The sequence below is a fragment of the Sardina pilchardus genome, chromosome 12, assembly GCF_963854185.1.
Source record: "Sardina pilchardus chromosome 12, fSarPil1.1, whole genome shotgun sequence".
Classification (NCBI taxonomy): Eukaryota; Metazoa; Chordata; class Actinopteri; order Clupeiformes; family Clupeidae; genus Sardina; species Sardina pilchardus.
Window position 1 is genome coordinate 20,943,901 of NC_085005.1, and position 71,736 is coordinate 21,015,636.

At 42.9% G+C, this 71,736-nt stretch overlaps 5 protein-coding genes across 5 annotated transcripts in view; all 5 read left to right on the forward strand.

The window, feature by feature from the left end:
- Positions 1 to 4,296: 4,296 nt before the first annotated feature.
- On the forward strand, positions 4,297 to 5,517 carry LOC134097835 (C-C motif chemokine 18-like). The gene is made up of 3 exons (XM_062550784.1): positions 4,297 to 4,508; positions 4,798 to 4,906; positions 5,038 to 5,517. Exons 1-3 carry the CDS (start codon positions 4,439 to 4,441, stop codon positions 5,141 to 5,143), a joined length of 285 nt encoding a protein of 94 aa, XP_062406768.1. The 5' UTR covers positions 4,297 to 4,438; the 3' UTR covers positions 5,144 to 5,517.
- Positions 5,518 to 8,121: 2,604 nt separating this feature from the next.
- LOC134097871 (C-C motif chemokine 4 homolog) lies at positions 8,122 to 9,161 on the forward strand. Its single transcript, XM_062550822.1, has 3 exons — positions 8,122 to 8,250; positions 8,538 to 8,640; positions 8,763 to 9,161. The coding sequence occupies exons 1-3, from the start codon at positions 8,181 to 8,183 to the stop codon at positions 8,878 to 8,880; spliced, it is 291 nt and encodes a 96-aa protein (XP_062406806.1). The 5' UTR covers positions 8,122 to 8,180; the 3' UTR covers positions 8,881 to 9,161.
- Positions 8,139 to 30,678, forward strand: LOC134097870 (C-C motif chemokine 4 homolog). Its single transcript, XM_062550821.1, has 4 exons — positions 8,139 to 8,142; positions 29,716 to 29,803; positions 30,100 to 30,208; positions 30,306 to 30,678. The coding sequence occupies exons 2-4, from the start codon at positions 29,734 to 29,736 to the stop codon at positions 30,421 to 30,423; spliced, it is 297 nt and encodes a 98-aa protein (XP_062406805.1). The 5' UTR covers positions 8,139 to 8,142; positions 29,716 to 29,733; the 3' UTR covers positions 30,424 to 30,678.
- LOC134097869 (C-C motif chemokine 4 homolog) lies at positions 16,272 to 17,300 on the forward strand. Its single transcript, XM_062550820.1, has 3 exons — positions 16,272 to 16,464; positions 16,719 to 16,830; positions 16,936 to 17,300. The coding sequence occupies exons 1-3, from the start codon at positions 16,395 to 16,397 to the stop codon at positions 17,051 to 17,053; spliced, it is 300 nt and encodes a 99-aa protein (XP_062406804.1). The 5' UTR covers positions 16,272 to 16,394; the 3' UTR covers positions 17,054 to 17,300.
- A 38,327-nt stretch (positions 30,679 to 69,005) lies between the features above and the next one.
- Positions 69,006 to 71,736, forward strand: part of stum (stum, mechanosensory transduction mediator homolog) — a 15,903-nt gene continuing 13,172 nt past the window's right edge. Inside the window, exon 1 of the mRNA XM_062550271.1 lies at positions 69,006 to 69,313. Coding sequence (XP_062406255.1) covers positions 69,145 to 69,313 — 169 coding nt within the window. The 5' untranslated portion in view covers positions 69,006 to 69,144. The remainder of the gene's footprint in view (positions 69,314 to 71,736) is intronic.

Genomic DNA, 71,736 nt, shown 5'->3' on the forward strand with positions numbered 1-71,736 from the left:
AAGGCACCCCAAATAAAATGTATTATTATTATTATTATTATTATTATTAAAAGACTACTGGTGTTTTTAGTACGTGCTAACCATAGGGCCCCATGACCCCTTTAGCGCTTACAGTGTGTGAGGGCCCTTTGTGTGGAAATTCACAGAGTTCACCATTCGGGCTCCCCCTGATCCCTTCTGTGCTTACAATGTGTGTGTGTGTGGGGGGGGGGGGGGGGGAGTGCTGGCACCTGCTCTGACTCCGAGCCTCAACATATCCAGCCGCGCTTCCCTGCGCCCGGTGCCCTGATGGGCCTCGCCTCTTAAAACATGCACGGGTGAGCACGAGGGGCAGGAAGTGCTGCTACCAGCAGCAGTTCACACCAGGGAGCCCGAGTGCCCCGGCAGAGACCAGTGTTGCCAGATTGGGCGGGTGCCCGCCCAATTGGGCTTCTTTTATATCATTCGGCGGGGGAAAATAAGCTGTAGGCGGGTAAATAACATTTTGAGTTCAATGGTTCTCTATGAGAAAAACGTCATCGGGCAGTTTTTTGCTGAAGACAGCGGGGTGATTGGGCGGAAATCAGTCAACCCAATCTGGCAACACTGGCAGAGACCCCAGCAGCGCAAGCAGGATGCACGGTGCACGGGTACAACATACAGAGGGGGCAGAGGTCAGGCAAGCAGAGCAGCCCCTGAGTGTGGCCAGTGTTCAGGCAGGCTATACACCTGGGGCAGCTGTGGCCTACTGGTTAGGGCAGGGCTTTGAGCTTGAAACCAGAGGGGGAGGGTTGCCGGTTCGATCCCCGACCAGTCCGTGGCTGACGTGCCCTTGAGCAAGGCACCTAACCCCTCAATGCTGCCCGAGCGCCGCTGTTGGGCAGGCAGCTCACTGCTGGGTTAGTGCGTGCTTCACCTCACTGTGTATTCACCGCATGCTGTGTGTGTTCACTAATTCACAAATTGGGATAAATGCAGAGATCGAATTTCCCTCACGGAATCAAAAAAGTATATACTTATACTTATACTTATACTTATACTTACTTATACCTATCATGGCCTACTGTAGTGATTCTCAAACTGTGGTACGGGGACCACTGGTAGGACGCGGACTCTCTGTTGTGGTACTCTGGGAGTCTCCAAGATGTTTTGCAAAACAGTATGTACAGTGTAAAATGTATTGAAATTGGCCTACGCCATGCTGTATTTTGATGCTGGTCATAATGCTGGTAGCCTACTTGAAGAGTCAGTTGTTCTCAAGAGCGGTAATCCGCAACCATGTTCACCAGTCACTTGGAACATTCACAGCCTATACATACATACTGTAGGCTTGAATATTTCCAATAGCCTTGAAAAAGGCTTTTTTGAAAATGTTAGGAAATGTGTCATACCGAGTATAGTGACATCACAAAAGGGCGGTAATCTGCAACCATATTCACCAGTCACTTGGAACAGTCACAGCCTGTACATAGGGCTTGAATAGTTGCAATAGTCTTAAAAATATGCTTTTTGAAACATTATAGGACATGTAGTAGTAATGGTGTCACACTGAGTGGTAACATCACAAATGAAGCTGAGTATCCCTCTAATGGTTTGTGTAAGACTGTCAGCATATAGCAAATCATACTCTTCTGTTCAATGGACATGTCTGTGGTTTGCTAACTCATGCTATGGGGTCACGGTTATGCTATTAAAGTGTTTTAAAGAGGTGGCAACTCCCATAAACTCAAATTGTTTGTGTAGGGTAGGCCATGCATGCACAACTGGTGTGTCTGTGTTTTGCTAAACAGGCCTAATATTTGTAACACCACAAGGTCATGGCTTTGAAAGTAGGGTGAGGAAGTAGGGTACATGGACTTAAAATGTCTTTCAAATGTATATGTAATAATGATGTTTAATGCAGTAAACTGTTAAATAATTTACTTACATTATAATGTATATATTAATTAGATATAATCATAAATTAAAAATACATAATATTAATATATCACACTTTTACATTATTCAACTTATGTCTCTCCATGTTATTTTATCTATGCTTCAAATATTAAATGATATAATTTATCCTGACACAGCTGAATTCAATTTCTCGTCGGAAATTCGCTGGAAATTTACAAGGCTTGTCAGCGAGGCTATTTTGAGTTGTGTGAAATAGCACCCACAGATAACCACAGAAGCCAGCCAGCTTGATAGGGGGCAGGAAGTCACTATTGCATCTCACCAGAGTCTCTCAGCCAAAGTGCAACGCAGCTAATAACAACATATCAGCCTGCGAAAGTGTGCTGTGAGAGACATTTTAAACACAACACAAACGCAAAACAAAAATCGCAGGGAGAAGTTGCAGATATAAGCTGGTGCTTCATCTGCTGTACTGTATGTCAACACTGAATCTTTTTTTGTTTTATTATGGTTACCTAACGTTACATTATCAAAGTTATCAAGTTACATTATCGAAGTTGTTATCAGAGTAATATCACTTTGCAATCAGCCAGGTTAAAGCTCTTTAGAATCCTAAGCATGTCCATGATATGTAGAGAATACATGACGTAACTCAACTCAAAGCAAGCTGCATTTCAGCGCTGATGGAAACATACCAGAAACTGAGGTGAAGCGGCTTATAGAGTCATGGGAAATATTAAGCATGCACAGGTAAATATAGAACGCGTTCTAAGTATGAACTCCACTGCCTCCGCCTGTGACTGCAGGAAAGTCAATTTTCATGTTTCCTGCTAGCACCCCATGTGCCAATTCCACACGATGGAATTTCCTGTATTTTATGCTCTCTGAAAAGGTGTCAAATCAAAAAGTGACCTTTGGTATGGCTCTGTTAGCGACTCAAATTGCTCAGAGTGTTTACATACAGTATGGTTGCTATGAGGAAAGAGGCTGTCACCTGAGCTACTCCATCACTGTTTGGAAGTACACTTTTGTGTGAAAATTGGACATGATAATAATTTTTCCTTGAAAATCAACATGCCCCTCAAACTGAAATACTTTGACATGTTCGTGTGATATAGTATAGTAATTTCCCGACTATTAACCGCAGCTTATACATTCCTTTTGCAAAATTTCTTCAGCTATGAGGTTATGTTATGGCTGGCTCTTAACCATGACATAAAATGGAGGCAGACAACAGAATTAAGGTTAACCGAAAAGTATTTTATTTAAAGTAATCAAAGATAATAAATATATGTAGTCAAATGTCTATAGAGAAAGAAAGATCATTTAGGTGTACAGTATGTGTGCGATGCCTGTGTCAGTAGTAAGAAAGCGAGGGAGATACTGTATGTAGAGAAAATAAGTGTGAAAGAATATGCCTCAATGGCACCCAGTGCCCATGATGAAAGATAGTGCCCAACAGAAAGTATGTAGAACCCCTTAAATACCCAGCCACACCTTCACCAGGTCCCGCTAGGCCCGCACTGCCCGTGTACTGACTGCACAGAGCCTGATTGATTGAGGCAAAGGGGGTCGTAACAGGTTAATACATGGGGACAGTTAATTTGGCTTTAATATGGTTTTGTTTCTTTTAACTTGCATAAAACACTGTCCTGAGGCTTATACACAATGTGGCTAATACACAGGAAATTACTGCAGTCTGTGTCTCACCTTCCTGTCCCGTCGTTTTGAGCCACACGTAGAGTAAACCATAGAGAACTATAGTGGCAGTGAGGTGTTGTTTCTGAGGTAAATCACAAACTCCTCTTGTGGAATGAATCAGAAATCATGCATGTTCTGCTCTGTTCTCAAAAGTCTTTTCTCAAAAGTCTGTTCCATCAGAGGCCTGTTTCTCATCATACACCACAGCACCTGATCAGCCAGCATTAGTGATGAACAAACTATGAATGCATTAGTCAACATGATCACACAGACTAAAGTCAAGTCTTGACAAGTATCTGATGAACCGGTAGACACATACGTATGTTTGTTGACATGACTACTTAGAAAAGTCAAGCATGGGATATGTCTGATACTTTCTCACGACAGACCACGCAACTTTTGCTCTCGCATTGAGTCGGGTATAGACTAAACTTTCAGAATGCATCAACGCACTGAATCACGATTTTTTAGAAGCAGGGTGATGGTTAACAAAATGTATGTTCTCAGCTTCGTCAACTGCAGTCAGTTAGCTACGCTGTCTAGTAGTTTCTGCAGCATGCACAGTCATGTCAATAGTTTGTGCAAAGTTTTGGAGGATGCAAGGTATGGGTTGGGGGCCGATGGGCAGGATGTCACAGCACTGAGACCACAAACCACAGCCAAGCGCATGCATGATGTTCTTTTTTCTCTCTCTCTTTTTCTTTTGGTCATGTTCCATGACTAGGTCAGCAGGCAAGCCTGCAGTACGCAGTGGGTGGTCACGTCAACTCATTTCTTGCCCCGAATTAAAAGGTCGTCATAAAGCCATTGTTCACAGACGCTGTCATATCATTTCGCCTGCCCGCTCCCAAACTCGGCCATGAAGGACTACAAGCTTGCCGTCGCCTGCATCCTGCTTTTCACACTTTGCACTGAGGTGCTCAGTCAAAGTAAGTGAGACTGTGAGATCTTATCTACCCAGCCTTATGATGCTGATTGTCATGTAAACCGCAGAATAATTGCTTGTCTCTTCCAGTTACTACTTCCAATTCTTGGAACCATGATTATTCTATTAATAGGACTTGCGCTTATCTGTTTGATCTTATACAGTATCTCACTCAAACCTGCATTAACGGCTGCACTACGTTTTTCCAGTTTAATGGATGTATGACTCTTAATCTTCTGCATGATATGTGTAATGTAATGTCATCTTTGAATTATTATTATTTTGCCATGCAGATTTCAATCCAGAGAAATGCTGTTTTAGGTACTACAACAAACCCATTCCTTCTAGAAGTGTTGAGCGTATCCTGGCAACCTCCCCAGAATGCATCAAGCCAGGGTTTCTGTAAGTGTCTTTGACTAACTTTCTATGTGTTTGCTGTCCACAAATGTCACCATACACAACCATTCAGCCAGTGCATCTGGGTTTTAGTCATGTCTCTGACATATTATGCTTGTTCTAATGTCTCATTCTAGGGTCATCACAAAGAGACGAGGACTGTCACTGTGTGTCAACCCAGATGACCCAGCAGTCAGCAAACTGATATCCAAGTTCTACTTCCCTGGCGCTGAATATCCCTGATGCTCAACCCACCAAAAAAAATATCCAGTGCTTCAAGTCCTTATACTGTTTCTGAATTTAGGCATTAGTAGCAGGCTGCTTATTTGAAAATAGTTTATTAGATATAAAGACGTTGAACATTTATAATGACTTCAGGCACAGACATGCACCTTTATTTAAGCACTGGATAACATATTAAGCTTTGTTATATATTCTTTATTGCTGATGGCCAGCCAAATACCTGCATGACTTTTGCCCTCATGTTGTTCTTTACTTCTTTCTGATTTTATTTCTCTGTTTTTATTTCATTAGATCTTTGTTTTTGTCTTTCATTCTGTTTATATGTTTTAAACATTTGTGTCCACTTCTTTCAATAAATACGAGATTACAACATGTCTGTTTTTGTGAACTGAATGATTTTGCATCACAGAGTTTCATGCCTTTCAGAGTGTGTAATTTATTGAGGGCTTCGCACCTGAAGCAGAGTTTGCGGATTACATTGAAAAGGCTGGTTTGTGGGTGTTAGCCGCCTTTCTCTCATAAGATGAATATTACTCATTCTAAGTCATTCGCTGAGGCGTCTTGTGCTACAGTTGTACATTGTGTTGTAGCAACTCAGCCTTTAGTCTAGTTGCCCCATTTTAATCAATTTTCAACACACTGGGAATTTAGTGCTTAAGCAGTACCCAGATTATTATTATTTTTTCTTTTTTTTTCTAGGTTTTGTGTTCCTGTAGGGTACAACAGAGTTACATAAAAGGTGTTCCAACCATGCTTTGACTGTCATTCTCCAGACGTCAGAGTATCATAATGAGTGTGAAGCCATTATTTTCAAGCTTTAAAAAACATGTACAGCAAAGGCCTAACACTTTAAGACATAACAAGGCCAACCACTTTCCTTCAGTGATTGAGATAAATTATGTTTGTTAATTCAGTTAGCTATACTGCATATTAGTTGCGCCTCATTTACATCATCCACACCTTTACTGAAAGATATGAAGGGTTCAGATGCAAAAGCCTCTAAATCCGTCTGACCACTTTTCTTTTAAATGAGCATTTTGTATCAGACTCCTATAGGGTTTCGCCTACAAATCAATATTTCAGACCAAGAAGAGAATGATATTTAGTGAGTTTTGAAGCTAAATTATTGAATTAACTTACACTATATGTGAACAGCATTCACTCACCATCATTTGCTATGAACTGCAGGATACACTAACCACAACATGCACTTGCTCTTCTCAACATGACTCAGATCTCAATTAAATTTTACCTTGCCTATAATTACGACTGTAGTCTCATGCTTTTTTGTTTTAGCAGTTTCACTGCTGTGATGACTTTTAATATTGTGTTGTCATTATGATAATAAATGGCTGCTGCTTTGATGTATTTTTTTATATGTTTATGGTGCAATTAATTTCCGGGTTGACTAGTTTGAACTTGATAACGTATACTGTATCCTAAAATCTGAACTATTATATCTTTCATGTCATTTATGATGTATTATGTTTCTCAGCTTTGACAGTACAGTTTAAAAGTATTTCCAAAGAAAATCCATGCTATTAATGCTATTAGTGGTAGTCCTAGTACTACACCTTATCGCATTGAATTTCAATGTGTATTTTTATGTAGGTCAGCGAACCACTTCAAAAACTCTGAAAATGACTACACGCATACACTTTTTTCAAAACAAAACAAAAACAACTGTTCATAGATAGTAAGTGAACAGGCATATTACAAAATATTATTACCTAAATTGTACAGTCTGGATTTGTTATCCCAATTTAGTCTTCATTTGTTATACCTACAGTAGGGTTAGAAGCCAACAGCAGCCATGATCACAGCCAGCTGTAGGATAGATATGACCCAGATCTCTCAGTGCAGTTGCATGTGTAAAATAATCAGAACAAATTTGGAATACTCCAGTTGACAATATAAGTGAAGTGAATAAGTGAAGTTAAATCCAGGGCCTTGTGGGGCGTTTCCACTATGGTATCAGCTCAGACTTGACTCGACTCTACTCGCTTTTTTGGGTTTTCCATTAGTAAAAACTGATACCTGGTACCTGGTAGCCTACTACTTTTGGTATCACCTCCGTTGAGGTTCCAAGCGAGCTGAGCCGGTACCAAAAGGTGACGTTAGTGACATTACAGTTGTTTTCTTCAACATTGCTATGACAATCGGCTAGCTTATGGGGGTACTTTGTTTGTTGCAGTGGAAAACGAACACCCGGTCCCAAAGTCAAGTACGGTAGAGTCGAGTCGAGTTGAGCTGATACCATGCAATGAAAAAGCCCCATTAGAGAGAGGGCTCTGACAGAATCGTGCAGCAGCCAGCAGGGGAGTTTTGAACATTCTTACAACATTCCACAACAATGTATGGTTCCATTTAACGTTATTTGGTTACATGACAAATTTAATCTTTTCTTGCCCCTTGGGGATCAATAAAGTATCTATCTATCTGAGTGAAATCAAATACTCCAGGTTATCTCCTCGGATTTTGTAAAATTGGAGTTAAATCAGGGAACTCAGTTTACATGATGCTTAACTGATGTAAAGAATTTAATTGGAGTGAAATTTGAGTGAATTATTGCTTGGATTGAACAGTTAAGCTGTGTTGCATCAATAAGGCAATTATATATAACTATTATATAAAGTAATTTGCAGACTTTTTGGGAATTTGACAGACCCTTACGTGACCAAGCAAGATTCAGATGCTGGCGTGTGACTTCTACGTGCTACAATGTTTCCGTTTTGAGGAGGGGGAGAAACAGGAAGCGCACACACATACACACACACACACACACACACACACACAAACAAACACCTTGAAATTTCCCTCACCCCCAACCCACAACCCCTCCCCCTCCTCCATCACCCATTGAAGTCACTTCTTCCCTAAGGGACAAGAAAGGTGATTTTTTTTTTTTCGCATAGTGGAAAGTGGGCCGTCCTAAGCAGTAATATAAACCTCAAGATAGCAAAGGGCATCAGTCATTCTGTGACCTTAGACATCTGAAGACATCTAAAGAAATCTGAAGAAATCTGAAGACGTGAAGATGAAACTGTCTTGTGTTGTTGCTGTTGCTGTTCTCGTTCTGGCACTCTGCTCCCTGGGACAAAGCCAGCGTAAGTTTGCCATTATTTATTTATTTTCTTAATTGCTCATAGCTGTCTCAGTATGTTTACACAAAGTATATAAATCAATCAACAAAAGACTGTTTTCATTTATAAATGTAGTACATTTTCAAATTGCAGTAATGTGGTGGTGATTTCAAAAAGCAAAAATCTATATGACACCATGGAGTAGATTTACCTTTGTGCGTGCGTGTATATTTCTTTGAATGTTACTGTGCACTCTGTATCCTTGCGTCTTTAGTCTTCCAATTGTCTAACAAAATCAATTTCTATTTCAGAACCAGATAAATGCTGTTTTAGTTATTACAGCAAGACGATTCCACCTAGAGCCATAAAAGAATATAAACCTACCGGCCCCCAGTGCGCCAAAAAGGGAGTGATGTAAGTATTTGTCACTTTACTAATAGCCCTACTTCCACTTAAGTTACTTTTTCATTTTGTCACTGTTTGTTTGTTTGTTTGTTTGTTTGTTTGTCTTATACTGTTCTTTATTTTTTTTTAAGCCTCATCACTAATAAGGGCAAAGAACTGTGTGCCAACCCAGAGGTCAAGGAAGTCCAGGACATCATGGAGAAACTGGACGACCTGTTTGGTACCCTGGCCCCCATCACTTCTCGCTAACATATGACCACAGAAGAGGTTCATCAGCCCTGAGCTCCTTTGTGAGATGTCCATGAACTCTGCATGTCAGAGTCACAGTGAATGTAACAACTGTAACTCAATTGCTTTGTTTTGCACAAAAAATATTCTGTTATTCTATATTGTCTCCTTTATGTTTCTGAAAGAGTACGCTTTCAAGATGGGCCTTATAGATAAATTATAGATAACTAATAAACCTGAGAATCACCCTTTTGTTCAATATTACTCTGACCAGGTTTAAATAAATGTATTTTGGCCACATATATCTGTTTCGGTGCTTAATTTCTTGTGTTTTACATTTACATTTATTCATTTAGCACAGACATTTTTATCCAAAGTGACTTACATGTGTCAATAACATCACAAGGCATTATATATATATTATATATATACAAAGCATGCCAGAGAGGTATCTCTATCTTCAGTCCATTCTAACGCCGCCTTCACATTAGCACAGTAGATACGGCTGCGAAACGGCCGGAAGTCATTCATTTCCTATGGAGATTCGCAGACCGTATGCGAATGGGTCCGAACAGTGTGGTGCGAAAAAAACGGGTCCGTTGGTCATCCGCATGCGTTAAAAAAATTTAACTTGTACGACAGCAACGGACGGTTCCTATCCGATGGAAGTTAGCGTTGCTATGGTACTGATAAACAAATTGAATATCTATCTTTTATAATGTCATATTACATGCTTTTAAACAATAAAGTTTAAAACAAAAGTCATCGAAAAGGAACGTGTATGATCCATAGTGGTGCACAAGCCCATCTTGTGAAAAATAAAATCAACGGTTGATGTAAAATAAATAATTATTTCAAAAAACAAAGTTTTTTGTCATGTCACTGTCTTACTAGTCTCTTGACAATATTAGGGCAGTTTGACAATTAATTTAGAAATAAAATAGCACTATTGTACATTTTACTCAAACTCGAAAAGCCTCCGACGTCCGACGGGGGAGCACTGCGAATTACGGAGTGCTAATGTGAAGGCGGCGTAAGGGCCCACAGCACTGACAGGACCCCTCAGACAGCCCCCATTGTATAAATGATTGTCTGTCATAGGGCCCACATTTTCTAACAGCGCCCCTGCACACATACACACACACAAACATCACAACATGAGGGGTGTAAGGGATGCTACAAAACACACCAGCTTTTGAAAAAGTCTGATATTAACTTGTGAGTGTTTGTTGCATAGGCTCCAACCCGGCTCTTCTTCAGCCATGCAGCTCGAAACTTAACTTGTCTTTAATAAAGTAAATGAAGGGAGAGCAAGTGTGTGGACCTTTTACTCTTTTTTTTGGATCTTAACCTTTTTGGCTCCTACACCTTTATTTGGATGTGCGCACTGTTTGCAACTAAATACAAGAGTTTATACAGGTCATCATATGCTTACAGTATGATCCAAACACAGGATCAAAAAGTTAGATCTTCTTCTCTGGCATTAAGTTGTCAACTGAATTATCAGATCAACATGCACTCTCCACTATGTTTGTATAGTTAACAGTTATTGATGCAAGATTAGAATATGCGGGGAAAAAGAGGGAACACTTGTAATGGCGTTTACGAGTAACCAGAACACATGGTAAAGACCAAAGAAATTAACAGACAATTACAATGATGTGCAACTTACTTTTAACCCTCATGTTGTCCTCAAATCTTACCGATGTTCGTTGTCCTTGGGGTCAATTTGACCCCAGCTAAAAAATGTCATGTTTACTCTGTTGTACCCTTCAAATGAGGAAAAGTCATGAAACTTGAAGCAAAAAAACCCCATATATTTTATGATGTTAAACATTGTTTGGGGTCAAATTGACCCCAAGGACAACATAAGGGCTTATAATCAAAGATTAATACATAGTACATTTGAACAATACATAAATACATTACATTAAATATTGAAACTTAATAGGCTACATCACTTCAGGCAAATGCAAAACTATCTCTTTTATTTGGACTAAATAATTTCCCCTTTTAAAAAATAGGCTACTATAAGTCAACTTATCTCCCTCAACAATGGAATTCTCTTCTCTGATTGGCTGATGGGGTGGCCATTAACTTCGTATAACCTGCTACCTTTGAAGTAGTTCCCGTATCACACTTGAATATTAATTCGCCAAACTCGTTGCGAAGTTTAAATTAACTGTCACGTTGCATCCAAGCTGAAATACAGACGTGCAGAACCATAGTAACATTGTAGCATATGACGGAGGTGGATTGTAGCTAGTTGGATGGCATGTAGGCTATAAAAGTAGCGATCTTTCAAAGTTAAAGTTAATCAGAATCCTGGGATATGCCCGCTTGACAACGGGAGAGATAGAACTAACGACTGGCTTTTGGCCGTAGCAACCAGCCATTTAGAACTAACGACTGGCTTTTGGCCATAGCAACCATCCATTTAGAACTAGTAACGGCAGTTTTGTCCTGCAAGTAGAAAGTTGATATGTGGCGGAAAGTAGTCCCACAGTCAAGACAGTTTTAGCGATGTTTACGGACGCAACGGTGGAATAAAACTATGTTCTAAACATACAGGTTATGAATACAAACGGGAGATAAGCGGGATAACGGCCTTCGAGGTCGACCGGTTCGATGGAAATAATGGCACGGCGGAGGTAACTCCGTCTCCGTGCTTCGCACGTCGCCGGAGTTCTAGACCTCCACCTAGCCATTATTTCCATCGAACCGGTCACCTCGTCGGCCGTTATCCCTTACTTACATTGCTGTTTTGGCTGGATTCATTTTGATTTTCCTTGTTGTGTCCCTGTGCTTCAAAGATTTACAGAAGCGGAGATAAAACAGAGTAAATCAAGGCCATGTAATTACTCAAGTAGACCATCAATTGACCCATCCATGGTTTATATTTTTCACATGTTGTTTTTATCCATTCTACCTGTCCTGTACAGTAGACGTGTGTGGACTAATAGACCAGAGTGTTTAAATATTAGTGGCCTAAAATAGCCTACTCTGGCCTGCTGTCCGCCGCCTAAATACTGGCCCGTGGCCAATGTTACTCCTGATTTACCATACCATAACACTAGGTTGTATCTGGATGGTAGCACCTGAAAGACAGACACAGACACACACACACAGACACACACACACACACACACACACACACACACACACACACACACACACACACACAAACACACACACACACACACACACACACACACACACACACACACACACACACACGCACACACGCATACATTCTCTTTCACATACCTTGACATTTTTTCCCTCCCTCAACCCACAACCACCCCCGATTATTTTGCATGGTAAAAAGTGGGCTGTCCCAAGCGGTAATATAACCCACATGACAGCAAAGGCCATGAGTAAATGTGTGTACCTCTAGACACGTGCATCATCACTGAAGACATCTGAGGGCGTCAGGATGAAACTCTCTTGTGTTGTTGCTGTTGCTGTTCTCGTTCTGGCACTCTGCTCCCAGGGAAAAAGCCAGAGTAAGTTTATCAGATTGATTTTCAGAATGTTTTTTTTTATATATACAGTATATGTTTTAGTACAATCTAGAATAAGTTTTCCACAAAATGCCTAAATTAAATTAAAATATATGCAAAGCATGTTTTTAATTGTAGAGAGGTGCTCTTTTTATGTTTTCTGAAAGCAGCAGCAAAATAATCCATTACACCAAATAGCTGATCCACTTGCACATAAGGGACATGTATGGCATCTACATTTATTTATTTGTTTATTGTTTGTTTGTTTGCTTGTTTGTTTGTTTGTTTGTTCACCAAAATTATATTTTAGGTGGTGCCACTGGACCAGATGAATGCTGTTTTGGTTACTACAGCAAGCCCATTCCTCCCAAAGCCATAAAAGAATATAAGATAACCCATCAAAGCTGCCCCACAAAGGGAGTGCTGTGAGTAATTTCACTTTGCTAAGAGCTCTTCCCAATTAAATTACTTTACAACAAGTTATATCCTCATACAGATCTTTTTTTCTTTTTTTTTTTACAGTTTCATTACTATGAAGGATAAGAAGATTTGTGTCAACCCGGAACTCGAGGAGATCAAGAAAATTATGGACACACTGCTGTTTGGTACCAACTGAACCTCTCACCAGTTCTACTGTAGTGTGTGTCTGTGTGCCCTTCAGTGAGATCTGCCGGCCCTACGCTCCCCGCTATGCTCGACTCCTCTGTGAGATGTCAATATACTGTACTACACCTCAGAGTTACAGTGAATGTAATAGCCTTTAGTTCAGCTGCTTTGTTTTATTTTATTATATTTTTTATACAAAGATAACATAATACAAATGCAAATTCTGTATTTTCTCCTTTGAATTTCTATAAGAGTACCCTTTCAAGATAAGCCATTTAGATAACTAGCTTGACTGATAAACATGGGAATCTTGTACAATATTACTCTGACCAGGTATTAATAAAAAATGTGTTTTGGCTATGTACCTGTTTAAGTGCTTAATTCCTTTTGTTCACTACTCATTTTTATCCCATGTAGCAATGCACACAGGTGACACAAATATGATAGCTCTGTAATTGGCAGGAAGAAAAATAACAATGAAGTTGGAGGACACATCAGCAATGGCTGCAGAGTAGCCTTGTTGGTAAAATTAGTGCAACTTCACAACTACACAATATCGGCTTGCCTGTGTGTCTCCCATGAGTGGAAATTCACTTTTAAAATATGATATACTTTCATATTTTACCAGCATTTGGCTGGTGCTACTTTCCGTCCCTGGTGTTTAAACATTACACAGTTCAACAATGACCACACACTCTTAGAAAGAAAAAAAAAGGTGCTATGGCGAACCAAAAATGGTTCTATGCTTCAAATATGGCACCCCTAAATGGTGTTCATCAAAGGAACCCCTAAGGGTTCTTTAAAAGCCTTCACGGTTCTATAGCACCCCAAATTGCAGTTTTTAAGAGTGCAGCAGTGTGGACTGCTGTCATTTAGACCAGTGTTTTTAAGTGGTGGGTTGGGAACCAAAAATGGGTCGCGGAACCATTCTGGGTGGGTTGCATAACTTTTATTCAAAATGCTACCTTATCAGATCTAATATTGTACCTTTCTTTTAACAGGCTTTATTCATAGCCAAAGTCAGTCACTGCCATGGACATAAACAATGTTTATATAACCGGTCACGTTAGACATAATTTTAGTGGTAAACGCAAATGCCAAATATCTGCATGTTCCAGACAAGTAGGTCTACAGGCACTTTGTAGCTCACCATATCCGTTGGCTTGAACACTAAATAAATGGGTCGCGACTCTATGAATGTGACGGGGCGAGTAGCAAGTGCTATTATGTATTCTGTCTGTTTTCTAGATATGTATTGGAGTGCTAAATTCCAACCACCTCACACCGCTCTGATCACTCCTACCTTTAACAATAATGAACATAGGAAATTGTGAGTCCCAAAGTCAGACCAGTTAGACAATTACATTCATATCATAGAAGTATCAATGACATGCATTGTGTATTCCATATTTTAATTGCACGCCACTACTTTTTAACCAACTACCTTTACTATTTGTCTCTACAAGGAAAGGCCTTAGGTGTTACTACTGCAAAGCTATTTGTAGCTACTTTATTTCCTGTATGTTTGAGAGGAGCGTTTAGCTGCTGAGTTTTTGCCCGTGGCTGTGGTTTGTGGTTCTCCTGAGTGTAGATAGTGTGCCAAAAAAAAGCCAAACAGACCAGTTTCATCAGAACGATGAAAAACATTTTTTTTCCCCTGATGTGGGTTTGTATGTGTCACATGAAAATAGGCTGTTAGCATATATTTTCACTCTTGCATGTTTTGTTAGCAGCCAGGTACAAGTGACAGTGTTTGTGATTGACAGCGCCTGCCAGAGTCTGCCCAGACACCTTCTGTCCCAGTGTGTGAGTAAAGGTTGGTATTACCAGAGATGGCTGATGAACCATCTCTGAACTGATGTAAAATGCGTTCATTGGACAGCACTTATGTGCCGTCTCGGTCGATGTGAGCGGAAATCCTTGTTCTCTATAGCAAGTTCTTTGCTAGTTTTGGATTCAAATACCATAACGACTTCCTAAGTAAGTACCCATGAGAATGAACGAGATTAGAACAAGGTCTTCAGAGGGATCTCGTTGCTTTGATAGTGATGTTTATTTATTTTTATATAGCGCATTTCACGTGCACTGAGTGCAACCCAAAGCGCTTTACACACAACACTACAAATAGTGCCGAACGGAGTGGCGTAGTCGCCAGCGTACCCGTGACGACATGAAACAAACAAATTTACAAAATAACATCATGAGACAAGACAAAAGATGGCGGACGGAGTGGCGTAATCGCCAGCGTACCCACGACAACAGCACAACAGTTATAGTTAATTTCACAGAGGTGAGTCTTCTTCTTGCAGCTCAGAGAGAGAAGTGCTGACACTTCAAGAGTGTATGTTAAAAATGGATATGTTAAAAATATGTTAAAAATGGACTGCAGTGAATGGCGCAATTTCAGACCCCACAAACCGACACCAATGTAGCACTACCTTAGACCTTTCCCACCAACAGAGAACCGACTCTGTTCAACCAAAAATAATTTGGTTCAGAACCTGAAAAATTAGTTTGGAGCTGGCCCCAAAAAATATAGCTGTATTTCTCTGTGAAATTGGAGTGGGCGTGTCATTCTGCAGTTGTGCATGCAGCAACCTCTGTCGATGATGCATCCTTGGTTCCATTCAACATTGGTTCACTAGAGATTCACAGCATTCTGAATGGAATCGGTTCAAGTTGCCCCCTCAGGCAACTTGTTATTATTTGTTTATCTGGCCGACACAACACCTTTGTAAAAATGGGACTTACAGAGATGAGCTACTACATAGCCAGTGTCCCCTGAGCAGCTTGGGGTTAAGTGACTTGCTCAAGTTCCCAATGGTGGTAGCCGACAATCAGACTCACAACTTTTCTGTTTGCTGTGTATCAGCCCATCTCTGTAACCTGGGTTTCAAGCTATGCAGAACACTAGGATTCTGCTTTCTGCATTTCGCCTCAGCTCAGATCTCTCTCCTTCTCCTTCTCACTCTTTCTCTCTGGATCTCCCTTCTTATGTCACTTGCTCGAGCTCCCTTTTTCTTCTTCTTCTTCTTCTTCTTCTTCTTCTTCTTCTCTCTCTCTCTATCTTTCTCTCTCTGTCTCACACACACACACACACACACACACACACACACACACACACACACACATACACACATAGAAACAAATGCTCACACACTAATTCTGTTTTTTTTCCCCACTGTACCACTCTCCGATGCCTCAACTCAGCATCACCACAAACCTCTTCCTCTTTTCCACCATCTAGTGGTGTTGATGATGGAGTTTCTAATGGGCAGGGGATGTCCATTCTCTGACAAGTAAGTGGGCTGTCCTACACACTAGCCTCTTCTGATACAAGCTGAGTTCAATAGCCACAAGCAGCCAGTATTTGACCAACCTTTGGACACCTCTGCATCACATCTGAAGGCTTCTGAGGGCGTGAGGATGAAACTGTCCTGTGTTGTTGCTGTTGCTGTTCTTGTTCTGGTACTCTGCTCCCAGGGACAAAGCCAGTGTAAGTTTGGCAGATTTTTTTTTTTTCTTTCTGTTATAGATCGGTTTATAACACTCTCTATATATCTAAATGTGTAGTATATTTTCAGAGTGCAGAAATGTGGTGGTGGGTTCATGATTTATGAAAGCAATAATCCATATGACACTAAGGATAGATTCTTTGCTCACACTCACACATCTTTGCTTGTATCGGTAATACAGCATACATTTAGTCCTCTAATTGTCTGATAACACTTACATTTTATTTTATTTCAGATGCCAATGGACCTGATAAATGTTGTTTTAAATTTTACAGCAAGCCGATTCCACCTAGAGCCATAACAAAGTACAAATCTACACACCACAGTTGCACCACAAAGGCAGTGATGTAAGTATTTCTCACTTTTCTAACAGCACTGCTCACCTATTAAGTTACGTTTTCCATTGTGTTGCTGTTTGGCTGATACTCACACTGCTCTTGATTTTCATTAAGCCTTGTCACTCGGAGGGGCAAAGAACTGTGCGCCAAACCAGAGGTCAAACAAATCCAGGACATCATGGAGAAACTGGACAACCTGTTTGGTACCCCGGCCCCCACCAGCTCTCCTTAACGTGTGACCACGGACAAGGCCCTCCGGTTCCCAGCTCCCTGCGCACACTGCACCTCAGAGTTACAGCAAACGTAACAACCTTTAATGCTTTGTTCTGCACTAAAATTGTATTCCTGTACAAATACCCTTTAAAAAAAAAAAAAAAAAAAAAAGTAACGTGTTTTTTTTTTTTTAAAGTGCCTTTTCAAGATGAGACCGATAGATGAATAAGCTTGACTAATAAACCTAAGAATTCCGCTGCGTTTAATTCCTTGTGTTCACTGATTCATTCCCCCAACCCCCCCACCCATATAGCGATGCACACAGGTGACACATAGGCTAACGTAGCTCATAGTGTAATTGGAAGGGTGATGAAAGAAATCCAACAAAACAGTTGGAGGACACATCAGCAATGACTGTGTAGTAGTTGTCAGAAATTGCTAGCACAACTAGACAAGCTTGTACATTCACCAGATAATCTATAGCACAACGTAGCCGCCACTGTGAAATAATTGGATCAGAGTATAAGGTCAGGGGGCATTTGCTCAAAAAAAGTTGAGAACAACTGATCTAATTTTATATGTACTAGATGTCTATCTAAAAACCACTAAGCGACTGTTTATTAAACTAAATGGTCTAAGCGACAAATGGAAGGTGTCACTGAGTTCAAGGCATATTACTATACAAGTGACAAAGTGTTGAATAGAATATCACCTAGATATTGTATAACAACATTTTCATACATTTCCCATTGTTACCAGAGATGGTTGATGAATTATTTCTGATCTGATATATAACACATCAGTTTGACAGGCACTTACAGTAGTTATGGATTAAAATACCTTAATGAGTTTCAAAGCAAGTAGCCAGTTGATAATGACCATTTTACAGGGAAACATTGTTTTTATAGTTGATATGACAGAGGCAGTAACAGAGTGGTTATCCGGAGAATCAGGAGAAGTAAAGTTTATTTCTACTGTGCAGTGGTTCTCAAACTTTTTACAATGAATACCCCCTCAGAGAACAATTTACTCTCCAAATGCCACCTATGACCAGCATTAAAATACATACCCGTACCACTGTTTGAGAACTACTGATCTAGCGCAATAGGCTATTACTCCTCTACTGAACACTTCCCAAGTTCTTGAAGTGACTATCTTTTGGCTGTATGTCTTTTATTCATACTCAAGTCACAACTTAAGACTGATGCAGCATGACAGGATGCCAAGGACTTTTATAAATGGGCCTCTAATGGGCCAGGGAGTCCCACACACTGAAAGCTTGGACACTAGGAGAATGATTCATAACATAAAAATGGAGATCTTTAACGATTAAAAAAAAATAGGCCTTAACGCTGCCCCAGAACGAGATGTGTTTCAGACGTGTGTTCTACATAGGATGAGTGGTCTAACCACATAAAATAGCACACACAAGCGCTCTAATTTCCATGTATTCTGATGTGCGCTATATACTCATCATCATCAACGACTCAGGGTCCATTCAGTAGACAGAGACAACACAGATATGACATACCTACATTAAAAAGGAAAAAAGGATGAAAAGGGGAGAACAGCAAACTAGCCTACCAGCAAGTGCAAATTACACTGTTCACATACTTTTATACTTTGCTTTTAATCATTTTACCATTTACCGTACAATGAATCACTTCATCACTGATCCTGAGCCACCTGTCAAGCTTACTTCAACAAAGCTCACTGATACCAAAACACATCACACCATTTCCTAAAAAAATCTAACGCCATTTATATTAAAGCTAAGCAATGTAGCAAGTCTATAAGATCCTTGCGATAAAATGTATTGTATATTATATACATATGGTTATATGGGTACCATATGTATTTCAAGTTCGTGCTCACTCATACTCATACTAACTGGTAATACTTGTATTTCAGCTGGGACTGAAATAACCCTGGAAATACATTTCTACGAAAGACAGATGTAGGTCACCTAACCACTTCTTCAAGGGCTTAAAAAAAGGAGTGTGCACTTTTTTTCAGTGCAAAAATCAATGATTTTAGATAGTGGAAAATGTATGCATATTGTATAATATGTATGGCTTAAACCAGTGTTCCGTTGAAGAAAGTGCGCATCATGTCCAAATAAAGGTGCAGGAGCCAAAAATATAAGATCCAAAATGAAAAAAAGGTCCACACTCCACACAATTGCTCTCGATTGGTTTACTTTATTAGAATTCAAGTTACGTTTCGAGCTGTATGGCTCTTCCTCACTAAACCAGTGTTTCCCCATGTGCGAGGTGTACCCTAAATTACTTCAGACAACATTTAGAGTTAGACAATTAGCAGGAGTAGCTTTCCTGCAAACAGCTTTCCACTCTTCCTTGAGGACGTTGACATTGTCAAAACACCACTTTACATGCAAGGATGATACTTTTTGAGTCTTATTGACACTTTTTGTTCCACTATGAACGTCACTTACTGCACTCAATTGGTAACGCACATCTTGAACAAGTGAGAAATCATGAAGGCAATGAAAGACTAGGCCACAGGAGGTTGCGGAGTTATCCGGGCGGTTCCCACTGAGTTACAAGCTCAGGACAGTTGTTGAGAGGGCTCTTTAATACAGGCTGCACTCATTGGTTGTACACTATATTGCCAAAAGTATTGGGTCACTTGCCTTGACTCGCATATGAACTTAAGTCACATCCCATCCTTAAAGGTAAACTATGCAACGTTTTTCAGTTAATCAATTCGTTCCATACTGTTATACGTATATGATTAAATGAGTCATTACCAGTCGAACAATGTTTTTTTTCGGCCGCTCTTGTGGTCTGTAGCGGTAGAACCACGCTTGCAATTTCAGGAGCCGTCGGGCACGCACTCATGCTCTACTCCAGGAAGTGTCATGTAAAGTCTCATGAAAAGGCACGGCAGACTGACAGATTGAGGAGTTTTGTAAAATATACAAGCTAAAGCTGTAGGGGAAGCTCTGCAGAGAAATACAGAAAAAGCTAAACCGGCGCCAATCCTGCATCGTTTTCCTTTAATCCATAGGGTTTATTATGACATCGGTCCACCCTTTGCAACTATAACAGCCTCAACCCTAGGAAGGCTTTCCACAAGGTTTAGGAGTGTGTATGGGAATTGTTTACCATTCTTTCAGAAGCTCATTTGTGAGGTCACACACTGATGTTGGACGAGGAGACTGGCTCTCAGTCTCCGTTCTTATTCATCCCTGTTGGTTTGAGGTCAGGACTCTGTGTAGGCCAGTTAAGTTCATGTTCATGTTAAAAGACTCGTGGAAGGTACACTCCGCCAGCAGAACAACGTAAAGGGTAGGCCTACACATTTTCCCACAAGGAATTTGTCCATAAACATCAGGCTAACTGTTACTGGATTGTTGTTGTTGTGTGTCCACAAGACATAATGTATGTACAGTATAGAGGATATAAACTCCCTTACTATACGGGTAGTTGGTGCTGCTGGTGAGGAAGACGATTTCCACAACGATTGCATATTTCCAGTCAAAAATACAGAATAGTTGTGTTAAGTAGGTGGGGGTGTAGCGTTAATATGGACGGACTGTATGGTGAATGATGGAATTAGCATGGGTGTCTCCCTGGGGTGTCGGTCAGGACACAGGACTCAAGGATTCATTTTCAATTCTTTACTGAAGGCTTTCAGCACAGCACAGCAGAGCACACAAGGGTACAGGAAATAATCACTTTGCTAGTTGACTTGTTTATGTTAATGTGGTTGCTTATGTGTGTGGTCTGTAATCAAATAAACAAAGAATACAGAATAAATGACATTAATATGAGTATCAACATCACTAATAAAGGTACAAAGTACAGACAAATTACATATCACTTGCGTTAAGCAAACTAAGGTTAACAGGCTTCATAATAGTGCAATTCGCCTATAATTCCCAAATAGGACTTACATGTAAACAAATTAGTGCAATAGCGCCGCCTAGCGGCGCATACAATTACTCCCTAGCATGCTCCCATAGCGTGATCATGCTCCCATAGCGTGATCACTATGACACGAGTTCGTGTACACCAAACTCTCGTCAAATAGGCATGCAATCACTAACACCATCATGCATTCTACACTTAAACACCCCATAGATACAAACTTGTGCACATTTAAAGGCCGCACACCGAACACAAAGGCAGTAACTACATAATGGTAAAGTGAAAGTAAACGAACACAAGTCCAATCGCCGTTACATCCTCGTCAGACTTGAAACATCTCGGCCACATTACTATACAACATGTTGACCAGTACCAACATATATTTATTGATGAAACAACAAACATGTAGGCACGAAGCCTCAAACTCACCCCGTGGTCAATTACGCACACGAAGCACCAACAACATAATGTCTCTCTCTCACTCGCTTCGCGACCGCATGCAACTCCTGCGGCCCACACGAACACAACTACTGGCGCATGCGCGCAGGAGCGGTCTTTCTAACAAAGCCGCCCCCAAATTTGGGTCCAAATTTGCTCCCTGAAAAGGCCGCTCTAGGGTCCATCAAGGTCATCAGTGTTGTCCTCTGGATCTTGAATCTCTGGTAGTACTATCACGCGGGTGATGGGTCTAGTGTAAACACGGTCCTTTATTCGTACCTCAGCTGTCCTCACTCGTCCATCGACGCCAGGAAAGACTTTGGTCACCTTGCCCATCTGCCACAATGACCGAGGCAGCTGGGGGTCAATGAGCAACACCACCATGCCGACTTGGACATCTGGAGATGGATTCTGCCACTTCCCTCTGGTCTGCAATCCGAGCAGGTAGTGTTTGACGAACGCTGACCAAAATCGCTCAGCCAACACCTGAGAATGTCTCCATCTCCGCTTGCTCAACAACTCCGATTCAGGATAAACAACTGGGGGTAAGGAGCCATCCGGCCGCCCCAACAGAAGGCAATTGGGGGTCACTGGGTCTTGATCTGCTAGGTCTGCGGAAACATATCCGAGGGGCTTGGAGTTCAATATGGCTTCAATTTCGGTGAGGACGGTCCTGAGGACTTCCTCTGTGACGGTCTCTGCGCCCAATGTGGAGTAAAGGGCTGCCTTAACTGAGCGGATCTCGCGCTCCCATACTCCGCCGAAATGGGGAGCAGCAGGTGGGTTGTAATGGAAACTAATCTGTTGCTTGGCCAGGAGTTGTTGCAGGTCAGGACTCAGTTGATTGTAGGCATCTTTTAGCTCGGTCTCTCCCCCACGAAAGTTTGTGCCTTGGTCAGAATACAATTCTGCTGGTTGACCACGTCGGGCAACAAACCTTCTAAGGGCCATAAGGAAGGCATCGCTGTCAATGGACGTCAGGATCTCTAGATGCACAGCTCGAGTGGTCAGGCATTTGAATAGTAGGCCCCACCTCTTCTCATTACGGCGACCCACCTTGATCAGGAGAGGGCCAAAGCAATCCATTCCAGCTGAATAAAATGCCGGTTTGTACAGCCTGAGACGAGGTGGAGGTAGGTCCATCATTTTCTGACAGGCTGGCTTAGATCTCCACTTACGACAATCTAGGCAGGTCCGCTGGTGCCTGCGTACTGCTTCTCTACCTCTAAGGATCCAGAACTTCCGGCGTAGTTCTGCGAACACTCGCTCTGGTCCTGGATGACACAGCCGGGCGTCATAGTCCTTTATGAGTAGACGGGTGTTCTGATGGCTGGGGTCCAGGACTATAGGATGAACTGTTTCGGCATCGAGATGTTCAAGTCGTCTCAACCGTCCTCCAACACGGATGAGCTGGGTGACTTTATCGAACTCAGGAGAAAGGCAGAGCAATCGACTGCTTGAATGCACTAGTTTCCCTGTTTGGAGGAGTTGATAGTCCTCAGGAAAGCAATCTGTTTGGACTCTCCTCAGCACTAGAAGCTCCGCTTCATGAAACGTGTTAGCAGGAGTATGGCCAGTCAGATGGGCCGCCCCATGAAGCTCCTCGGCTACTGCTTGAAGCAATTCTTGCCAGCTGATGTACTTGCTTCCATCTGTCATGGGCGGTGATGTGATGGTTAGTCCACAGATGGCGGCTTTCCTCAGCTCTGTACTATCGTCCCCAGGTGGCTCTGAGGGGTGGGATGGCCATTCACTTGGAGGTTGCAGTAGAAACTGTGGTCCATGGATCCACCGGGAAGGTCCAATCAGCTCTTTCAGGTTCTTCCCTCGGGTGAGATCATCTGCAGGATTTCTGGCCGAGTCCACATACCTCCATGAGTCTAGGTTGGTTAGCTCTTGAATTTCTGCCACTCTGGTGCCCACAAATACCTTGAAGTGGCAGGACTCAGAGTGCAGCCAATGGAGGACTGTTGTGGAGTCTGTCCAGTAGATAACATCTTGGATTGGCAGAGTGATCTCATTTGCAAGGACTTTTGACAGCTGAGCGCCTGTTAGAGCCGCGCAGAGCTCCAACCGTGGCATTGAGTGTTGCTTCCTTGGAGCCACACGCGATCTTGCTAGGAGAAAGGCTAGTTGTACATTGCCATCAGGATCTATGGACTGAAGGTATGCTACAGACCCATATGCCTTCTCAGAGGCATCTGCGAAGACATGGATATTATGGGTCACCTGAGCATGGTCTACTGCGGATGGTAAGTAGCACCTAGGTAAAACTACTTCAGGTAGGTACTTGAGTTCTGATTCCCATTCCATCCAGGCCTGCAGGAGGTGTTCGGGGAGCATAGGGTCGTCCCAGTCTCTGTGTTTATCCCAAAGCTGTTGAACAATCACTTTTGCCCTGGTGGTAAAGGGTATGAGGACTCCAAGAGGATCATATTGTGTGGCCAGCACCCGGTAGATGTTTCTCATTGTAGGTGCACTGTATGCCACAGGTCTGTGTTTGAAGCCTATGGTGTCCGTGTCACAGAACCAACTCAATCCCAAAGTGGATTCTTTCGCTTCAGCTTTGTCTTGTGAGAGCCACAATTCCAGTTTGGCCGATCTAGCCTCTGGTGGGAGGTGACTTACAACATCGGGCTCGTTGCTGGCCCACTGCCTAATGTCAAATCCTCCAGAGGCTAGGACGTCCCTTAACTTGTTGAGTAGATGACGTGCTTCTTGGATGCAAGCAAAGCTCTGGAGACAATTGTCTACATAAAAGCTCTTCTCCACAGAGAATCTCACGTCTTCTTCTGGTGAGCTATGCAAGGCGACATGTCTTTGCAGAGCAAATGATGCACAACAAGGACTGCAAGTCGTCCCGAAAGGGAGTACCTGCCATTCGTAAATCTCCGGGGGGTCATCTCTCCTCATGTCACGCCAGAGAAAGCGTAGGATTGGCTTGTCTTCAGGCAAGAGCAATACCTGGTGGAACATACCACGTATGTCGCCACTTATGGCCACCCCATGCTCCCTGAAGCGAAGGAGAACACCCAGGAGAGAAGGACTCAAGACTGGACCAGGCAGCAAGCACTCATTGAGGTTGAGTCCTTTATGTCTGAAGGAGCAGTTGAATACTATTCTATCTTTACCATTGTGGGTGGTCATGAAGTGGGGAATGTACCAACTCTCACCAGTGGGCGTGGTCTCAGAGGGCAGTTTCACAACAGCATTGGCAATGACCAGCTTCTGGACTTCTGCATTGTATGAGGCTGCCTTGTCAGGGTCCTTTACCAGTCGTCTTTCCATGCTTCGGAGGCTCGGCAAGACGGCTTCCTTGGGGGCTTCGAAACAGGGAAAGTCCCTTTTACGCAAGAGGGGTGTAGCGTAACGAAGGACTCCATTCACCTCTACTCTAGTTGTCTTGTCTTCCAAGAGGCTGATGGCTTCCTGATCCTCCCTCGATCTTGTGACCTGTTTCTCACAGCGATAAGGTAAGACGTCGAGTTGCCACAGTCTTTCTACATCTCTCTTCAACTCTAGCTCCGCAGGACTGAGGGAAAGGTGAAGGCACTCTTGTGGTCGAAGCTGAGTCTGAAGGAGTCTAGCAGGTCCTTGTAACACCCATCCAAGCTGGGTCTTGATGGCAGCTGGACCATCGGGTGGTCCCAGACGGACTGGTGCGATGGGTGTTATCAAATGGGAGTGATCAGAGCCAATGAGTAGTAGAGGTGGTACCTGTTCAAAGGGCTCTATGGGTAAGTCTTTCAAGTGCTCATACTTGCTCAGGATGGTAGCAGGATATGAATGGTCAGCCAGTCCAAGGCGTTCAGCTGTGAATGCTGCTTTGATCCTAAAGGTCCTATGTGGCTGGCTGGCAGGAGATAACTGGAAGGAGACAGATGAGCCACTGATGGTCTGGACGTCTTGGCGAATAGTTCGCAGGGCTAGACTTTCCTCTACGCCTTGAATGCCCAGCTTGCGAGCAGCTGCTGCGAGCAAGATGGTCCGCTCTGATCCATCATCCAACACTGCGTAGGTATCGACGGTCTTCCCCTGATGGTGAATTAAAACTCTGACAACCTTCAGGAGAACCCGTCTGCCGTCTGTAGGCTGGTCCAGGTATAGGGTTTCAGTGGTTGTCGGCTTAGCTGATTCCTGCTTAGTGCTACCATCTTTGAAGTTAACTTCATGTAAGACTTGAAGGTGCTTGCCCTTGCAGATATTACATGCTTTCTTCAGTGTGCACTGAGCAGCCTGATGTGTGCGTGCACACCTCCAACAACGATGATTATTCCGAATCCAGTCTGTCATCTGATCCTTACTGAAGGCTTTAAAGGTGGTGCACTGGCTTAGGTAGTGGTCATCATTGTTGCAATAAGGACAGAAGGCCTTTGATGTGGTGGTCTTCTTAGGGGACTGATCTGACTTGGACAAGGACGATGCAGGTGTCTGGTTTGCTGCTACTTCATTAGCTCCATGTAGCACCATAGTAGAGCGGGCTGGTGGTTTCATCTCTCGCTTGCGGTTTGACTGTTGTCCTTGCTTCTGGCCTTTGTTGCTGGTTTGTGACTCAGTGCCTTGGCACCATGCCTCGTAATGGAGCCATTCAGACAGATCTATGAGATTGTAAACAGTACCTGGACGGTGACCCATCTGCCGGCGAAACTCTGACCTCATCTCAACTGGTAGCTTACTCAGAAGTCTCTCCACATGCGACCCGCATCGCAGCTCTGCCTCACCTTCTGGGCCCAGGGTATTCAGCATGCCAACGAGAGACCGGATCTGAAGGGCGAATTTCTCAAATGCTTCGATATCACCTCTCCTTACATCTGCTGAGTCCATCACACTGGCTATCTTCTTGAGAGCCAGCTTATGGGGCTGACCATATCTCTCATTCAGAGCAGTCATTGTGTCGGAATAAGGAAACGGGGAGTTCAGAAATGAATCTGCTACCAGACGAGCTTCTTCGAGCTTCAGATGATCCATGAGGATTTGGTATCTGAATAACTCCGTGGCATCCGTAGGCAATAGGTTGTCAAGAGCGATCTTCAGACGAGTAAACTCACTGGGATCTTTTGTGACAAAGTTTGGTATCGTTGGCTTGGGACCCCGGTAGGTCTTTTCTTGGACTGCTGGATATGTGGGCGGTGGCACCGTCGCTCCATAGTATGGCCTTTGGAATTGAGGAGGATAAAGTTGTGGAGCTACTTGAGGTGGCTGAGCATACATGGGTCCAGCTGGGGGCACTTGAGGTTGTGGATGGCATGCATAGGACTGTGGCTGAGGCTGAACAGGAGGCTGGTGAAGATGGGAGTAAGGTACACTGGTACGGTACGCAGTTGAGGTATCATAGAAGGGCACGCTGGATGTATGTTGGCTCCAGGCTGGCTGCTGTATACTGGGAGCTGTGGAGGCAGCCTGGGCTTTCATGCTCTGCAACTCACTCAGCATTCTCCCCATGAAGTCATACAGTATCTGGTCTCTGTCTGGATCCTCTTTGATCGTCTGACTTGGAGGGTTAGGATGATAAGGTGGATGACCAGTTGCCTGATATAACTGAGGTGGGCAGTTGGTGCTGAGCTGAGTAGGATAGTGCTGTGATGCTGCTAACGCTGCAGTCGAGTAGGCAATCTGAGGTGGTTGACTGTACGTGTTCATTGAGGATGAGCGAGGTAACACTGAGGCAGGTCGGGTGGCAGGCTGTACAGGATAGGAAGGCTGAATCTGTGACAAAGGAGGTGGGAACCCATACTGGCTGCCTGGTAGCGGCACTGACTGCTGGGCCCACCTTTCCCAAGGGCGGTGGTAAGGGGATGTCAGTTGTTGACCACTAGGCGGTACGGCATGACGCATTCCCTCCTCAAAGGATTCCGTCAGAGCTTCCATGGGATCTATGCCATTTTGACTCACTGGACTTCCTGCTCTGGTAGAGGGCTGGGTCTCTGGCACTCCTTCCTCCCACATGTGCTGTATCCTCTCCTCAGTACCCTGTGCATGCAGCTGTGCTGTGTGATGAACCAATGGCTGAAAGTTAAGTCTTCGACTACCAGTCAGATCGTAGTCTTGAAGATAGGCAGGTGGCTGAATCTGGCGCCGTGGCCTAACAGCTTCTGGCTGAGATGGAACCGGCTGCATGTCTTCAGGAATTCTTCTTTCCAGGGCTAACACCAACTCCGGCTCGAAGGACCTTTGTTAAGTAGGTGGGGGTGTAGCGTTAATATGGACGGACTGTATGGTGAATGATGGAATTAGCATGGGTGTCTCCCTGGGGTGTCGGTCAGGACACAGGACTCAAGGATTCATTTTCAATTCTTTACTGAAGGCTTTCAGCACAGCACAGCAGAGCACACAAGGGTACAGGAAATAATCACTTTGCTAGTTGACTTGTTTATGTTAATGTGGTTGCTTATGTGTGTGGTCTGTAATCAAATAAACAAAGAATACAGAATAAATGACATTAATATGAGTATCAACATCACTAATAAAGGTACAAAGTACAGACAAATTACATATCACTTGCGTTAAGCAAACTAAGGTTAACAGGCTTCATAATAGTGCAATTCGCCTATAATTCCCAAATAGGACTTACATGTAAACAAATTAGTGCAATAGCGCCGCCTAGCGGCGCATACAATTACTCCCTAGCATGCTCCCATAGCGTGATCATGCTCCCATAGCGTGATCACTATGACACGAGTTCGTGTACACCAAACTCTCGTCAAATAGGCATGCAATCACTAACACCATCATGCATTCTACACTTAAACACCCCATAGATACAAACTTGTGCACATTTAAAGGCCGCACACCGAACACAAAGGCAGTAACTACATAATGGTAAAGTGAAAGTAAACGAACACAAGTCCAATCGCCGTTACATCCTCGTCAGACTTGAAACATCTCGGCCACATTACTATACAACATGTTGACCAGTACCAACATATATTTATTGATGAAACAACAAACATGTAGGCACGAAGCCTCAAACTCACCCCGTGGTCAATTACGCACACGAAGCACCAACAACATAATGTCTCTCTCTCACTCGCTTCGCGACCGCATGCAACTCCTGCGGCCCACACGAACACAACTACTGGCGCATGCGCGCAGGAGCGGTCTTTCTAACAAGTTGTGTGAAAGGTCTATTGTGCACAAATAAGAGGCTAAAGTTTGTGGATTGGCCTTAAGGCTGGCAAAAGGGCATTATGAGAGCCGTCATTAAAGTTGTGATGCACCATTTATAAACACATCAAATTAAACAGCCTACAATTAGCATTAGTTTTTCTTAAGAAATTAACGCACACTCGGCTAATAAACTATACAAAGGCTTGTTTTTTTTTACCTTGGATGTTGGTGTCATCATTTAAAAGTCACAAAAAGCAGTGTTTTTTTATTTATTTTTTGGCGGGGGGGGGGGGGGGATAGGTGGGCCGCAGAACATTTTCAGAATTACAGATGGGCAAGTTTTAAGTTTGGGAACCACTGGCAGTGTAAACATTAAACAGTGTAGAACTATTTGCTAACCAAGGATGTGGTTTACATGTGCTACACTGAACCGTGATAGCAGTGATCAGTGAAATAGATATGATCCTGATCTGTCCCAATGTGTTAGATCCTATTCGTGTGAGTGAGGTGGGCGAATATGAGGCTATTTCTGGTTCCTGTGGACCAAACGTGATACATCATGGTGTGACCAAGCAAAGACAGGTAGGTGATTTCCACGCACTGTGTGTTTCCGTCTTGTAGTTGTGTCGGCGAAGAGCTGCGTCAAAGATGAGGAGGGGGGGTAGAAACAGGAAGCTGGGCTGCACATGCAGGCACATGTGTATGTGCACACACACACACACACACACACACCCACACACCCACACACACACACACACACACAGACACACACACACACACACACAGACACACACACACACACACACACACACACACACACACACACATAGGCTACATTAGCACACAAACACAGACACACACACACGCACACACACACACACACACACACACACACACACACACACACACACACACACACACACACACACACACACACACACACACACACACACACACACACACACACACACACACACACGCTCTCACACAAGAGCACTTTCTCTCTCACACAAAGGCATCCACAACCACGCTGTTTCGCCCCCTTGCCCAAAATATCACCTGATGCAACAACTCACCATCACTCCCCTAGAGGTGCTGATGATGGGGTCTTTTCTAATGGGCAGGGAAAGTTCATTCTCTGCAAAGTGGAAAGTGGGCTGTCCTACACACTAGCCTCTTCTGATACAAGCTGAGTTCAGAAGCCACAGGCAGTCAGTGTGCATTGAACTTCTGGACACTGACAACATCTGAAGACGTGAAGATGAAACTGTCTTGTGTTGTTGCTGTTGCTGTTCTTGTTCTGGCACTCTGCTCCCTGGGACAGAGCCAGGGTAAGTTTAGCAGATTTTTTTACTTTTTTTCTAAGTTGTTCATAACTGTGATCAACACAGTACTGTTCCCATTTATAAATGTGTAGTGTATTTTCAAATTACAGAAATGTGTGTTCATGATTTCAGAAAACAATAATCTATTTGCGTGTGTGTGTGTGTGTGTGTGTGTGTGTGTGTGTGTGTACTTGTGTGTCACTGTGCACGCTCATAGTCTGTGTGTATAGGCATGTGCAGCATACATTTAGTCTAATTGATTTTATTTAACTGTCTAACAAACTGAACTTCTACTGCAACAGTTGCCGGGCCAGATAAATGCTGTTTCAATTATTACGGCAAGGCGATTCCATCGAGAGCCATAAAAGAATATAAAATCACCCACCCCAGCTGCCCCAAAAAGGGTGTGATGTAAGTGTTTTCACACTTACGATCAGCATTTCCTGTGTTTCTTTTTAGCTTGTTGATGCTTACTTTGTCCTCGTGTTTCTCTTGATTTTTTTTAAAGCCTCATCACTGTGAAGGGCAAAGAACTGTGCGCCAACCCAGAGGTCAAGCAAGTCATGGACATCATGGACAGAGTGGACGACCTTTTTGGTACCCCGGCCCCCACCAGCTCTCCTTAACATGTGACCATGGACGAGGTCCACCAACCCTGAGCCCCCTGCTATGTCCAACTCCGCCATGAGACATCAGTATACACAGCTCAAAAGAGTTACAGCTCTGTTGTAACAATGTAACAATCTGTAACTGAATTGCTTTGTTTTGCACAAAACACGGTCTTTTCTCTCTCTCTCTCTCTCTCTTAACTGCTGGGCAGCGCAGCAAGACCTATGAGTAAGCTTGTAAAAACTTTTAATAAATAAATGTATTTCACAATATATTTGGCCTTTGTGGATTCCGTTTGGTTTTCTATTTATTCATATTCATATGACGCATGACAGGTGTCAAAGATGAAGCATATTTTAGTTGTTGGGGCAAACAAAAGAAACATTTCTCCAGGCATAAGGTACTGAAAATAAAATAACTGAGTAGGGACAATAGCTGAGGACAGTTGTTCATAAATACTAGCCTTACAATTATATTTAAAAATCAATTATATTTAAAAATCGACCAGAATTTGTTTGTTCTCTGCATCATACAATTCACTACTGTCATAGTTAATGACATACCCAATACATATACAGATATGGCCATTGCTATGTCATTTTCCACTGCATGTAATAGCTTGAACCAGCGACGTCTTCATATCTGTATCGTGTGGGTGATATTTCTGCACAGCAACATTTCCTGTTAGTAAAGCACTTTGCTGTTCATTCGCAAAGTGGTTTGTGGTTATAACTGGGTCTTGTGGGTGTATAGTGTGAAGCCAAAGAGATAAACTAAAAGGCTTATCATAGCTTATGGCAAAACTAGTTTGTGATGTGGGATTTTGAAAAAAAAAAGGTTGTAAATATAGGCCACTCATTCTCACTCAGTAGGTTAACAGGTACCAATCAAAGTATTTGTGATGGAGAGAGATGACATTTGGAAAACTCTCAAGTTGAGAAGCACATGTGCACTTCCACGAGGTCACTAAAGTCACACAAAGACCACAAACAAGATCATTATGGTGTGAGGAATGACATACGTTTCACCAGTGCATACAGCAGTATTAGACGAGTGCACACAAAAAAAAAAAAAATTCAATGCAAGGCCACCTGTCCTTGCCTTTTAGGTCACACCACACTATTACACTACCCAATCAAATTGCTATGTTTGGGTATGAGCACCCTCTAGAGGCTCAGAGGTGCAGAAACTGATCTCTCTCTGGCTCCTCCACAAATATTCGGGCCCCAGCTTGCCTTGCAGCTTGCAGCTTTCCTCCAGGCCTGGGAAAACAGTGGCATGAGCAACGCTCTGTCAAGGTGCTTCCCTCCACTCTCTCCGTCCTTTCAACCTCCAGAAGTGCTTTAAAGAGACCCTATGCAACTTTCTGCAGGAGACGATCGCTCCTTGTTTACATCTGGAAGTCTGAGACGAAGAACCACGCTTGCAATTTATATATTTAAATATAGCCTATACATGTATAAATATACACGCTAAAGCGGTCGGGGAAGCTCTGCAGAGAAAATGCAAGCATAAAACGAGCGAAAACTAACAACGAAACCGAAACCTGAAATGAAATCGCCAATCCTGCATAGTTCCTCTTTAAACCTCCAGAAGGGCTTTAAACTCTTGAACAGAGCTATCAGCAGGCTGAAGATAGTGTGTGGTGTGAGGGGGAGGCTGAACGCACATACATAATTGTCCTTCATCAAGTCGAGAAAGTCAATGTTATATACATGGGAGTGGCCATCAACCAGTGCTGGAGTCAAGGATCATCTTTGAGCAGGCTTACGAGAAAAAAAAAACGTTTTGCCCCATTCAATGATTAATTCCATGTTTATGTTACCTGACATCCTGAGGAAGATATTCTCGGGAGCCTCAAAGAGCCAATCTGCCTTCACCCTCTTGCCCTTGAAGATTCGGCCCATACCCTCCACCAGCGTTGATGCTGGAAAGGCAGGTTGAGGTTTACTAATTTGATTATCAACAACACCTCCAAGCATATTTATTATTAAAGATTGTATTTTTATACATTTTTAAAGAACCCGTGTGTTGTACATTTTATTGGGACAGAGTCCCCCTTACTGTAACCATCACAATAGTCCAGCTTAAGGGGGGTGCTACAGAAGCATGACAAGCGGAATTTTGAATTTAGGGATCAATAAAGTATCAATCTATCTATCTATCTATCAAGCGCGACTTGAGTGGTGGGCATATTTTGTACTGCTATTGGCCGGGTTTCCCAGATTCGTTAAGAAGCTCTTAAGTGCTAAGAACTTCTTAGGAGCACTCTAAGAACGTTCTAAGAACGCTCCAAAGAAGTTCTTAGCACTTAAGAGCTTCTTAATGAATACGGGAAACGTGGCCATTGGCTACTAGTTATACTGCTGTCACCTTGCCTTAGGTTCACATATATTGGTACAATGAATGAGCCAGAATCATGTTAATGGGAATGAGCCACAAGGATCACTTGGGAGGTCTTTTCTTGGGAGGTCTTTGGGAGGACAAGGAGACCAGTGAGGATGACCAGTCTTTTGAGGAGGAATAATCCCCAGTCCCGTCTGCAGTGCCAACTTCCCAGCGCACTCCAGTCCCTGCTCCGCAACCCTCTCCGGTCTTGACTCCAGTCCTGCTGCTCTCGTCTTTGTTGCGGCAGGATACTTGATGAGGTTGAAGCTCTTACTGTAGCTACCTCTACTGAATGGTGGTTCAAAGACATTGCATAAAGTTCACTTTGCAATTATTACAAAGAAGTTGAATAAAGCTGTGTAACATTGTGTAATATGTAGGCTATTAACTTTAATATAAACTTTTTGAACACCTTTTCATTTACAGATAGCCATAACATGCATTCCGTTACAGCCATGCATTCCCAGCAGCTTCACAGAATTGTGCGTTCTTGTAACAGCCCTGCCTCAGAGCGGTAGATAAAACAGAGTGGCGACACTCCCATAGACCTCTATAGGAAAAAATGGCAGCGCTTTTTCCAGACTATTTCCTCGTTATGGGGCTTTTGGAACTGTTTACAGCCAATCTCTTGGTCAGTAGTCAATAAGTTAATTGATTACACCCTCCAGCATCAGAAGTACATCCCACCCTCCTGCGATTCAGCCATTCAGCACAGGTTTTTTTGGAACTTTTGATCGTGGTGGCAACATCAAAGAGTGTTGCAACTCTCTCTTTCTATGGCTCTGCCCTGCCCCCTTCCAACACCAAATCCCTGACTTCATACACCAGATCTGCATCTCCGGTCTACTAAAGAGTCACTCATCAGTTAATCCCCTGCACCTGTCCACACCCCTATTTAAAACCCTCCAGTTTCTCTTGTCTTATGCTGCATTCCAGACCTCATCCAAACGAGTGGGAGGTGGGATCTACCCTACCTGAAAGGTTCTACCTCCCACTTCAAAGCGTTCCAAGCATTTTGGAGTGGGAGGTTTAGAAAACATGGGTGACCGCCGTAACGTTAGCATATTAGGCTAGGCTAACTGTATAACGTTATAACGTTACTTTCACAATACGTTGTATTCTTTGTTGACACAATTTTAAGTCATAATATAAAGAACAAGTTAATTACCGTGTCTAAAACAACCCTACCCTAAAGTTTATAGCGTATTCCTTGAAGTTGCCTCTCACGGAGCATGTCTCCATGGGCGCCGCCATAATCCTCCCACTTCATTTTGTTGAGGTCGGGGCAGGTTGAGCTCCTACGAGTTCGCTAGTAGGAGCTCCCACTTCGACAGGCGTTCCAGTGCATCTTTCGTAGTTGGAGGTAGGATAAATCCCACATCCCACTAGTTTAAATGCTGTCTGGAATGCACCATTAGTGTTGCCCGACCTCAACAAAATGAAGTGGGAGGATTATGGAGGCGCCCATGGAGACATGCTCCGTAAGAGGTAATGGTGCATTCCATTTAGTGTTGGCAGTCTCGTACGTTTACCCGCCCGACATGTGAGAATTTGTGGCTAGCGTGAACGCTGGAGTTTGTAGTCTTTTGGGAAAGAACATGGATGCCACCAGGGCAGCAACTGTCTCTTAGTGCTGGACATTTGTCTAGAACACAAGCAGATGTCCCTCATTCTCCCTTTTGAGTATGGTCAATGGGAATGAATAATAAAAACATTTTTGGGCAATTTCAACAAGTGCTGTCGCATTTCTAATGAGCTAGATGGGCATTAGCAGGCTAGCTAGTCATTGTTATTGTTGTGTGCTAGCCTCTTTAGCAAACCAGCTGGAAAACAAATCATTACATTGTATTGCACGCACAGCAAGACCGTTAAATGTATGAATTGGTGACCGGATTGAAGCAGCAATGCAATCTAGTGTGTTAAAGCATTCCATTGTCATTAAAACGGCCAACACGGTACAAATACAAAGAAAACACATGTCATCTCATCTCGACTATGGGCGCAGCCATGTTTGTTTACAGGTCGTAAGCCCAACTCGGGGTACTCGCAAGTACTCCGAGGTAAAGGGGGCGTTCCTCCGTAAAATGCCGCAAGAAAGCTGGGTAATTTACACTTTACAACTCGGGCGGGTGACTTACGATACAAATGGATCGCAGGGTACCTTCAAGGAATACGCTATAAACTTTAGGGTAGGGTTGTTTTAGACACGGTAATTAACTTGTTCTTCATATTATGACTTAAAATTGTGTCAACAAAGAATACAACGTATTGTGAAAGTAACGTTATAACGTTATACAGTTAGCCTAGCCTAATATGCTAAGGTTACGACGGTATGCTAACGTTACGGCGGTCACCCATGTTTTCTAAACCTCCCACTCCAAAATGCTTGGAACGCTTTGAAGTGGGAGGTAGAACCTTTCAGTTAGGGTAGGTCCCACCTCCCACTCGTTTGGATGAGGTCTGGAATGCAGCATTAGTTCAGACGCCAAAGGGCTGGCTGTTCCTTAACAGTGTATGTGTAGCAGTTTCTCATCGGTCATTCTCTGTTTTGGCTAGCATCTCCGGTGTGTTTTGTTTTTGCCCTTGTGCAAGTTTTGTTTTGGAATATAAAAAATACAAGCATCCTGCACTTGCGTCCGGTCTCATCTCTCTTGGATCAACCGTGCCAAGTCAAGACCTAGGCTAATGTGTGGCGGAATAGCACATGGGAGCACTTCGACCCTGCGCAGTGATATCCTCACTCCAAAGTGAAACTGAAAATCCAAGAGTGATGATATTACTGCGCCGAGTCGAAGTGCTCCCAAGTGTTATTACACCATACAGTATAGTTATCCTTCTTACTCCCTTAGAAAAGTGCCACGTTTTATTTTGTCTCACCATACTTTTTACTCTCAATGAGGTATGTATTGGAATTCCTCATGACTTTTTGGCACGAGTCATCCAGAACCACCTTAAAGAACCACCTCTGGCGGTCAGCATGGATGAAATAGAACGAAGGTTACGCATGTAACTAATGGTTCTATGAATCCAGGATGATATTGATATATGCTTTTTCATTGTAAATGCACGTTCCCGTTAGGCTATAAAACTCCAATTGATGTCATTGACACATAAACATCCAAAAATAAACTATTTTTAGACTAGATATCCTCTTTACTGCAACATCACAGAACTTGAAAGGCATGTGCTGTTCACTGCCTGGCAGATTGTGACAGGGGCGCCTGCAGGAATTAATGCTATGGTACGCACACCAATCAACACCACCCCCCGAAAATATTTTTCTGATATTGTACAATATTTGTCCGTTTCTCGGTTTTAGGTTTATGCATTGGTCGGCAAAAAAGTAGCCTACATAGTATAACATCCAAATGCAATAATACCATACAATACTCATTTGGACAACGTTACACAGCTAAGTTACTGCTAAGTTACGTTTAGTTTTGTTCAAGCATTAACGTCTGGTGTTAAACAGTGTTGTAATGCTAGTCTAACGTTCCGACAAGCACACAAATTGTCTACCTAGCTTGTTATTGCCCATCTGGAATCTCCTCTAGCTTTCCTGCCTCCATCTTCCATTCTTTCTCTTTTCGTTGTTTAAAAGAACTTGCGATATCCATGATGAGCATTTGAGTTAGTGATTTAGCGTCACATTGGGTTCTGATAACCATAATAGATAGCCGAGTAAAAGTAAACAACAAGTAGCCTAGTTGCGCGCCTGCGTGCGTAATCTCTCCTGCTGAAATGAAATATGTGCGCGTGGATATACAGTAGCTCTGCATTAAGTTAATTTTGATAACGTGTTGACTAACTTCATAGAAAATTGTAAATAGCCTGAAAGCATGCGGCTAATGGGATACTGTGCATAGTTGGGAAGTTATGGTAGGCCAATTTGATGTGAATACACACGCACAAGGGTAGTTTTCTCTCCTTGATGAGTAGTCTCAAGGTACGCACGGTGCGTACGGCCGTACGCCTGCAGGCGCCACTGGATTGTGAAATGATTAAGAAAAAATGAAAAAAAATGCACACCCTTGGAGGTGCTGGCACGGGACGAAACTTATAGAAAAATATTATGTTGCCGCACACTCAGTCTCGATCTCAAATTTATTGACACCAACGAAAACCTTCTGTGAGAAAGAGGCTTTGCAACCCCTAACTCACAGAGAGGGATGGGCGTGTCCAGAGGACTTTGGAAGAGTGTTTTGGAGTCAGACAAGAAATACCGTAGTTTCCGTGATAAAGGTGCAGGTTTATTTACAGTGTGCAGGTGCGAGTTAATCAATAATAAACAAACAAAAATGCTTTGAAAACGAAAACAAAACCGGCCATCATAGGCAATATAACGCATACCTCACTTTCAATACACAGCCTCACAGCAAGCTGACGCAGTGCTCTGCCATCTCAGACCATTCTGCACTGCACTCTGTCTCACCCTTAAATAGGCCTACCAATCCCAAGCTAATTGGAAGAACCCAATACAAAACAGGGTGTAATTCCTATGCAGTAACAATGTACTTTCCCATATACATACATAATACATAACATAACTTACACCATATAAAAGACATAAATGGCCATACATATACTTTACATACAGACAGGAACATTACATGCAACAATCAGAACAAACAATAACAAACTAGCTCAACACACGCCGACTCATCACCCCCACACTAAACCACACACTTTCCACTGTCCCGGGACAGGGAATAAGGAACTCGCCCCAACATGGTTCGTGTTTCCCCTGGGGACCAGTAATCGGGTGTATACAAACAGAACGCCGGCAAACAAAATGCGTGAGTGTCGTGTATGTTGGGAAAGTGATTATATTGTTACTACGGGATGGAAAATGGAGCTGAATCTGTGGGTACCTCACTGTTCGCTAGGTATGTTGATAAATAAATGTAGCAGACTGAAATGACATGTATTGTGGATGTTTTAAACGGAGAGGTTGCTAGCGGTCGCTAGCACGGTTGGCTTTGAAACGCCGCGGGTCTGTGAATGTGAGGCATGTCGGGAACTGTAGTTTATCAGTGTAAATGCTATGTGGGAGCTGCGTGTGTGGAGTTAACGCTCATGAACAGCAGAACCCGTGAAAGCGGAATCTCCGCTTTTCACACCTTCATAAAGGCCAACTGGCCGAAACGTTGGTGTCAACAGATTGTGAAATTAGAGCATCAAAAGGTCAAACCTCAAATGTGTCATTTACACCAAAAAAATGCCCTTAATACACTTTCCCATGGCAAAAATAAAAGTTTGTTGATAACATTTCAAAAAGTATACAAATTTAATTAGCACTATTGATGTAGTCAGCCATCTATATTTCTAAACCCCATTTGAGGGATAGATATCCTATCTATTAGAGGTCAGATTGATTCTGGATTCAAAGGTATACTGTACTATATATAGTATACTGTCTCATTAAGGCAACATAAGTGCTCTTATATGTCCATTTACAGTTCTTCCAGACTGAACTTGACACACTACTGTGTAATCAAGCAAGTTAAGAACAATAAATACATATATGTAAATGAACTGATGGCAATTGCATGTGTTTATCGGAGTATAGGCTGTCCTACAACCATTTCATCTCGTATAAGCTGAGAACCATGACAGAATATCTAAAAAGGTCTTTAGAACTTTTAAAAATAACTTGTATTTTCTTTTAAATATGTTTTTAGCTGCAACAGGGTTAGCAAACAAACATTTATGTCATTAAACGTTCATCTGTGTCCCCTCTGTACACACAGACAACAGACACAGACCACACTACACACGTGCACAAAGACACTGGCACAGACGGACAAACACACACACACACACACACACACACACACACAGATACATCTCCTGAAATGTCTCTCTCCCCAACTCACCACCACCAGCCCCTCCTCTTCCTCCCCCTCCCCCTCCACTACCGATGTCCCTTTTTGACCTTTTTGCATAGAGGAAAGTGGGCTGTCCTAAGCTGTGAAATAAGACACATGACAGCAAAGGCCATCAGTCAATGAGTGAACCTCTGGACTCCTGCCTCATCTCTGAAGACTTCTGAAGACGTGAAGATGAAACTGTCCTGTGTTGTTGCTGTTGCTGTTCTTGTTCTGGCACTCTGCTCGCTGGGACAAAGCCAGAGTAAGTTTAGCAGATCACACCATTATTAACCTTTCTGTAAAAGTACATTGAGATACATTTTATTTTGTGATTAAGATTGAGATTTACCAAGTAAAACTTGAAAAATTAAAATATTGTGAAAAAGTTCATTTATCTGAACTGCACTGAACCAGACTGAGAGACCATCTAAAGGCACTAGAATCCTTTGCACATGGTTTGGGTTAATTTGCTGATAAGAGTGTGACACTTTGAGCCTACACAATATTGAATATTTAACCATAATCATCAAAATTATGACACATAAAGGCTTGAAATACCTCACTTGGCATGTAATGAGTGTATATTATATATTAGTTTAACCTTTTAAATTCAATTAAAGCTGCGAGCAGCAATGTGGGGGCCAAGCTTTGGAAATATGGAAAGACAAACTCCCCTCTGCCCCTCCCCCTGTGACCACCATAGAGGAGTATTTGTGTGCTTTTGTCTGGGCTTGAGAGAGAGAGAGAGAGATGAAAGCGTTACTGAAAAATGAGCTGACTTCCTGTGATTATAGCGCCCCCCTAGTGGTCAAAAGACATGACATGGGAGAGTGGGCGTGTGCAAATGGAACGCCCCCCCCCCCCCCACGACCACCATAGAGGAGGGTGTGTGTGCTTGTGTCTGGGTTAGAGAGCGAGAGAGATGAAAGCATTAATGAAAAATGAGCTGACTTCCTGTGATTATAGCGCCCCCCTAGTGGTCAAAAGACATGAAATGGGAGAGTGGGCGTGTGCAAATGGAACCCCCCACCCTACGACCACCATAGAGGAGGTTGTGTGTGCTTGTGTCTGGGTTAGAGAGAGAGAGAGATGAAAGCATTAATGAAAAATGAGCTGACTTCCTGTGATTATAGCGCCCCCCTAGTGGTCAAAAGACATGACATGGGAGAGTGGGCGTGTGCAAATGGAACCCCCCCACGACCACCAGAGAGGAGGGTGTGTGTGCTTGTGTCTGGGTTTGAGACAGAGAGAGAGTAGATGTGAAGAAAATAGCCAAAATTAATTTCATTTTTTTTTTTGTGTGTGTGTGTCCTTGGGATGTGTTCCTAAGTCCACTTACCAAGTTTTGTTTCGATAGGTGAAAGTGTTGTTTATTATAGCGCCCCTAGTGTTCAAACGTCACCAAATTTAGTGTAGGTCCTCAGGATGTGCTCACAAGTCCACATACCAAATTTGGTGTTGATACGAGAAAGTTTTGCTAATTATAGCGCCCCTAGTGTTCAAACGTCACCAAATTTAGTGTAGGTCCTCAGGATGTGCCCACAAGTCCACGTGCCAAGTTTGGTGTTGATCCGAGAAAGTTTTGCTAATTATAGCGCCCCTAGTGGTCAGAGTACTCCAAATGTATTGTGCGTCCTCAGGGTGGGGTCCCAAGTCCATATACCAAGTTTGGTTTTGATACTTGAAACCGTTGCTGAGATATGAGCCTACTTCCTGTTACTATAGCGCCCCCACAGTTGTCAAAGGGCACCAAAGTTATTGAGGCCTCTCTTAATAGGGTTCTGAGCCCATGTTCTAAGTTTGGTCTTGGTACATGAAAGCCTTGCTGAGATATAGGTTCACTTCCTGTGTGGCGGCTTCGCCGCCAATTTGGATTGGCTGTTAGAGGCCAGCACTTCCGTCAATTGTTCCACAAGGCAATAAGAAAGCATGGTCTGAAGATGATGTGTGCAAATTTTGGTGAGAATCGGATGAAATTTGAGACCTGTGAAACTTTTTGGAAGTTTTGACCTTGGTCTGTTGGTGGCGCTACAGCAATCATGGAAAAGTCTTGTTAATTGGTGGGTGGGGCCTTGACTTTTGCCTTAATACACTGAGCAAGTTTCAGCTTGATAGGTTCAAGCATAGCAGAGATATTTGCATTAATGTTGTTGCTTGGCTCCCAATAAACTCTTTGGGAGGGATCTACCCACAATGCTCAGCTCCAAATCGTCCAAATTTTCACCCACCGTCGCAGAGAAAACTGTGGCGAGAGTGGGCTATATATAGAGAATGAACCAGCAGGATGTTTAACAGTGAGTAAGTCCCTCTATCCCTTTCGAGGCTGTGGCATTGCTAAGATTCACATGGCCTCCGGCTGAGGCACAGCAGTGGAAAATCCCAGGTGTCTTACCACCCAGTAGGTGGACAGACGTAGTGGTCATCCAGGAAGTCCATGGGAAAATGTGGGAAAGCTAACCCCCCCCCCCCATGACCACCATAGAGGAAGGTGTATGTGCTTGTGTCTGGGTTTCAGAGCGTGAGATGAAAGCATTAATGAAAAATGAGCTGAGTTACTGTGAATATAATGCCCCCCTAGTGGTCAAAACACATGAAATGGAAGAGTGGGCGTGTGCAAATGGAACCCCCGCCCCCCACAACCACCATAGAGGAGAGTGTGTGTGCTTTTGTCTGGGTTTGGGACAGAGAGAGAGTGGATGTTAAGAAAATAGCCCAAATTAGTTTCTAATTTTTTTTTTTTTGTGTGTGTGTGTGTCCTTGGGATGTGTTCCCAAGTCTTGATACGTGAAAGCCTTGCTGAGATGTAGGTTCACTTCCTGTGTGGCGGCTTCGCCGCCAAATTGGATTGGCTGTTACAGGCGAGCACTTCCGTCAATTGTTCCATAAAGCAATGCAATGATAAGTCATGGTCTGAAGATTGTCTGTGCAAATTTTGGTGAGAATCGGATGAAATCTCTGACCTGTGAAACTTTTTGAAAGTTTTGATCTTGGTCTATTGGTGGCGCTACAGCGTTTGTGGAAAAGTCTTGTTAATTGGTGGGTGGGGCTATACCTATTGCGTTAATGTACTGAGCAAGTTTCAGCTTGATAGGTCTAAGCATTTTTGAGTTATTTGCATTAATGTTGTTGAAAAATTGATGAATTTTGACCTGTTGGTGGCGCTGGAGTTTTGGGCTCTGGGGTCTGAAAATTGAGGTATGTGGTCATTGGCTTAGGGAGAATAAGTGTACCAAATATCCCAACTTTTTACTGTATGGTTCTTTGGTTACATAGAGAATAGGTTCACATGCTGTTTTTTGGTGCGTCACCAACTTTGATTGGCTGTGACAGGCAAACGCTTATGAATATTTATTAACAAAGTGATAAGTCTTGAGTGGCCTTGTCTGAAGGTCATGTGTGACAAGTTTGGTGAGAATCGGATGAAATCTCTGACCTGTGAAACTTTTTGAAAGTTTTGACCTTGGTCTATTGGTGGCGCTACAGCGTTTGTGGAAAAGTCTTGTTAATTGGTGGGTGGGGCTATACCTATTGCGTTAATGTACTGAGCAAGTTTCAGCTTGATAGGTCTAAGCATTTTAGAGTTATTTGCATTAATGTTGTTGAAAAATTGATGAATTTTGACCTGTTGGTGGCGCTGGAGTTTTGGGCTCTGGGGTCTGGAAATTGAGGTAAGTGGTCATTGGCTCAGGGAGAATAAGTGTACCAAATTATCCAACTTTTTACTGTATGGTTCTTTGGTTACATAGAGTATAGGTTCACATGCTGTTTTTTGGTGCGTTGCCAACTTTGATTGGCTGTGACAGGCAAACGCTTTTGAATATTAATTAACAAACTGATAAGTCTTGAGTGGCCTTGTGTGAAGGTCATGTGTGACAAGTTTGGTAAGAAATGGACAAAATTTGAGACCTGGGTAACTTTTAGAAAAATTCAGCCTGACCTGTTGGTGGCGCTGGAGTTTTGGGGTTTGTTGTCTGTAAATTTAATAGATTCGGGCAAATTTGAAGTTGAATGAGTGTGCCAAATTTCAGAACTCTGGAGTGTATGGTTGGCTGGGAAATGGGCAATGTGTAATAATAATAATAATTAAAGCTGCGAGCAGCAATGTGGGGGCCAAGCTTTGGAAATTTGGAAAGACAACCCCCCCTCCGCCCCTCCCCCTGTGACCACCATAGAGGAGTATTTGTGTGCTTTTGTCTGGGCTTGAGAGAGAGAGAGCGATGAAAGCGTTACTGAACAATGAGCTGACTTTCTGTGATTATAGCGCCCCCCTAGTGGTCAAAAGACATGACATGGGAGAGTGGGCGTGTGCAAATGGAACCCCCCCCCCCCCCCCACGACCACCATAGAGGAGGGTGTGTGTGCTTGTGTCTGGGTTAGAGAGCGAGAGAGATGAAAGCATTAATGAAAAGTGAGCTGACTTCCTGTGATTCTAGCACCCCCCTAGTGGTCAAAAGACATGAAATGGGAGAGTGGCCGTGTGCAAATGGAACCCCCCCCCCCCTACGACCACCATAGAGGAGGGTGTGTGTGCTTGTGTCTGGGTTTGAGAGAGAGAGAGATGAAAGCATTAATGAAAAATGAGCTGACTTCCTGTGATTATAGCGCCCCCCTAGTGGTCGCATGACATGACATGGGAGAGTGGGCGTGTGCAAATGGAACCCCCCCCCCCACGACCACCATAGAGGAGTTTGGGACAGAGAGAGAGTGGATGTGAAGAAAATAGCCAAAATTATTTTCTAATTTTTTTTTTGGTGTGTGTGTGTCCTTGGGATGTGTTCCTAAGTCCACTTACCAAGTTTGGTTTTGATAGGTGAAAGTGTTGTTTATTATAGCGCCCCTAGTGGTCAAACGTCACCAAATTTAGTGTAGGTCCTTAGGATGTGCTCACAAGTCCATGTACCAAGTTTGGTGTTGATACGAGAAAGTTTTGCTAATTATAGCGCCCCTAGTGGTCAGAGTACACCAAATGTATTGTGCGTCCTCAGGGTGGGGTCCCAAGTCCATATACCAAGTTTGATTTCGATACGTGAAAGCATTGATGAGATATGAGCCTACTTCCTGTTACTATAGCGCCCCCACAGTTTTCAAAGGGCACCAAAGTTGTTGAGGCTTCCCTTAATTGGGTTCTGAACCCATGTTCTAAGTTTGGTCTTGATACGTGAAAGCCTTGCTGAGATATAGGTTCACTTCCTGTGTGGCGGCTTCGCCGCCAATTTGGATTGGCTGTTAGAGGCCAGCACTTCCGTCAATTGTTCCACAAATCAATGCAATAAGAAGGCATGGTCTGAAGATGGTGTGTGCAAATTTTGGTGAGAATCGGATGAAATTTGTGACCTGTGAAACTGTTTGAAAGTTTTGACCTTGGTCTATTGGTGGCGCTACAGCGTTTTCGGAAAAGTCTTGTTAATTGGTGGGTGGGGCTATGCCTTTTGCGTTAATACACTGAGCAAGTTTCAGCTTGATAGGTCTAAGCATTTTAGAGTTATTTGCATTAATGTTGTTGAAAAATGTATGAATTTTGACCTGTTGGTGGCGCTGGAGTTTTGGGCTCTGGGGTCTGAAAATTGAGGTATGTGGTCATTGGCTTAGGGAGAATAAGTGTACCAAATATCCCAACTTTTTACTGTATGGTTCTTTGGTTACATAGAGAATAGGTTCACATGCTGTTTTTTGGTGCGTCACCAACTTTGATTGGCTGTGACAGGCAAACGCTTATGAATATTTATTAACAAAGTGATAAGTCTTGAGTGGCCTTGTCTGAAGGTCATGTGTGACAAGTTTGGTGAGAATCGGATGAAATCTCTGACCTGTGAAACTTTTTGAAAGTTTTGACCTTGGTCTATTGGTGGCGCTACAGCGTTTGTGGAAAAGTCTTGTTAATTGGTGGGTGGGGCTATACCTATTGCGTTAATGTACTGAGCAAGTTTCAGCTTGATAGGTCTAAGCATTTTAGAGTTATTTGCATTAATGTTGTTGAAAAATTGATGAATTTTGACCTGTTGGTGGCGCTGGAGTTTTGGGCTCTGGGGTCTGAAAATTGAGGTATGTGGTCATTGGCTTAGGGAGAATAAGTGTACCAAATATCCCAACTTTTTACTGTATGGTTCTTTGGTTACATAGAGAATAGGTTCACATGCTGTTTTTTGGTGCGTCACCAACTTTGATTGGCTGTGACAGGCAAACGCTTATGAATATTTATTAACAAAGTGATAAGTCTTGAGTGGCCTTGTCTGAAGGTCATGTGTGACAAGTTTGGTAAGAAATGGACAAAATGTGAGACCTGGGTAACTTTTAGAAAAATTCAGCCTGACCTGTTGGTGGCGCTGGAGTTTTGGGGTTTGTTGTCTGTAAATTTAATAGATTCGGGCAAATTTGAAGTTGAATGAGTGTGCCAAATTTCAGAACTCTGGAGTGTATGGTTGGCTGGGAAATGGGCAATGTGTAATAATAATAATAATAATAATAATTAAAGCTGCGAGCAGCAATGTGGGGGCCAAGCTTTGGAAATTTGGAAAGGCAAGCTCCCCTCCGCCCCTCCCCCTGTGACCACCATAGAGGAGTATTTGTGTGCTTTTGTCTGGGCTTGAGAGAGAGAGAGAGATGAAAGCGTTACTGAAAAATGAGCTGACTTTCTGTGATTCTAGCGACCCCTAGTGGTCAAAAGACATGAAATGGGAGAGTGGCCGTGTGCAAATGGAACCCCCCCCCCCCTACGACCACCATAGAGGAGGGTGTGTGTGCTTGTGTCTGGGTTAGAGAGCGAGAGAGATGAAAGCATTAATGAAAAATGAGCTGACTTCCTGTGATTCTAGCGACCCCTAGTGGTCAAAAGACATGAAATGGGAGAGTGGCCGTGTGCAAATGGAACCCCCCCCCTCCTACGACCACCATAGAGGAGGGTGTGTGTGCTTGTGTCTGGGTTAGAGAGCGAGAGAGATGAAAGCATCAATGAAAAATTAGCTGACTTCCTGTGATTATAGCGCCCCCCTAGTGGTCAAAAGACATGAAATGGGAGAGTGGACGTGTGCAAATGGAACCCCCCCCCCCACGACCACCATAGAGGAGGGTGTGTGTGCTTGTGTCTGGGTTTGAGAGAAAGAGAGATGAAAGCATTAATGAAAAATGAGCTGACTTCCTGTGATTATAGCGCCCCCCTAGTTGTCAAATGACATGACATGGGAGAGTGGGCGTGTGCAAATGGAACCCCCCCCCCCCACGACCACCATAGAGGAGTTTGGGACAGAGAGAGAGTGGATGTGAAGAAAATAGCCAAAATTATTTTCTAATTTTTTTTTGGTGTTTGTGTGTCCTTGGGATGTGTTCCTAAGTCCACTTACCAAGTTTGGTTTTGATAGGTGAAAGTGTTGTTTATTATAGCGCCCCTAGTGGTCAAACGTCACCAAATTTAGTGTAGGTCCTTAGGATGTGCTCACAAGTCCATGTACCAAGTTTGGTGTTGATACGAGAAAGTTTTGCTAATTATAGCGCCCCTAGTGGTCAGAGTACACCAAATGTATTGTGCGTCCTCAGGGTGGGGTCCCAAGTCCATATACCAAGTTTGGTTTCGATACGTGAAAGCATTGCTGAGATATGAGCCTACTTCCTGTTACTATAGCGCCCCCACAGATGTCAAAGGGCACCAAAGTTGTTGAGGCTTCCCTTAATTGGGTTCTGAACCCATGTTCTAAGTTTGGTCTTGATACGTGAAAGCCTTGCTGAGATATAGGTTCACTTCCTGTGTGGCGGCTTCGCCGCCAATTTGGATTGGCTGTTACAGGCGAGCACTTCCGTCAATTGTTCCATAAAGCAAAGCAATTATAAGTCATGGTCTGAAGATGGTCTGTGCAAATTTTGGTGAGAATCGGATGAAATGTGTGACCTGTGAAACTTTTTGAAAGTTTTGACCTTGGTCTATTGGTGGCGCTACAGCGTTTGTGGAAAAGTCTTGTTAATTGGTGGGTGGGGGCTATACCTATTGCGTTAATGTACTGAGCAAGTTTCAGCTTGATAGGTCTAAGCATTTTAGAGTTATTTGCATTAATGTTGTTGAAAAATTGATGAATTTTGACCTGTTGGTGGCGCTGGAGTTTTGGGCTCTGGGGTCTGAAAATTGAGGTATGTGGTCATTGGCTTAGGGAGAATAAGTGTACCAAATATCCCAACTTTTTACTGTATGGTTCTTTGGTTACATAGAGAATAGGTTCACATGCTGTTTTTTGGTGCGTCACCAACTTTGATTGGCTGTGACAGGCAAACGCTTATGAATATTTATTAACAAAGTGATAAGTCTTGAGTGGCCTTGTCTGAAGGTCATGTGTGACAAGTTTGGTGAGAATCGGATGAAATCTCTGACCTGTGAAACTTTTTGAAAGTTTTGACCTTGGTCTATTGGTGGCGCTACAGCGTTTGTGGAAAAGTCTTGTTAATTGGTGGGTGGGGCTATACCTATTGCGTTAATGTACTGAGCAAGTTTCAGCTTGATAGGTCTAAGCATTTTAGAGTTATTTGCATTAATGTTGTTGAAAAATTGATGAATTTTGACCTGTTGGTGGCGCTGGAGTTTTGGGCTCTGGGGTCTGAAAATTGAGGTATGTGGTCATTGGCTTAGGGAGAATAAGTGTACCAAATATCCCAACTTTTTACTGTATGGTTCTTTGGTTACATAGAGAATAGGTTCACATGCTGTTTTTTGGTGCGTCACCAACTTTGATTGGCTGTGACAGGCAAACGCTTATGAATATTTATTAACAAAGTGATAAGTCTTGAGTGGCCTTGTCTGAAGGTCATGTGTGACAAGTTTGGTAAGAAATGGACAAAATGTGAGACCTGGGTAAGTTTTAGAAAAATTCAGCCTGACCTGTTGGTGGCGCTGGAGTTTTGGGGTTTGTTGTCTGTAAATTTAATAGATTCGGGCAAATTTGAAGTTGAATGAGTGTGCCAAATTTCAGAACTCTGGAGTGTATGGTTGGCTGGGAAATGGGCAATGTGTAATAATAATAATAATTAAAGCTGCGAGCAGCAATGTGGGGGCCAAGCTTTGGAAATATGGAAAGGCAACCCCCCCTCCGCCCCTCCCCCTGTGACCACCATAGAGGAGTATTTGTGTGCTTTTGTCTGGGCTTGAGAGAGAGAGAGAGAGAGATGAAAGCGTTACTGAAAAATGAGCTGACTTTCTGTGATTATAGCGCCCCCATAGTGGTCAAAAGACATGACATGGGAGAGTGGGCGTGTGCAAATGGAACCCCCCCCCCACGACCACCATAGAGGAGGGTGTGTGTGCTTGTGTCTGGGTTAGAGAGCGAGAGATATGAAAGCATTAATGAAAAATGAGCTGACTTCCTGTGATTCTAGCACCCCCCTAGTGGTCAAAAGACATGAAATGGGAGAGTGGCCGTGTGCAAATGGAACCCCCCCCCCCCCCCCTACGACCACCATAGAGGAGGGTGTGTGTGCTTGTGTCTGGGTTAGAGAGCGAGGGAGATGAAAGCATTAATGAAAAATGAGCTGACTTCCTGTGATTATAGCGCCCCCCTAGTGGTCAAAAGACATGAAATGGGAGAGTGGGCGCGTGCAAATGGAACCCCCCCCCCCCCTCGACCACCATAGAGGAGGGTGTGTGTGCTTGTGTCTGGGTTTGAGAGAGAGAGAGATTAAAGCATTAATGAAAAATAAGCTGACTTCCTGTGATTATAGCACCCCCCTAGTGGTCAAAAGACATGACATGGGAGAGTGGGCGCGTGCAAATGGAACCCCCCCCCCACGACCACCATAGAGGAGGGTGTGTGTGCTTGTGTCTGGGTTTGAGACAGAGAGAGAGTGGATGTGAAGAAAATAGGCAAAATTAATTTCTATTTTTTTTGTTTTTGTGTGTGTGTCCTTGGGATGTGTTCCTAAGACCACTTACCAAGTTTGTTGTCGATAGGTGAAAGTGTTGTTTATTATAGCGCCCCTAGTGTTCAAACGTCACCAAATTTAGTGAAGGTCCTCCGGATGTGCTCACAAGTCCACGTACCAAGTTTGGTGTTGATACGAGAAAGTTTTACTAATTATAGCGCCCCTAGTGGTCAGAGTGCACCAAATGTATTGTACGTCCTCAGGGTGGGGTCCCAAGTCCATATACCAAGTTTGGTTTCGATACATGTAAGCATCGCTGAGATATGAGCCTACTTCCTGTTACTATAGCGCCCCCACAGTTGTCAATGGGCACCAAAGTTGTTGAGGCTTCTCTTAATTGGGTTCTGAGCCCATGTTCTAAGTTTGGTCTTGATACGTGAAAGCCTTGCAGAGATATAGGTTCACTTCCTGTGTGGCGGCTTCGCCGCCAAATTGGATTGGCTGTTACAGGCGAGCACTTCCGTCAATTGATCCATAAAGCAATGCAATGATAAGTCATGGTCTGAAGATTGTCTGTGCAAATTTTGGTGAGAATCGGATGAAATCTCTGACCTGTGAAACTTTTTGAAAGTTTTGATCTTGGTCTATTGGTGGCGCTACAGCGTTTGTGGAAAAGTCTTGTTAATTGGTGGGTGGGGCTATACCTATTGCGTTAATGTACTGAGCAAGTTTCAGCTTGATAGGTCTAAGCATTTTGGAGTTATTTGCATTAATGTTGTTGAAAAATTGATGAATTTTGACCTGTTGGTGGCGCTGGAGTTTTGGGCTTTGGGGTCTGAAAATTGAGGTATGTGGTCATTGGCTTAGGGAGAATAAGTGTACCAAATATCCCAACTTTTTACTGTATGGTTCTTTGGTTACATAGAGAATACGTTCACATGCTGTTTTTTGGTGCGTCACCAACTTTGATTGGCTGTGACAGGCAAACGCTTATGAATATTTATTAACAAAGTGATAAGTCTTGAGTGGCCTTGTCTGAAGGTCATGTGTGACAAGTTTGGTGAGAATCGGATGAAATCTCTGACCTGTGAAACTTTTTGAAAGTTTTGACCTTGGTCTATTGGTGGCGCTACAGCGTTTGTGGAAAAGTCTTGTTAATTGGTGGGTGGGGCTATACCTATTGCGTTAATGTACTGAGCAAGTTTCAGCTTGATAGGTCTAAGCATTTTAGAGTTATTTGCATTAATGTTGTTGAAAAATTGATGAATTTTGACCTGTTGGTGGCGCTGGAGTTTTGGGCTTTGGGGTCTGAAAATTGAGGTATGTGGTCATTGGCTTAGGGAGAATAAGTGTACCAAATATCCCAACTTTTTACTGTATGGTTCTTTGGTTACATAGAGAATAGGTTCACATGCTGTTTTTTGGTGCGTCACCAACTTTGATTGGCTGTGACAGGCAAACGCTTATGAATATTTATTAACAAAATGATAAGTCTTGAGTGGCCTTGTCTGAAGGTCATGTGTGACAAGTTTGGTAAGAAATGGACAAAATGTGAGACCTGGGTAACTTTTAGAAAAATTCAGCCTGACCTGTTGGTGGCGCTGGAGTTTTGGGGTTTGTTGTCTGTAAATTTAATAGATCCGGGCAAATTTGAAGTTGAATGAGTGTGCCAAATTTCAGAACTCTGGAGTGTATGGTTGGCTGGGAAATGGGCAATGTGTAATAATAATAATAATAATAATAATAATAAGAATACGTACAATCACTATGGGTTGCCTCGCAGCTTCGCTGCTTGGCCCCCAATAATAATAATAAGAATACGTACAATCACTATGGGTTGCCTCGCAGCTTCGCTGCTTGGCCCCCAATAAGAATACGTACAATCACTATGGGTTGCCTCGCAGCTTCGCTGCTTGGCCCCCAATAATAAGAATACGTACAATCACTATGGGTTGCCTCGCAGCTTCGCTGCTTGGCCCCCAATTACTGAGATAAATTAACTTTTGCATGATATTCTCATTTTTCGAGTTCGTTCTACCTGTAGATTGAGATTCAAGTGAGTAGGAGAGAGAGATGTGGTGGGGGAAAATGACTGTGGGCCGATTCTCCCAGGTCCTTGTGAGCACTTGGACCTGATGTGATATGGACATTGCAGCTGTTTGCGGTTTTTCATTTTTACTTTAACAAACTGAAATTCTCTTTCAGACGCCAATGGACCAGATAAATGCTGTTTTCGTTATTATAGCAAGCGGATTCCACCTAAAACCATAAAACGGTATAGAAGCACCAGCCCCAGTTGCCCCAAACAGGCGGTTCTGTGAGTATTTCTACCTTTGCTAACAGCACCTCCCACATAACAAGCTTCTTTACACATTTGTTGAGGTTTGTTTCACCCATACTCTTTTCATAAAAAAAAGGCTCCTCACAAAGAAGGGCATAGAGCTGTGTGCCGACCCGTATGCCAAGCAGGTCCAGAAGATTATGACAAGCCTGGACTTTTAGACCACCACCAGCCCTCAGTAATGCGCCGCTGAGGACCTTCAGCACAATCTTCCTGCAGAGCACAACTCGTCTATGTCAATGTGTACAGTACTGCAACTCAAAAGATCCTACAGAGTGTAACAACTTTTTTGTTGTTGTTGTTGTTGCTTTGCTTTTTTGCAGTTGCTTTGTTTTGCACACAAATATTCTGCAATTCTTTACTTTGGATTCTAGACAATTCTAAAAACATGTTTAGAATTTTGACCAGATTCTAATAAATCAATTTTTCTACATGTCTGTTTCAGTGCATAAATCCTCGTTTCTGTCAGTAAACCACATCAAGACCATAACTGAGAATCTAAGAAATCGAAGAATTCCTCTCCTGTTGCATGTAATTCTGACAATATTTCAATTTAATTTCTACTTTTTTGCTATTGTTTTTCATGTAGCAATGTACCTCTCACTTGACAAGCTGTTGACAAATACAGTAAATAACACATTTCAACCATTATACAACAGTGTGCATTGCTATTGTATAGTTAATTACTTATCACAGGACATGGCCCCCCTTCCGCCTCTGTTTTAACCAGCTATATTCATCTGCAGGCACTGGCGAAGCAGTTACTGTGCCTGAAACGTTTCATTTCCTGTTACAAGAGCACTGTGCTGCATATTTGCCCTTTTCTGTAGTGTGTGGTCAAAACTGGGTGTGAGTAGTGTGAAGTCAAACAGATGCATCAAAAAAAACACATCAGAGTTTATAAAAGGGGGTTTATGCATACTATGTGATTATAAGTGCTGTAGGTTATACAGCTGACAGAGATGACAATTTGCCTGCACATTTGTTCACACAGAGGATGTCACATGAAAGAGAAGTTAAAGTCCTTGTGCTACTGGTTGGGGACAGCATTACATTACATTACATTTGGCTGACACTTTTTAACCAAAGCGACAACACTTTTCTAGCCATTCTAACAGTAAGTAAGAGTGCAGTAAGAGTGACACAAAATAGAGTCTGACAGAAATAGTGATAGATAGAGGTCCGCACACTGGTAGGCTCCAAAAATACACTTTTTAAAGGCAACATTTTGATCCTCCAGTGGGATCTTCCTCAGGCAATGAGAACAATGGTCTCTTACAGTTTTTTCTGATTGCTTAAGCACATTTTTTGTAACTATTGGCAATTTTTGCAAAACTCTACACACAAATGACAAAACCTTTCACCAAATTATCAAAACATTGTAGTTCTCTTGCAAAAGCGAACACAGCTTGATTAACTCTCCACACCTTCGCAAAAATGGTGTTTCTGTATCAAACAGTAAACACAAGCTATCATTTACTAAGAACACAATGTTTCAACTACACACTGATGGTATGAATACAAGACACATCTGGCTTTTGCTTTCTCTGTGCAGAAGGTAGGCTACAGTATGTCAGTTTGAGGTCATACTTTTCATAGTTCTGTAAACATACAGGGACCCAAACTTTCAAGTATTGGTGTCTCATCAAAACAAATACAAAGTCAAAACACAAAATAGTAATTTCACTGAGACAAAAAATTTGGGAATTGAGTGTAAGCAGTGAGTTGTGTTTAAAGTTCCGCAAAAAAGAGTGTTGTGCAGTGAATTGTGCCTACAGTTTTGCAAAGTGTGTGTTACAAAATTGCAAACTGAGTGCAAAGCAGTGTTTGTGCTTTTAGTTTTGCTAACTCAGTGAGTGGTTTTGCTATACAGTACGTATTAATAGTTTTAGAAATTGTGCTACAAGAATCATGATTAGCAGTTAAGCATTCAGAAAAAAAGCTGTAGATGTCTCTCACGGCAGACATCACACCCAAGTCCATTTCAGGAAGGCACCATGACAGTGACCACATCCTCCCTCAAAAACACACACCAGAGATGTGTATTTACGGCGTGCAGGCCTCATTGGCCTGAGGCAATGCCAATCTTGTGTATTTAGTTGTCCTGTGTTAACACACCATGGAGACTCATGACAGTCAGAATAAAAATATATCCTTGATGTGGGTTTATATAAACTGTGTGATTATAAGTACACAGTTGACAGACATGACTGTTCACCTATGCAGCTATGCTCACATTAGCTCACACGTGTGCCATACAGTTAGTAAAACAGTGTAAATAATAATAAATGTGTGTATAATTTTGCTAGGAGTGTGTTGGAAATTTGGGAATTGAGTGTAAGCAGTGAGTTGTGTTTAAAGTTCCGCAAAAAGAGTGTTGTGCAGTGAATTGTGCCTACAGTTTTGCAAAGTGTGTGTTACAAAATTGCAAACTGAGTGCAAAGCAGTGTTTGTGCTTTTAGTTTTGCTAACTCAGTGAGTGGTTTTGCTATACAGTACGTATTAATAGTTTTAGAAATTGTGCTACAAGAATCATGATTAGCACTTAAGCATTCAGAAAAAAGCTGTAAATGTCTCTTACGGCAGACATCACACCCAAGTCCATTTCAGGAAGGCACCATGACAGTGACCACATCCTCCCTCAAAAACACACACCAGAGATGTGTATTTACGGCGTGCAGGCCTCATTGGCCTGAGGCAATGCCAATCTTGTGTATTCAGTTGTCCTGTGTTAACACGCCATGGAGACTCATGACAGTCAGAATAAAAATATATCCTTGATGTGGGTTTATATAAACTGTGTGATTATAAGTACACAGTTGACAGACATGACTGTTCACCTATGCAGCTATGCTCACATTAGCTCACACAGAGGTAGAATGTTACATGGTTTTTAGTAAGCCTGCATAACTGGTTGGCTACAACACACTGTGACCAAATAAAAATAATAACATTTGATATTTAAATGGATTAGCCAATTTTGGCCTCATTACTTACATCACACTGTAGCCTACTGTAGCTCCTGAGCAGCTATCCAGCGACTTTGAATATCATGAAGAAAGATAACTCCTACCCACGCTTTGACCAACAGCTGATTTGTAATGAGAAAGAGATCAATTATAATACCCGCCCACAAAGAAAACTGATTATAGATCAGCAGAAAAAGCACAAAGACAGACACCCCTTTTTTCTGATTTTGTGTGCAGAATCCATAAAAGGGATGGATATATATTAACCCTCCTGTTGTGTTCCCGGTCAAAAATGACCGCTGCGTTAGGCTATAACTTAGTTATAAATCCATAGTAACTAATGTTGTGAGACCTTTGCATCCACTTAAGCTCTATTGGATATAGTTTTGAACTTTCATTTGCTATTTATGGCAAGCAGGCCTCATTGACCTGAGCTCATACAGAAAGGGGAAGATTCTGCTGAGGATAGGTCCCATTCATTTCTAATGGCCGGCAAGGCCCCATCTTATAGGCCTACCGGTTCATCACACAATTACATTGCTTCTAGTCAAAACCATTTAATTCTGTCATATGACAATATACGTGCACGTCATGGATTGAAAACTGTTGACCATCATGCTCCAGTAGAGAGACAATAGACAACACAAGATTTAAGTGCATCACCCCATATGCTATTGGAGGCTGCATCACATGATATTAGCCCTATGTCAGCACTATTCTCTGCAGAAGTGTAGCCAATGCATATTACATAGACACTTAGAGAAACATGCTTTAGAGAAAGCCCTCACAATGCATGGATAGCACATGATCTTTATTAGAGAGCCATTCGTGGATATTGGACATAATGAAATGGACATGGGATATAGAGAAATGTACGATGCATTAGTGGGACGATCAAATACTGAAGAACAACACAAGAAAACCATCTCTTGGTGAAATCAAAAATCCTTGATTACTGCTTCGTTTAAACCCTCTCTGGTAAAATGTCACCCAGTTAAGATTCTGATATCATTCGGGCAACATCCTGGTTGGTAGCCTATCAGAATCTTACGTTGGTGAAATTTCATTGTTTGATTAGTTTTTCCATATCCCATCACATATTGTACATTAACCTGAACTAAAACATCCACTCTTATTTATTTACCTCCGCCAAGGAGGTACAGTATGTTTTCATCGGGGACCGGCCGGCGTTTGTCTGTCTGTTTGTTAGCAAGATAACTCAAAAAGTGATCAATGGAATTCGATGAGATTTTCAGGGAAGGTCGGACATGACCCAAGGAAGACACGATTAAATTTCGGGAGTGATCCGTAATTCCGTCGGGATTCCGTCAGCGTTTATGTATTTAGTTTAGTGGTGTAATGGCATGGTATGGCCACGTGGTAGCGATCTGAATAGTTTAGGTTCAAATGTATGACAACCTAGGTACCTAACAAGAACAATGCAGGCGGAGGTGGCTGCGCTCTCTGAGTGCTTTTCTAGTAATAAAATGTATTGTTCCACACATGCAATGTACGGAGAGTCTCACATTTTTTGCCTTCACTTTCATGAACTCTCCAAGGCCTGTCACTTTAAAGAAGACTTCTTTCTGTAAACTACAGTAATAGACCTTGGAGAGTGACAATATGTGTTATACTGTATATGCATATACGTAGAACTTGTGAAAGGTTTCAGCTTGGACTCCTCCTGTCACGACAATATAGAAGATTGTTTCCAGAGAGCAAAACTTTAATGGTGTTGCTTCAACTTCATTTGAAGAAATGCTCTAGATCAGGCTCACTAGCCTAATTATAGACTTGAATTTTAGATTTAGTTACTGAAAGTATGCTAGATTATTTAATATGTCATTAGCAATGCTCAGTGTTATCACATTGTATATCACATTGTACTTTACCATAATGTCCTCTAAGGGGTGCTATTTCATACCTATAGAAATGAACCCAGAGAAAACCCTGAGGTTTCATGTCTCATGGTATTATCTTGGTAAGTGTGGATGGTTTTAGAACTGCATACAGTAAGTACACCAAATAGCCATTTTAAAACATTCTGACAAATCATTAGGTTGGCGATGGTTATTGTCTTATGTCTCAGGCCACTCTTCCCCCCACCCCACCGAGTCAGTACTATACAGTATGTGCTGTTTTGCTTATTGCAATTTAGTTGTGTTGCCTGATTCAGCATAGTTTGACACACTGTTTAAGCAAATCCTCATTACAATAGGCGAGACACAAGCAGACAGATAAGTGCTTCACAGCAAAATGAATTCTTTTGATAGTTCATATCACAGACACAAGGAGCTGATGAGCTATCACCCTTCCTGCTGTTCACAGAGCTGACACCTCAGGGCATGGAGGTGTGAAGAGAGTATTCAAAAATGGACTCGTGTGTTTTTCAAAACTTGCTCTTTTACTCGAATGAGACATACTGTGTAGACCCACACACGCATGCACACACGTGCTGCAGGCAAAGAGAAAAGAGGGAGGAAGATAATCAAAGTCTTATATCCTGAAACTTCAAATGCGAAACAGGACCGAGACAGCACCTGTGCCATTACGTAAATTGACAGCACGAAAACGTCTTGTCACCAGTATCACTTACTGAAGACACGTACAGTACCAACCAATTGCCATTGCACCTTTGTTCTCAGAGTCAGCTGAAGAGGACCTGGATGTCTTAGAAGTCTTATACTGATATGTGTACCACTGGGTTTCATTATGACTGCCACTAGTGGGACCAAATGCCGTTTCTGCTGAATAACCGCTGAATAACTAGAGAGCCGCTGTACCTATCTTGTTGATCTCCAGGGGCCGCATCAACCTAGCCTATAAACACTCATTTATGGTATAGCAATCCCCAGCAGAAAATTCAAATGCAAAAACATACCACTTTAAGTGTCACTGCACTGACTGAGATGTTCTGAACTGCATTACATTTGATATGTATGATCATCCTGACTGACTGAGATGTTCTGAACTGCATTACATTTGATATGTATGATCATCCTGACAGCCTCTGGGTACACTGGGCAAGTTTCGTGAAATTCTGCCAAAGACACAAAAAAAAAACCCTCTGAAACTAAACACTCCCTTGAATTTAGTCTTTTCACCTGTCAGCCTGTAGATGGTGGCATTGAGCAATTGACGAGCTCTCTTACACACAAGCTAGAAAACACATTCACACACTCATAAACTGGAATCCCACCCCTATTAGGACTGGAACCCCAATTTCAAACATTTTGCAGAGAGAATATGCAAGACTGAGCGGCAGTTATATTCTGTTCCACTATGTTACTGTAAGTATTGTCATCTGAAAGCATGTCGTAAGCGTGTCTTTCTCTCAGCTTCTCTCTCTTGTCTTTCACTCTCTCTATCTCATCTCTATTTTCTCTCTCTCTCTACCTCCCTCTCTCTCTCTCTCTCTTTCTCTCTCTCTCTCTCTCTCTCTCTCTCTCTCTCTCTCTCTCTCTCTCTCGCTGTCTCTTGCCAGTGGTGGTGTAAATGGGTGTCAACACCTGAGGCACACTGTCTCTGACAGGTGGCAGCGTGGCGAGAATAGTTTTGCAAGAGGGAACGAACGTGTAAACACAATCAACAGCTTCAGACTAATGGCCTTTTTATTGACATTTGGCAGGAAAGCCCAGCTCCACCAGAAGGCTCTACACCTTGTTGGTCCATACCATGTTCATACCCAGTCTTCAGCAGTGCTGACATGGCCACTAGGTGTCACTGTTTTAACCACAGCTCCCCAGACTGAGGGTTTAGTATTTAATGGCTGTCCTCAAAGGGATACTGAAGGGAACGCATGTTTCATTTTATAGCCGATGCGAAAATGTGTTGTCTGGTCCTGCGGTGTATGGGCACGCACTGCTTATTAGACAGGTTTATTTCCCAGAGACCACAAATACTCATCTCTGATTGGCTGGTAGAGTAGCTATTAATTATATATATTGGGACACCTATGAAGTAGATCTGGTAAAAAAAATAATAAAAAAAAATAAAACATTTGATCACCGCTCCATATCAATGCTCTTTTGAATGGTAACTGTAACAACCATGTCTTGGCATTCCTTACCTCCACCTCGTCCGTTAATTCTGTTTATTGAGACAACTCGGTGTCCGTTATCCTTTACATAGACAAAGGGTGCAGAAGTTTCTGCGGTGGACAGTCTCGGTTGGGCTGTTTGGGTAACTGCTCAGTGGTTTTAGGGAGGATTGCACTGCACGGGCCTTCGCCTTTCATGGACTCCTTCGTTCCAGCAGAGGGAAGAAATATGTGGTCTGCGTCATTCACCCCCATATCACATATCGCCCTCAAAAATAGCCCCGCAAATCTCTTGATTTGTTATTTTTTATTAGCGTTTCTCTGGCTCCGGGCCTGTCGCGAGTCACTCGACTTGACTCGACTCGACTCGACTCAAGCGATAGCTTTAGTGTTTTAATCCCCACATCCAGAGAAGGATCAGCTGTTTTTGTAGAAGAGGCAGAGAGATGCAGCAGTTTACTCATCCCCACTAGCAACACTCAAGAGAAACCCATACACTCCGAAGGGACAGAGGTGGTCCGAGAGGATTATGGTCTGCTGATAAGAAACCTTCAAGGATTTAAATCCCGGTGTTTTTTGTGACGCCTAAAACATTCCCTTGAATGAAAGTGCCGTGGTTTTTTTCCGGAGGGTATTCTTAGACACAGATCAATTCAGGTTGACCTTGAACGTCTGAAAGGCGTAGAAATGTGCGCATAATTGGAGGGCAGATTCTTGAGTCTGTGGCATCCATGCAATAGCAAGGAGGCAAGCGGCCGTGGGTGATGAAAAGAGACCTCCTGCATACTGAACAAAAGGAAGAAAAGGGATCCCTGGTAATTGCTAGTTTGTATCACCCACCTCGTATCGCCACGCGCTGGGTGATGGACCAGGAAATTGAGTCCAGAGGGGGCTCGGAGGAGGTGGGCTTCCCTGTGACTCCAAGGGAACTGGTCCCTTCTTGTGTGCAAAAGCCAGACGTGATGATTCACCAGCTTTCAATGGGAGATGATGAAACAAAAAAGAATAAGCTTGCCAAACGCCATGTTTTACAAAAGAACGTTTATATATTTATTTACATTTTTTTTATATCTATTTGGTCCTTGGCATACCTCACTTTTTGTTTGCAGCTGCATGCGAAGGCCGTCACTTTAATCATTGACAGCACACAGAAAACCCTTGCTTTGTTTTTTTTCTTACTTTTTTGCCAAGCAGAGGGGAGCCTGCCTTGGAATCTCCGAGGCCTATTTCTGGAGCCACAGAAGGAAGCGTAAAGTGCTCATTATGTAGGCCTGTGTGTGCCACTAATTGCCGCTTGTAGGCCAAGGCACAGACAATACTCCCTGTCCAAACCCTTTGAGTGTTTAGACTCGCTCCTTATGAAGCCATCCTATTTATTATACAGCAGAATTTCAGCGCTGTTAAGAGAGACACTGCCAGAAAAGCCTGAAAAGGAAATCAAAAGGCACTTTAACAATAAAGACTTTAACAACAAAGACATGCATGTGTGCAGTTTTCTATGCACGCATATTATAAACAAGAATTCAATGTCCACTCTGTCATCTAGATAAACATTTACATGAAAATCATAGGTCAATTCAACATGGATGTACCAAATCAATTACAGTAATGGCTTTTCCCTGCAAACCACAAGACTTCATAGTAATTCTATCAACAGACCTGTATGAAGATAATCCCATTTTGACCATCTTGGCTGCTCCACTAAATCATGTTCAAATTGAATCTGGGCAAAACCTACTGTAGTGACATTCTGGAACAGGGGTTAAGAGGCAATCTGGGCAAAGACAAGCACCAAATACAGAAAGAAGAAACATGAGATTTCGATATCATCTCCAAAAACACACAAGAGCAGTAACTAAAATAGAGCTGAATAATATGAGAATTTTACGCTGAAAAAAAAAAAAAAAAACAATCAAAAAAAAATCTCTGTGAGACCCCGGTCTTCAACAGTTCCCCACACTTGAGGCACTTGAGGACGCATAAACACTTGATGGCCCATCCTATCCTGGCACGAGGTATCCGAGCCATCTCAGACGCTCCAAAAATGTCAGACCAAGCAGCAGAGTGGTCAAGTTGCCGTTTGCAGCTCTGACGGCGCCACATTGGGCCAGTGGAATGTTCAAGCTCAATTCTCAACATAACGAACACAGGGAAAGTACTCATGTTAGAAAAAAATTAACACAGTACTACCACTACACTGGTAGTGCACATCAGGCTGGAATGGTGTCAAGACCCATATTTCCACTGCTAGTGTGCAGTGAGTGCTTACTTGCACCACCTGTTCGATTGTCAGTATTTGTCCCAATATCTGCACTACTGTATATCAAAGCGAAGTCTGCAAGTAAGCGGTTTGAGGCATCCACAGTAATGGAGCATTTGAGGGAATATTCCGACACAGACTGTAAGGGGCAATAGTGTGTGTGTGTGTGTGTGTGTGTGTGTGTGTGTGTGTGTGTGTGTGTGTGTGTGTGTGCGTGTGTGCGTGTGCGTGGGGGGGTCATAAAGGCAGAGTCAATGGCCGGGTTTCCCAAAATTGTTAAGAAGCTCTTAAGTGCTAAGAACTTCTTAGGAGCGTTGTAAGAATGTTCTAAGAACGCTCAAGAAGTTCCTAGGACTTAAGAGCTTCTTAACGATTTTGGGAAACCCGGCCAATGTCAGTAAAGATGGAGCCAAATGAAACTTTTTCAAGGCCACCATTCTACTTCCACCATGATCCACCTCTCCTATTATCATAGCTCTCTCTCTCTCTCCCTCTCTCTCTCTCTCTCTCTCTCTCTCTCTCTGCCTTGACATTTTTTAAATCGCCACTCTATAAATCTATTATTGTTTGTGAAGCTAAGCCTCCAGCTAGGTAATGGTGTTTAAACTGGCATGTCACCACAAGGCACAATGCGTTCACATCTCCTCCCTCTTCACTTCTCTGCCTTCCTCCTGAGAAGCACCGTTGCCACGTTCCATTCAAAAGCCTCGGCTCCAAAACAACACCACCGCCAAGACAAGCATGCACCGCACAATAGCAAAGAAGACTGAGAATTCAATGTGAGATTTAATGAGCAGCCATGTTCATGAGTCTGGATTGCATGGCACTGTTAAAGCTAATTACCTTTCCCTCCCCAGATGAGAGATTTTTTATTTTATTTTTTTCAACCAGATCAGGCCACAGGTGCCCGAGGTGTCATCCCACGCACAGCATCCATAATTCAGCTAGGTACAGTGAGCTCTACAACTCAGCACAGCACAGGATTATTCTAGATTTTCTTTCCAGCTGTAGAGTATAATAGTCTGGGTATTCCCATGCTGCCTTGCGCACAATTTGATTCACGTTTGTTCCCATACCACGTCTCATTGAGAAGTGGTAGGGGCTAGCCAGGCTAAGAGTATACCGTAACTTACAGCAAATTCACTTCTCTCTAATTCAATTCATGGAACACTATACAGTGGTAAAAGCCTAAGTCATGAAATCAGTTGACATTGATCCCTATTAAGAAGGATCTTCCGACAGATCTTTTTGCCCTGAAATCAAGTTTAAATAATTTGTTGTTTTTACTTTTCTTTTGCAGGAAACTACATAGGAGTCTGCAGGAGCCTCAAAAGTAAAAGTAGCCTTCCTCCTGTTGGTCTTAGCAAGAGGACAGCGCAGACGCCTTTTAGAGGGCAGCCATTGAAAAACTCTGTGCAAGACTTATGTAGAGTCTTCTAAGATGGAGTTGGCTTTCTTAGTGTTGCCTTGTCATGCAGTGATGTCAGAGACTGAAGAGGGTGGCCAATGATTTTAGAGCATGTGTGCACAATGCTCTGGAGGTGTTTCTTGTTTTTGATTGATAGAGAGTGAAACCAGCATATTGATGTAAAAGTCAATATACTTTCAATGAAGGAGGTGTAAAAAATATTGAGAATCTTCCTGCTCACTCCAAAGGAGAAGGCTAGTTTCCTCCGAAAATACTGCCGCTGTTGACATTTTTTGAGAATCACCTCTGTGTTGGAGTCAAAACGCAGTTTGTCATCAATGACGGTGCCAAGGTATTTGTACTCCTGTACAACTTCAACTGGCTCCCCATGTATTACAGTTGCAGTCCTGCATCCTCCATGCTTGCTGAAGTCAATGAACATCTCCTTGGTTTTTGTAACATTTAGCTCCAAAAAGGAACTATCACACCATTTCACAAACTCAAACTGAGGACAGGCCCGTGATCTTGGATAGAACCTGACAACAGGGACAGGGGAACAGTGTCATTGGCAAATTTCACTAGATAATCAGGATGGCGGCTTCTACAGTCATCTGTGTACAAGATGAAAAGCAGTGGTGAGAGGACACAACCCTGGGGTGAGCCTGTGGATGTCTATCTGTTGTCAGAGAACCTCTTGTTGACCAGCACCTTCGAAGGTGTGTTCTTTGGGTGAGAAAGTCTGTGATCCACAGAATTAGCTGATGATCCCAGTTGAAACAGTTTTTTAGCCAGCATGTGAGGTTGGATGGTGTTGAAGGCAGACGAGAAATCCGCAAATAGGAGTCGGGCAAAAGAATTTGGGCTTTCTAGATGTTCATGGATTGTATTCAATATGTAGATTTTGCCATTTTGCCCGATTTGCAAACTGAAGAAGATCCATCATTGAAGCTGTGGCGTTGATGATATGAGCTTTCACAATCCTCTCAAAGGCCTTCATGACAAGGGAGGTGAGGGCAATGGGTCTAAGGTCATTCAGGACTTTAATGCTGGTCTTCTTGGAGTGTTTCCAAGACTGTGGTACGGTGGCAGTAGATAGAGAGAGACCTCTGGAATATCTGGGAAAACGCCTCCAAGCTGCTCAGCACAATATTTCAGTGTGTAACCACAGATGTGATCTGGACCAGGGGCTTTCTTGATCTGTGTCCTTCTCAAACACTCCACCACAGACTCAAATGTGACGATGATAGGGTCACTCGGGGTCAAACTAGTGATGATATCCGCCAACTGAGACTGGTGATCTTTCTCAAACCTGGTGTAAAAAGAATTATTTGGGGGAGCTCATTGGGGAGGGATTCATCACTGCTGCCAGCCACACACACAGGTCTGAAGTCACGCATCAGTGTTGACTGCTGCCATTGTCTTAATACCCTGCCAGGCCTCCTGGAGATTACCTTGTGTGAAATTCTCTTCGATCTTACTTTTGTAAGCAGCTTTAGCTTTTTTGATGGCCTGCTTCACCTCTCTGTTTACTTGTTTGTTATCCAACATAGATCCAGTGTCTAACAGTCGTTTCTTTTCGTTCAGGATAGCCTTAAGTTCTTTAGTGACCCAGGGTTTATTATTGGGAAAGATGGTGATTTATTTCATGGGGATGATATTATCTACACTACACAGAAAGATATATCTATAAGATGAAACACTGTCTACCTGCTCATTCAGGGTGAGATCAGGTTATAAAAATATGTCCCAAGATGTAGACTAAACTCAAAACATGCCCTTAACTCATCAATGCTTTCCTCATTCCACTGTTTTATAGATTTAACCACTTTCTCTCTTCTCTTGACAACTGGTGTGTATTCAGGATTTACAGTGTTCTTGATGGCTTCAGATGCTGTGTTCGCATTGGCTTTGGGGTGAATATACAGAAGAATAAAAAAAAAATAGTTGGGGAAATTCTCTTGGTAGATAAAAAGGACAGAGTGACACGGCCAGGAGCTTTATATCAGGCATAGACAGACTCTCGCGAATGATGGCTGTAGAGCACCAGCGGTTGTTGATATAAAGACAGATTCCACCTCCATGTGCCTTTCCAGTGCTGCATTTGTCTCTATCCAGCCTTAAGGGAGTGTTGAAGCCTTCAATAAAAAGTGCTTGGTCATCTATGCTACTATATCAAGCCACGTTTCCGTGAACGTTAAGCATTCCTATTCATTCATGCATGTAGTTTATATTTGCTTGAAGCTCGTCTATCTTATTCCTTAAGGAACGTGCATTACTAAGGAGGGTAGCGCTCAGTGTTCACCTCCTCTTTTGAGTTTAGTTCTGACTATGGAGGAAATATGTCCATGCCCTACTGTAACTTTTTTTTTATACACATTTACAAATTTCAATATAGTAAATATTCAGTAACATATTAGCTTCTGCATTTGAAAACACTTAATTTGTTTTCAGCCTATCTTGGCTGCTCTAACATCTGGATCATTGATGATCAATACTGTGCAGACAGATATCTCTGAATACCAATGAAGGACAAGAAATGCATATAAATGAGACATATGTCTGTCACTTGACTTGACGGTGGCATGAATGAACTTCAGAACACATAAACTAAATGCACCAATCACCATCTTCCTGTTTTATTCATGAATTGATCCTTACACATTCTCTCTCTAGCGCTCTCGCTCTCTCTCTCTCTCTCTCTCCCTCTGTTTCTTACTCTCTTCTCTTGATAGTGATAGTAGAGTGAGCATGAGCTATGCTTGTAATCATGAAATCGCCTCTCTCATCCCTGGTGGTTTGCCAGGCCACGTGGGTTTTGACACACACATGCACATGCACATGCACGCGCAAGCACGCACACACACACACACACACACACACACACACACACACACACACACACACACACACACACACACACACACACACACACACACACATGCACACACACACACACACACACATGCACACGCACACACACATGCACGCACACACACACATGCGCGTACACACACACACACACGCACACTAAACCTCCAGCGGGGTCTACTTATAAACCAGTTTCCAAGGAGACATTTTGTGTGATGCGAGCATGAATATCAGCACTCATGAGGATTAGGGTTCTGAATATTATTCTCCTGCCCTACAGAATGGAAGGTGATGAGATTCCTTTGAGTTTCCATACACCAGTGCCAGCCTTTGGTGCCCTGATTGTTTTTGAGCGCTGGTGTGGTGACTACAGTTTTTTGAATGCATGATTTATTTTTGGTCGTTTCTAATCAATATAACGACATCCCTTGTTGATGTCTAATTCCAAAACATGATTATGCTTTGTTGGTTGAAGAAAACGAAATTATGTCAAAGGAGAAAAAAACGATGTAAGCCAATGTAATAACAAATTCTATTGTTGCTAAGCGACCCACTATTGCTTCTGCTAGTGCTGGTAGAGTCTTATAGCTTCAACTTTGAGGGGAGGTCATCCTAATGAATATTTAAAAAGAAACCTCTGACAACTACAGTTTGAATCGGCACAAAACAAATGCCCCATAACCAGGTGTTATATTGTATTGATTTTCACCAGGGCACCTCAACTTTTGGAGCACAAACACCTTGATCTCATTTTGATAGATAGAAATAGATAGAAATACTTTATTCATCCCCAAGGGGAAATTGCAGTGTTTCAGCAGCATACAAACACAACATTCTACAAAAACATACAAACATGCATACATACAGAAAATTATTTAAAATGTTATTCCTATCTCTCTGCCCAGATGGGAGTCATTATAAAGTGCTATTGCAGTAGGTAAAAAAGTCTTTCTGTATCTGTCTTTCTTACAGCTTAGTTGACGTAGCCTCCAACTAAAATTACTTTTTGTTGTGCTTTGTTCAACGGGAATATCTTGGGGTGGCGATTGATCTCCCAGTTTCCCAATAGATGGCAAAATCTGATGAAATGTAGCTGGGTTTTGTGGATTTATGGAGGATTTATGCCATAAACTGTATGACTTCACTCTAATATAATGAGCCCATTGCATTTGGGGGGGGAAAATGCAATTTAAGTAAGTGAATTCTGATGTAAAGGCTCATTCAAAGACAAATGCACTTATAAATGGTTCATAAACTACAATGCCAATCACAAAGGGCTGACTAATGGAAACCCTTAAAAGTTGGATAATGCAGAATACGCTAAATGAATGACTATGTCAGTCAACTTCTGCTAAAAGAAACCATCATGTTTCCATGGTCACTCGCAGCTAACACAATCACAGAGGAAGAAGGAAATGCAACAGGAGACTATACTTTGAGTTGCATCCATTAGCTTAACTAGCCGAAATCAAGCAAATTGGGTTTATCTTCAGAGGGTGCAGGAATGGGAACGCTGTAGAACAGCAAAAGGGGTGAGTGAGAATCATCTGCAATGCTGAGCTGCAAGAGCTGATTGAACAGTGCGTCATTTTCCAGACTTGACCTGCATGGCAAGGCAGACTGGGCCTGATAATAATAATAATAATAATAATAAATATAGCTGCAAGCAGCAATGTGGGGGCCAAGCTTTGGAAATTTGGAAAGACAACCCCCCCCCCCCACCTCCCCCCGTGACTACCATAGAGGAGTATTTGTGTGCTTGTGTCTGGGTTTGAGAGAGAGAGAGAGATGAAAGCATTACTGAAAAATGAGCTGACTTCCTGTGATTATAGCGCCCCCCTAGCGGTCAAAAGACATGACATGGGAGAGTGGGCGTGTGCAAATGGAACTCCCCCCCCCACGACCAGTGTTGGTAGTAACGGCGTTTAAGTATAACGCCGTTACTAACGGCGCTACTTTGTCAGTAACGAAGTAATCTAATTAATTACTTTTCTCATCGTTGCAACGCCGTTATCGTTACTGAGAATGTAAAGCGTCGCGTTACTACAATTTGGCTGAATGAAGCGAGTTCACTGGATAGGATCATGGAATACCCTCCCCTGAGCTATATAAATGTATATTAGCCTAATCACCCTTGACAGACTAGGCATAGCAACCAAGATACTGTACATCAGAGTGGAATATGGAAATAATTTCATTAAAGGCACACTTCCAACTTCAGGAGGGGAAAAAGACTTGAATAGGCTACTCACCAAATCCAAGCCATTTCATTTGCACGTAGCGAACTTCCCACGATAGCTTATAGGCATAATAGTGACAAGTAGCCTAAATGTGCACTTTCTCTGTCTGTCGGATTTCTATAGTTTCTTGACAGGGCTACTTCACTGAAACTGAACGTTATTTTCAAAGGAGGACCCTATACATTTTAAAGATAGCCTATTTTATTTGTGAGGGCTTCTGATATCGGGGGTTACCTTACAGTAAAATTAATCATTAGCCTATTACACGTCTCTGCTGCCTAGCCTACATTTCGTCAGGGCCGTTCAACTGGAGAAAGGGTTGTTCATTTACTCCTGTAGATTGCAAATATAGACTTTCTGCGACTTCCGAACAGTTTTGTGAGTGCTACTTTGTTAATAGCCTATTTGGGAAACTGCGAGTAAGGGGCGGCCGCGACCGCGCAGCCCTGGCTGCTGAAGTGCCACGAGAGCGCAACAAATCGTCAGAAACAATATATTTAAGCTCACAATCAGACCGGCCCAAAACGTTAACGGCCCACCGGGAATCCTCCCGCATCTCCCGCATCTCCCGATAGCCACCCCGGGCCTGGGCTGGGTGGGCGGATGCATGCGCACGTTCTGACTTCCGCCCACTAATTGTACCGAATAATTGGTTTTATTCTTCAATCAGTTAGGCTATAATAAATATGTATGACGTTAAAGATGTTATATAGCCTAACATAAAAAACAACGTCAGTTACTTTGCTGAGTAACTAATTACTTTTACAGTGTGGTAACTGAGTTACTAACTCAATTACTTTTTGGCAGAAGTAATTTGTAATGGTAACTAATTACTTTTTTAAAGTAAGATGACCAACACTGCCCACGACCACCATAGAGGAGGGTGTGTGTGCTTGTGTCTGGGTTTGAGAGAGAGAGAGATGAAAGCATTACTGAAAAATGAGCTGACTTCCTGTGATTATAGCGCCCCCCTAGCGGTCAAAAGACATGACATGGGAGAGTGGGCGTGTGCAAATGGACCCCCCCCCAACATGACCACCATAGAGGAGGGTTTGTGTGCTTGTGTCTGGGTTTGAGAGAGAGAGAGAGATTAAAGAATTATTGAAAAATGAGCTGACTTCCTGTGATTATAGCTCCCCCTTAGTGATCAAAAGACATGACATGTGTTGTGCGTTCTCAGGATGGTGTCTTGAGTCTATATACCAAGTTTGGTTTTGATACTTGAAACCGTTGCTGAGATATGAGCCTACTTCCTGTGATTATAGCGCCCCATTAGTAGTCAAAAGACATGACATGGGAGAGTGGGCGGGTGCAAATGGAACCCCCCCCCCCCCCCCCCCCTCACGACCACCATAGAGGAGGATGTGTTTGTTTGTGTTACATTAATGTTGAAATATGAGCCTACTTTCTTTGAATACAGCGCCACATAGTGGTCAAAATTTGCCAAACTTATTGAGACTCCTCTCCATTGGGTCCTGAGCCCATGTACTAAGTTTGGTCTTGATACGTGAAAGCCTTCCTGAGATATAGGTTATCTTCCTGCCTTCCTGAGATATAGGTTATCTTCCAGCTTCGCTGCTTGGCCCCCAATAAGGAATCCTGACCAGTTCAAACAGAACCCTGATATCTGACTGACTGCCCAAGTGTGGAATTGACTGCTGCACCCACATAGACTAGACTTGGACTAATTCATATAATTGCCAGAGAGACAGAGAGGGTCAGCAATCAAAGATCTTTGGTCGAGACTGAACCATGATGCAATTACTGTATGAGGTCATGAGGTCATGTGCCAGTAGTGTGTTGTAAAATGTGAATATTGATATTTAGATGTGAATTTTGTGTGAAAGTATAGGCCTACACCTGGTCTCTTTCATCATGTGATGCACTTATTACACTTTATTGATGCACTTATTGTGTTTTTTTATTTGTTGTTAGAAGTGCGCTTAAAAGCTTAAATGTTTTATCATGTTGTACTGTAAGTCGCTTTGGTTAAAAAGCGTCAGCCAAATGTAATATAATGTAACCTAATGTAATGTGCAGGTCAACATCTCTGCTTGCTGACAGCATTCTGAAATAACAACATTCCATGAATGCTGCAGTCCAAACAGCATGATACTTGGTTATATTCTCTTACCATTTGCTTTCAACCTATTTTCCAAAACGTTATATTTCCACGGATAACATTACTGATTCCGAGATTAACAGGTGTTACGTTTACAGAGGGTTAAAGGTGGTTCGAATTAGACGGTTTTTTTTTTCTTCTGTAGACGCTCTGAGAAGAACATCTGTTGCGACTCTAGTGCATACTGTCGCTTTAAATATATCATGCAAGGTTTAATGTAGTACACTGGTGCTCGCTCTGAGGAGGAGACGGTCGTAGTGACAACACACGCACAAACACAGTTGACTTCGTGCAGTTGAACATCCTTGTAAAGACTGTCGGTGGGTCTGGCGCGCAGAGCTCGTAAAAACACTTTTATCGCGGGGGAAATAATCCTTTCCCCTAATTTATACCGACGGGATGGACCAGAAGGACACAGAAATGAACGTAAAGGGAGTTTCTTCCTCAGCCAGCGGAGTTGTTGTCCAAGTCAGAGAAAAGAAAGGACCGTTGCGTGCGGCCATCCCGTACATGCCTTTTCCCGTTGCGGTGATATGCCTCTTTCTCAACACGTTTGTGCCTGGCTTGGGTAAGTTGAGTTCACTTCGGTTGTTTTATTTAGCGTCTTCTGATTACTTTATAGCAGCGCCCACCTGTCGACATAGAAAGTTAATACTTTTCAGACTATTTGTTGAAGTCATTTAATAGACCGGCACGGAAAAGAAGACAGCGAATCCCCGTTATGAAGCCTACCGTTAACTGAAGGGCTGTGCTCGTTGAGCGCTCCTATACTCTCAGGTAGCCTAGACTTCGGGTGTGGTTCAAGCTTAGGCTACTTAGACAACTCAGGAGGTTAACCTATGAAGCAAATGCTTCTGTGATATCAAACCTGTGGCTGCCTCCACTCAAATGAGTCAGACGCGCAATAAAACGGAATGTTACGTTTACTTGCCGAAGATTAAACCGAGAAGTCTCAGCTCCAAGAGTAGGCTAGCCTACTGGTTGCATCTTGGTCCGCTCAAACCTGGCGGAGCCGGAATCACTGACAAGGTTTATATGACAGAGATTGCAATACAGTAGATAAGCTTTATCCACGTACTGTATGCACGTAATCAGCCTCTTTATGTGTAGCTCCAGCTTGTCAGTGTCAATGAAGGCTTATTCTCACTAGGTGTGGCTACTTCTACACCTGTCTGCCTCTATACACATGAATGTTGTCATTTTTGCACTCTCAGTTAACAGCTAATGAGGTGACACTAAATAAATAGGCAACTGTTGCTTTAATATTTTTTGTCGCCCAGCTGCATACTTTTCAATCAGTGTCAAGGCAGCCAATAATATGAAATAACACTCAAATAATCCATCATCCTCATGGAGTCATGGACATAATCGTCATCATCATCATTTTTATAATGGAAAACCATGCAGTGCAGGTTAGTTAACTGACAGACTGTAGTCACAGGAGGAGCTGGGCTGGCACCTTGGTGTCATTGTAATTGCCACCACTGGTGTTTGGTTTTGGGTCATCTGTCACTAACACACACACACACACACACACACACACACACGCACACACACACACACACACACACACACATACACACACACACACGTACGCACACACACATGCACATACACACAAACATGCACTCCTCCCTTCCTTTCTGTTTGACATCTCTCTCACCTCATACTGTAACTCGTCTCTGGGTTACAGTATATCCTCAGATGTGTTGAAGTCATTGTAGGGACTCTGCTGCTGCGCAACGCTGCATTGGCACTGGCAGGATTATAGAGTAAACGCTCCTTGAATGGCTTATAGCTGGCTTAGTCAATGAAACATCAGAGTAGTCTCAGCATTCCCTCAGCGTAGAGTATGGGCCAGAGGCAGTGCTATGTTGTGACTGTCTTTAAAATAAAAATAATATATATTTTTTTAACATTTATTTATTTTTTTGATGGTGACTTCTGAGCTCTCGTTTTTGTTGTTGATTTCTTTGGTGGATTATTGGTACAGTGTGTGTACTGTAGCCTTCACAAATAACTCTGAACAACAGCAGCATAAAAATGCAGACAAACACACCAGGTTGTGTACTTGGGTGTGATCTCTAGCTCTGTCGCCATGCATGTATTGATCCAGTGACAAGTGACCTCCCTTCCCCCTGTCCCTTCCCAGGGGGCCCTGTGTGATCTATAGCTCCGGGGCCATGTGATTTGTCCCTGGCGGGCTGCTTCCTGTCTGGGGCTATGCCGTCAGGGTGTGGTGGAGCATCGTAAAAATGCTGTCTGAGGGGGGGGGGGGGGGGGGGGTTGTTCCTCTTGGCACTCCCTGTGCCCGATGCAGATGCCCTCCGGAATTGGGGGAGGGGGAGGGAGGGTGGGTTACGCGTCTTGACAAGGCTGGTTAGGCGAGGGGTTCGCTCTGGAATGAAGTGGGCAGCTGCCAGCACTAGCGCGTCATCCAGCGCAGGGTACACACACACACACACACACACACACACACACACACAAATGTGCGCACACACACACACACACACTCACTCACTCACTCACTCACTCACTCACTCACTCACTCTCACACACACACACACAAACTGTCCAGCCCCCGTCCCTCCAGTGGTGTGTAGGCTGCCTTGGTTCTAGTCACTTTTGTTCTGAGTCACCAGAGTGACCTGCGTTGCTCCGTTCATGACCTGAAATGACACCCTCAGTGGCCTTGCAAGAGCCACGCAGACTTCATCAGTATGGTCATCTTTTACAGATCTCACACTACGGGGATGAACAAGTAGTGCTGTGGATGGATGGATGGATGGATGGATGGATGGATGGATAGATAGATAGATAGAAAAAGAAAGAAATACCCAGGCATATATGCTAAAATGTCAACAGGTCAACAAAGAATCTTTCCGTAATGTGTCATCGCAGCATGCCTGCTATTCTGATAGACAGGGAAATGGCAACAAGCTCTGCCCTTCCTTAACTACTGGTTGTAACAGAGATTGCATTCAGTGACAG

Bases quoted from the DNA above. Each gene is read 5' to 3' on its own strand.
- LOC134097835 (XM_062550784.1), top strand. From the start codon at position 4,439: ATGAAGGACTACAAGCTTGCCGTCGCCTGCATCCTGCTTTTCACACTT. The intron at 4,509-4,797 runs GTAAGTGAGACT...TTTGCCATGCAG, and splicing joins CACTGAGGTGCTCAGTCAAA to ATTTCAATCCAGAGAAATGC. The intron at 4,907-5,037 runs GTAAGTGTCTTT...GTCTCATTCTAG, and splicing joins TGCATCAAGCCAGGGTTTCT to GGTCATCACAAAGAGACGAG.
- LOC134097871 (XM_062550822.1), top strand. From the start codon at position 8,181: ATGAAACTGTCTTGTGTTGTTGCTGTTGCTGTTCTCGTTCTGGCACTC. The intron at 8,251-8,537 runs GTAAGTTTGCCA...TTTCTATTTCAG, and splicing joins CTCCCTGGGACAAAGCCAGC to AACCAGATAAATGCTGTTTT. The intron at 8,641-8,762 runs GTAAGTATTTGT...TTTTTTTTTAAG, and splicing joins TGCGCCAAAAAGGGAGTGAT to CCTCATCACTAATAAGGGCA.
- LOC134097869 (XM_062550820.1), top strand. From the start codon at position 16,395: ATGAAACTGTCCTGTGTTGTTGCTGTTGCTGTTCTTGTTCTGGTACTC. The intron at 16,465-16,718 runs GTAAGTTTGGCA...ATTTTATTTCAG, and splicing joins CTCCCAGGGACAAAGCCAGT to ATGCCAATGGACCTGATAAA. The intron at 16,831-16,935 runs GTAAGTATTTCT...ATTTTCATTAAG, and splicing joins TGCACCACAAAGGCAGTGAT to CCTTGTCACTCGGAGGGGCA.
- LOC134097870 (XM_062550821.1), top strand. From the start codon at position 29,734: ATGAAACTGTCTTGTGTTGTTGCTGTTGCTGTTCTTGTTCTGGCACTC. The intron at 29,804-30,099 runs GTAAGTTTAGCA...CTACTGCAACAG, and splicing joins CTCCCTGGGACAGAGCCAGG to TTGCCGGGCCAGATAAATGC. The intron at 30,209-30,305 runs GTAAGTGTTTTC...TTTTTTTTAAAG, and splicing joins TGCCCCAAAAAGGGTGTGAT to CCTCATCACTGTGAAGGGCA.